This window comes from Rattus rattus, chromosome X, assembly GCF_011064425.1.
Source record: "Rattus rattus isolate New Zealand chromosome X, Rrattus_CSIRO_v1, whole genome shotgun sequence".
Classification (NCBI taxonomy): domain Eukaryota; kingdom Metazoa; phylum Chordata; class Mammalia; order Rodentia; family Muridae; genus Rattus; species Rattus rattus.
The window spans coordinates 129,408,205-129,480,023 of NC_046172.1; the positions used below are offsets into that span (position 1 = coordinate 129,408,205).

Here is a 71,819-nt window from a genome sequence, read left to right on the forward strand (position 1 = left end):
TTGGTGCCCATCAAATTATCTCTGGATCACAGAGACCAGCCCAGAGGATCTGGGGCATTTGCAGAAGGAAGGGATAGAATGGAGACTGCAACTCTCTCTCTCTCTCTCTTTTTTTTCTTTTCTTTTCTTTTTTTCAGAGCTGGGGACCGAACCTAGGGCCTTGCGCTTGCTAGGCAAGTGCTCTACCACTGAGCTAAATTCCCAACCCCGAGACTGCAACTCTTAAAGGAGGGTTCTTTTCTCTGTTTATCAGGAAGTGCCTTGTGTGCTCACGAGGAGTGGTTAATCTTTGTCTCCTGCCAACAGGTGTTTTCCTCCTTCCAATTCTGTTAGTCCCAGGGCAGTGGCCAGCATCTAGTGCTTCTTCCCCTTCTCCCACCAAGGCTACCGATGGCCTTCCATCTGGCTTGGCGTCTTAGCTCCCGAACATACTAACTGAATGACCTAGGGTGGATCACAAAACCCTTTTGGACCTAGTCCAAAAAAAACAGAATGTAAAACACAAAGTGATACACCATGGGTAGGAGGGAGTAACATGGTAGCAGTTGTCTCCCAAGGCCCTCCAGAAAACAGAAAGCTCTGCTGCAGAGCCTCGAATCAGGATGGGCAAGCTGTGGAGCATGAGGAAGAGTGATATCCAGTAACATAACTGGCCATTAAGAGCTGCAGCAGACCTCGAGCTCTTTCCCTGTCCAAAGTGACTCAGGTTCTGCCTATGGCAGATTCCTCATGGCGGGCTCTAGCCAACCTTAGACCAGCCTTAGACTCCTCCCTCCTAGCTAGGCTGCCAGGCCCTGCAGGGGATCTTGCTTGCAAACGGGTTTGACTCGAATGGTAAGTACTGTGCCCTGCCCTGCCCACCTGTTCACTACCCCAACAGAATTTCTAGTGATGCTTCCCACCCCCACCCTATTCCAGGGCTATCTCCAGTCACTTCAGCCAGGCACCATTTGGGGGAGAAGAGTTGCTACGCAGCCCATGCTGGCCTCAGATTCACAACAGTCCTCTTGCCCCAACCCCCTAAGTACTAGGATACAGGTATGTACAAGTGCTATGCACTCAGATAAACCACGTGCTGTCATATGAGCAAGTCTCTTTGTTTGAGATGACACCTCTCTCTAGGGACATTCTGTAAGCTTGTACCCATTCTCAGCTGTCAAGTTGTTGACTCCACGAGCCTTTCCTCGGACTCCCCTTAAGTTCTACCCCAAGGTTTTCTTGGTTATTACCTGTCTGCCAGACTCAACTGTACCTGTACCTGGCCTGAGGCTGGCCATGTCCCTGCTTTCTATTATTGTGCCTTAGCCCCTGACTCAGCTCCAAGACTGGCCAAGAAGCCAACTAACCCTTTTCAGAGTTGCAATTTTCCCCTCCATCCTTTCCTTCTGGCTCTGGCATCCTTCCAGTTTGGGTGGTAGTGCCCAAGGGGAGTGGGCAGCAGTCCCCAAAAATGCCACCAACAAGGCATTGCTTTGAAAGCAATGGCTCTGAGTGTAGAAGGTTCAAGGAGTAGGCTGGACAGGCCAGGAAAGGCATGGCATTGTAGGTGCTATTCCTGTTCAGAGGGGCCACAGCTCAGGAGTAGGTAACCAAAACAGCTTCTCTAGCAGGCCAGACTGAAGTCAACAGATAGGCCAGAGGACAAGTGGATGTCTGAGAGAATAGGCCAGCAGGATTGCTAGACTCCTCAGGGTGGCCCCTTCTCATCTGCAAAGCTGGTAGCAGAGCTCAAGAGTTTCCAGGCTTGGAAAGGAACAACAGGTGGTCCACTGAAAGCTAATAGGACCCAGCGGTGGAGCACACAAGATTCCTATACAGAGTAAGTATATCAAGACAAATGGCCTGAACCCTGCAGTTGCACACACAGAAAAACGGAAGCAGGGACAGGGACTGTACCTAAAGATCCCACAAACAGTCTGCTGCAGGACTCCAGAGGCTTTTCGTGGACTATGTGTCTGACTGGTAGAAACTGGGGTGCTGGAGTTTGTGTCTACGGTTCCCTAATCCCCTGCTTCCCCTCCCTCCTCCTCAGGTCCCCGCCCTGCTGCCTCATCCTTCTAAGCTCTTCAACCAGTTTACACTTGCTGGGTGACTACTGACTCTCAGCAGGGTGGGTCCCCCGGGGCTAGGGGTCCCCAAGCTAGGCAAAGCCACACCCAGGAATGGACCTATGGAGCCTGGAGCTTGTGATCCCTGGCCTCTGTGTGTGTGATCAGCTCACCTGCCAGGAGGTGGCCCAGATTCTCAGCACTTGGGGTGAGTTTCTTACCTATAAAGTTTTGCCTTCAGTGATCCCTACAACTCCACTGTGAGGTTGGGCCTCTTCTCCAGCATGCACAAACACTCGCACGTGCCAAGGCCTTCCACCACACTGCCACTTCCATGTTGCCCAGGAAAAGGTACTCCCAGTCTGTGGTAGAGGCAGAACAGTGCCTTGCTGAGGAGCAGATTCTATGCCCAGGGATTGTTTGCTCCAAAGGCTGCAACCCTGCTGGTAGTCTTGAGCTTAGGTTTCAGTAAGGGGACTGGATGGTCAGGCACCTCTTGAGATGCGCCACTTTCAAATGTCCTCCAGCCGTGCACTTGGAGCTGTACGGTCTTGCAAATACACTGCTTTGAATAAGCAGGACACTTTCTACCAGCAGTCTCTGTTTGCATGACCTGATGCCCCAGAACAGACTCTGCCTTTTCTCTCTGGCTCTGAAACTGCCCCAGGCCAGGCCTCTGGAGCACTAGTGCACAAGCTGAGCCAAGGCATTGCTGGCAGATAATCCCCACATGCCCTTAAGAATGGCTTTTTGCTGCTTTAAGAATCATCCACAGATCGGAAAAAGAATGTTCTAATTGGAAAGCCTCCCCGCCATGGTTTTCCGGAGTTTTAGTACAGTTGGCCGGCAAGGAGGCTCCTGGGATGAGGAGGAAGGAAAGTCATGAGGAGGAGACAGTGGGCTCCCTGCCCGGCACCCCCTCATCTCCTGAGCTAGCTCAGCCACTGCTGGCCAGCATGGGGCCATGCTGAGGGCTTGGGCTTGTCAGCCTTGGGAATCCAGAGGCAATGTGGCTTTAGCTGGGAGCTTCTCCTGGAGGCCAGCCCAAACCACCTCCCCGGAGGCCTCATTCTTGCCCCAGAAGTGTTTCAGGCTCTTGGGACCCTCTCAGAGGAGTGCTGGGTATTGTGAGCCAGTGCCTGGAAGAGAAAGGGTCTGGAAGTTACTACCTGCTCAAAATCAGGAATGCATAGTCCATACTGGGTTCTGTGGGGTCCCTGGTTTTAATGGGCCTCGCACTAGGAGTACTTGAACTCCATCTGTTGCAGAAAGCAGAGAAAGAGGTACCTCAGATTCTGGGGTAAGCCACTGGCTGACAGAACTCTGGCCACAACTACTTAAGGTGCTTTCAAGCACCAGAGCTGTGGATTTGATCTATTGGATTGTACTTGTAGAACACAACCTTGAAAGGGAAGTGCAGCACATCCCTGAAGCCGCAGTGCATCTTCTGCACCCAGGAGAAGGCAGGTGATTATGGCTGACCTCTTGTAGGCTGTAGACTTTCTGATCTTTCTCAGAAACCTCCCTGGATGCTTAGCTGCGATAACTTCCCATGGCGCTGGGGGAAGCAGCATTTGGAGATAGAAGATGAAGGGTTTTGCTCCTTATCCATCTGAGCAGGATCATTACTCTTCACCCCATCTTTCAATTGAGATGAGCATCTTTCTTCTTCCATGTTGCTAGGCCCGACCTGGGAAAGCAGGCTCAGGGCCAGGTCTGACTCTCATCATAAAGTATCAGACAGAGGCCTAGCTGGGGATGCCCCTTGACACCGTTCATGGCATATAGCTTTAGTAACCTGTATCTGTGCCACATGAACTGGCCATGTGGCTCTAGGCTGGTATTGTACTTTCTTTTCTTCTCTTCCTCTTGTCCCATTCCAGGCCTAGAGGTCTGTGACAAATGGAACCTGAAACAAATGTGTGTCTATAGAGCTGTACTGACTAAGATAGGCATCAGTGGCCATTGGGGGAAGGGGAGTATCTGTGGGACTCCTGAGCAGACAGGAGTCCTGGGTTGGGAGACTTGGCAGAGAGCTCCAGAGTGCACACAAATGCTCATTTTTAAATGGCTACATCTGTCCTGTAAGGGACAGCAGCTTATACTCAGGCTACTAAAGTTTAAAAGTCACAGTGACATACTCTTGAAATTCTGTTCTTCTGTCATCAGGCCACATTTCAAATGCTCATTCAGCCCATGGGATTGGTGGCTACTGTATTAGAAAGCACAGAAGCCTCAGTCATCATTAGCAATGCTGCTTTGAGTGTCCGTCTTCTTAACTGAAGCCCTTTCCAGAAGAAGTTCCCCACAATCATTTTTCTGGAGATGGGCTAGTCTGTTCTGGAATAGCAACTTAGGTCTGCTTCACTTTATAGAAGGTGAGGGGAAATGACTAGAGAGCAACAGTCGGCTAATATCTATGTGACACTAGTCACTCATATCTGGGGACTGGCCATCCCCAACCTGCAGGCTCTCAATTTTCCCTACCTTTATTTCTCCAAAGGCTCCGTTAAGTTCACTTCAAACACCTGCATGGTGTTCGGACTTCTAGAATCTCTAATACAGGCCTCTATTTTTCCAACTTCCTCTCTTTCTAAGGGTTTGTTCAGTTGGTTCAGGGACAAATATCCACGAAGCTTCGCAGAGTTATAAACCTGATTTCTCTCTTTGCTTTTCATTCATTAGCCTTTCCTTTCTTTGTCTCCCAAGCTAACAAAGTCTACAGTCTATCCTTTCAGCCACAGTGTCTTGCAACATCCTAATCCTCCTCCGTCACCTCTACCACCCCTGTATCAGCATCAAATTTGTGTAAAGTAAAACACTTGCATCTTTGAAACACTTGTTCCAAGTCAGTGAACAGGGCTGGCAAAGGTCATACAACTGTGTAGAACAGTGCACCTTCCTAAATTCTTCTCAAAGACTTCCTCAACTGCTCTATTTGTTTGCTTGTTTGCTTATTATTTATTTATTATTTATTATGTAGCTATAGCTGGCCTAGAACTTGCTATACAGACCAGGCTGGCCTTGGGCTCACAGTGATCTACCTGCCTCTGCTCCAGAGTGCTAGAATTAAAAATATCACTATTCTTGGCCATTTTATTTTTTTAAATAAGACTAATAACTAAACCTGAAACATGTTGGTTCAGCTATACTAGCTGGCCAATGAATACCAGGATCCTTCTGTCCCCACCACCTCAGTGCTGGGGAGTATATTTTAGGTATACATAGAGGCACTTGCTTTAAAAAAATTAAACAGAGGTTATAGGGATTGAACTCAGGTACTCATGCTTATATGGCAATCAGTTTACTGATAGAACCACCACCATACCCCCATAACCATCTCCTTTTCTTTTGTATTGTAACAATATCTGTCTCACTGGGAATGCAGTTCACTGGTAGAATTCCCAGTTAGCATATACAAGGCCACGAGCTCAATCCCTAGCACTTCGAAAATATTGCCCATCTTATCTGGAGCATTTCCCATCGATATCATTATGATGATGATGATGGTGATGGTGATGATGATGATGATGATGGTGATGATGATGATGATGTGAACCCCACTGCCACCTCTACTTTCTTTTCTGGACTCATTGCCTCCACTTTTCCCATTCTTTCACAATCTCATTCCCAACAGGATTTCAACCCTACCACTTGCTTAAAATCACTCTTGTCAGCAATTCACATTGCTAAACTCACCATTCACATCCCTGCCCTTATTTCACAGGTACAACTGACTGTTCCTTCCTTCTAGAAAGACTTGTTTTGTGTGGTTTCTCTAACATTCCACTTATCTGCCTTCATAGGACACTGTAAATGTTGTAAAGTTGCCTTCTGTTTATAATACAGTTTGTTTTTTGGCATTGTTCAATAAACTTTTGCTGTTGCAAATATTGCTATTTGAATTCACTACATGGATGTTTAAGAATCAATTAACTAAAACTAACATGCTCAAAAACATTCTTGTCCCTCCATTCTAAGCCCTTGTTTTGTGACAGACTTTCACAACACACATAGACACACAGGCACACAAACACAGACAAATACAGATACATAGATACATAGACACATAGGCACACACAGACACACACAGACACATACACAGACACACAGACACACACACATAGACACATACATAGACACAGACACACACATAGACACACACATACACACTCAGACACATACACACACACATACACACTCAGACACACACATAGACACATACACAGACAGACACACACTCACAAAACTCATCCCAAATAGGGAGACTATAACAGATCAAACAAAGTATGAATGTTACCCAAGTTCAACTTGGTGAACCAATGAGTTTTATTGTGGTTACTTATAGAAATATGGATGGGGGTTACTCACAGAAGCAGAAATGACTCAAAGACAGCTGCATGACCAAAGCCCACCCCAGCATGGGTGACAGCTCATAAAGCAGGGACCTGGAGCATACTGCATAGCATGAAGACAGCTCAACAGATTGGAGAGTATACTTTCCAAGTGACTCTCCAAGTTGGTCTAAACTTCTTCCAGACAGGTTTGCTGGTTTCTGAGTCTTTAGGCAGTTCTCAGTCTGTTCTGTTTTGGTCTGTTCTCAGTTTTGTCTGCAGCTTGGTTTGTCTGAGATGGAGTTGCAGAGGGAGGGGCCTAGTGAATCTAGTCAGTTTTCAGGACTTCCTAAAGCTGTTTTCAGTTGTTTACCTTCTGTTTTAAGGAGCTTTCCTAGGAGATGGAATGCTTCAGCCTGAGAGTAAACTTCTCAGTGCATTGAAAGCATTATCATACAAGAAAGCATTTTGGAACAGCAAGCTAGGTTTCCCACTTCACACTATGCATGAAAATAAACTCCAGATGGCTCAGAGGTTTAATGTAAAAATGAAACCATAAAAGCACTAGAAGGAATCTTGGAGTGGGGACAGCCTTACTAAGTATGTTGTGAAAACCAGAAACCATAAGAGAAAAGATGGAGAAATGAAAAACTTCTGTAGAGCAAACCCCACCATAACTGTCATTACAGAAATGACAGATGAGCAAGATTTGTTTCTCTATATGAGAGCTCAAGCTCTCATCTTCTTAAAATTAACCCAACAGGAAAATAGGCCAGGAAAAAATGGGACAGACAATAGGAAAAAGAGAATGCATCAATTGCCCAATTAACGCATGATGGAAAATACCCAGGAGTACTAACATATACAGATTTCTTTTAGTATGCGGTATATGCACATTTACATAGTATATAAAACATGATGCGTATAAATATCTATCCATGTCAGTAACATTATTAGCTAGGGACTCTAACCTCTGTTCTGGAGCATGGGTATGACCTGCCCTGACTCAGATGAAAGGCCAACTTATATGCTGTACATCCCATATCCTGCCTCATAATATACTTCTTCCTTCCTCCTAGGTTAACAATTAGTTCCTCTTAACCAGGCCAGTCTGAGGTGTTCTGAAATTCTCACCACAGAAAGTCAGTTTTCTCTTGATACCCATCTTCCCTTCAGACAGTAATCTACATTTCCTGTTTCCAGCTCTTCTTTTTTTCTTCTTTCTCTCATTTGTATCACTAGACAAAAGTAGCTCTTGTTAAGATCTGTAGTCTGCTGTGTTGCTAAATCCAATGGCTACTTTTAAAGTTCATATTTTACTGGACACCAGTGTCTTTTGAAACCAGTCACTCCTATTTCCTTTAGTTCCTTCTCAGTTCCTCTTCTCTTCCCAGGCCACACCCTCTTAATTTTCGAGGTATCCAGGACTCAGTCTTTGAATCTCTTATCTACTATACTCATTTCTATGGGGACTTCAATCCATCTTGTAGCTTTGAATAGTACCTAAACAATGATGGCTTCTAAATTTTGAATTCTAGTTTCTCACTCAAGCCCATTCCTTAAATTCCAGGTTTTGGGATCACATAGTTTTTTTCAGTATCCCCATCTGCATATTTATTATGTGTCAACTAAAAAGACACCCCTCCACACACACAGAAACAAGAGTGCTCAGAGAACCCTGTTGAATATGATGTTGTACGACCTGTTTGACCTGATAATAGAACACTAATTTTCCTGCCCCAGCATCCCTAGTGTTTTAACTCCTTGCCAACACTTGATGCTGACAGATGTGTTATGTTTGTCAGTACAGTGGATACAAGATATTTATTACAAGAGTTCCTGAATTTAGAAATTTAGATATTTATTCTTTTTTTTTCTTTTTTTCGGAGCTGGGGACCGAACCCAGGGCCTTGCGCTCCCTAGGCAAGCGCTCTACCGCTGAGCTAAATCCCCAACCCCTAGATATTTATTCTTAGTTTATGCATCGTCATGGTGAGAAAAATGAAGCAGAGGAATGCTCACTACACTACTGTTCACTGGTATTTTCAAAGTCTTGTTAATGCTGGGCATTGTAGTATAAGCCTGTAATCCCAACATTCAGGAGGCAAAGGTAGGAGGATCAGTTCAAGGTCATCATGACTTTGTGTTACATAAGACTTTGTTTTGAAACAAAACAAAAAACAAACAAACAACAGTAGTAACAAAACCCACCAAGTTTTAATCAATAGGTTTAAAATACCTGGCAGCAACAATGTAAAGTTTATTTGGTTTATGGTTACAAAGGATAACAGGTCATCATGACAGGAAAGCAGAACAGAGGGGCTCAGCCCATGGTGTTGGGAACTTGTACTTGTCACATGGTATGGAGCAGGAAAATAGAAAGCATAGGACTGGAACCCAAGGTGGGTTCAAAACTTATACCAAATGACTTCTTTCTGCTCAGCTCTATGTTACAAAGATCCCACAACCTCCCTAAATAATTCTACTAGCAGGGGACCAAGTGTCCTAACACATGCACACATGGACAACATTTAACATTCAAAAACATAACAGTATCCTACATTTATAATGGTATACTCTGGCTGATCAAGATGATTTTAGATCTCAGGTTAGACATAAGAAAGTATACGTCACATTTTTAAATGGAAGAGGGAAATATGGCTTGCATGAAAATAAGGCACAATAGAGCCTGGCATGATGATGCATGCTTTTTTTTGGGAGGCAAGGCAAGTGGAGGTCTGAGTTCAAAGCTAGACTGCTCTATATTGCATTAGGACGCATAGTGAGACTCTGCATCAAAAGAAGAAAAAGAAAGAGGAGGAGGAGCAGGAGAAGAAAAGATCCATGACAGCACAGTGTAACTTTATTTCTATAATATAGTACAAAGACCTTGAAAAATATTACTCTTTGTTATGGTCTATAAGCTAAAACTTGAGTCACTTTGTGGTTCTGTTGTTGTTGCTTTGTTTTTGTATTCTCATGTTTTATTTTGTATTTCCTATAACGTTTCACTTTCTAAAAGATTTACTTATTTTTATTTTATATGTATGGGATTTTGCCTGCACATATATTTGTGCACCATATGTGTGAGTGCCCATGGAGGCCAGAAGACAGCATCAGATCCCCTAGAACTTGGGTTATGGGGGTTGTCATGTGGATGCTGGAAATCAAACCTGGGTCCTCTGAAAGAATAACCACTATTCTTAACTGCTGGGCCATCTCTCTACCTCTTTCTTTAAAAAAAAAAAAATCACTCCTGTAATTTAGTACTTCATAGGTAGAGACAGAAAGATCTGGAACTCAAGGGCATCCTCAGCTACCCATAGAGTTCAACACCTGGCTGGCCTGGTCTCCATGAAATGCTGTCTCAAAAACAAAACAAAACAAAAACAAATACCTCTCTATGAGTTATTGGCCTAGGAAGCCCAACTAGCCCCCCAAATCATAAAGGATACAGCAGTTGCTCTTGGTTGCCCATTAGGGTTAGATGATAAGAACCTATTGATTAAGAAACCACCCATTTTGGTTGCAGGGCATGTAGAAATCAAGTTGAATCTGATGTGGAAACTTCTTTCCTGGCTAGCTGTCATAGTGCCAGGATGTTATGTGCAGGCTGCTGTGGAAGGCAGCATTAGTGGTCTTATTCAGCTCTGAATCCTATATGTTGACCTGCCAGGCAATATATGACCACTGGTGCAATTGTCATAGGACGGTTTGGAGGGTAATCTCTTTCTGAGTAGATCTGAGGCCTGGTCTATAGTAGGGAATACATGTAATACTGATCAAAAGACTATACCTGGGGAGTCACATGCCTTAGGGGACAACATACTATTGATGCTTTGTTAATTGGACATGTAGCCAAATTGCATTCTAAATATTCATGATTATACCTATATATTAACTAACGTTGCTCTCCACTGTGGGCAGAGAAGTATCTTTTTGTAATTGGTGGTGGTTAGTACAGAGACTAATCAAAGTGCTGAGAATAAATGACAGTTGAGTGCTCAGTCCTTAACAGGACACCCTGTATCACCCCTTCCAGGGTCCCAGTAACATTGTGGAAGAAGGGGCAGAGAGAATATAAAAGCCTCCAAATGGAATGTACAGCACTTGTACAAGTAGGGAGGACCTAGTTCAAATCCCTAGAACCCTTGTGAAAAGCAGGACCTGGATGTGCCTGTAACCTCAGCCTTTCTGGATTACAGAAAGGCATATTCAGGAAGCCTACTTGCCCTTAGCCTAGCTGAAACAATGAACTTCTGGTTCCATGAGAGACCCCATCAAAAGGGGAAAGGCAGAGAGAGCAATAGAAGATATTCTAGGTGCTTCTCTGGCCTTCACATACACACACGAACCTGAACACTCATGTGTATGCAAAATGTACTGATGAATAAATGTTAAGCTGGGTAAGATCACTGATGAATTTTTCTTCACCAGCAGTCTGCATAGAACCTTCTGGCAGAAAGCTAGTTACTAGCAAGATCAGTTCAGCAACAGTAGTCATCTTCAATATATTCTCCCCAGTCACTGCTTTGTGTTCACAACCACAATGGCCACGTCATATTCAGAAGTCAGTACTTCACAGCTCTCCTCTTCATTCTCAGGCCCTTATATTCTTTATGCCCCCTTCTCTATAGTCCCACATACCCCATATGAATATTGCATGTCCACCCAACACATATACCCTTCACAAAGAGCACATATGTACACACCAAAAGAAGAAGAGAAGGAGGAGGAGGAAGAGGACACAGCACCTATGGCTGCCTATTCAAGATATACATAAACTTAGGTCCTTTGATATTCCAACAGGGATCAGGGAGGCCCCTCCGCCCCCCCTCTCTGTGTGACTTTCATCTGTGGTGTATCCACTGATGAGTTGCCTACTTTCTAGTCAAAAACCTCTTAGCAATGTTCATGAAGTGATCCTTTTTAAACTTAGTGATTTCAAAAGGAAGATATAAAGGTAAGAGGGATGTGCTTGGAAGTGGGGATGAGCAGGAGTGGGGGTGGGTAAGAGAGGGGATGAGTATAATCTCAGTACAGTGTTTGTGCAAACATGCATGTGCACAGTTGCGAAAAATGATGCTAAGAATCATTAAAGGCAATTTTTGAAAATTCATTTTTCCACATACAAAGTATCTAGAAGGTTTCACACACTCACACACACACACACACACACACACACACACACACACACACACACAAATGATCATAGTGGCTGCCTCTGGAAGTGGGTTTGTGTGGGCAGAGTAAGAGGGTATTTAAATTTCTTTATTCCCTTCTGTGTTCTTTGATTTTTTATGATAGTACACTACTTTCACAATAAAATCAACCAATAAAAACAAACAAGAAAGCTGTTCTTAGCATCCAGGCTACCTTTACCAGTCTCAGAAACTTCAGACCCAGCTTGAACAGTGACTCTGATGCCCCAGGTACTTTACAAAGAGCCAACTCAAGTCATGCCAAAGCACTTTCCAGGGAGCATGTGAGACCCAGGGCTAGTGGCAGATTTTGCTTCTGAGTAGTACCTTAAGCCAGAAACTATAGTGTCACTGCTAGAAGGAGAAGCCATCCCCCAAAGTCTCAGCACCACATCTACTAGAAATAGCAGTGCACACCTATAATTCCAGCCCCTCCCTCCCTGTAAAGTCTGGATTCCATGTAAAGGGCAATAAATGTGGAGTCACATTTGTCCATCTTCTATTAGCTCACCCTGTAGCCACTTTGATGTAGGTTTCTTGGAGCAGCAGAATGTTCTGTGTGGCTGGCACATGCTTTCATGTCCTTGTTCCCAATTCTATTTCCCAGCTTTGACCAGGGAGGCTTGGGGGTTCAACCATGGGGCCAAAGCCCACACAGAAGAACTGGTGTTTGGTGTGCATCACATAGAAGGCTGTGTTTGACCCAGAAGGAGTTGAGTTCAGTGAAAAGAGAGCCTGTTTGCATTGGCTGCTTCCACCAATCATTAACATTGAAATCAGAAATGCCATGTGAGACAAGTCAGGGAATCTGTCTGGTCTTAAGGACTAAATGGCTGAGGGGTAGGTATCCATAGTAGGGTTGAGTGGCTTATGTGACAACCCAGAGAGGACAAAGTTGACATATAATGACATGATTGGACCCAGAGAGACATAATTATGTAGGGATGGAGGCAGCTTGTATTGGCCCTTTGAAACTCCTGGTGGACATAACATAAGAAAGAGTGAATATGTCAAGATAATCAGAGAAGGTCAGAGAGGAACCACACATTCATGAGAGGATTTCCACAAGAAAGGAATTTGATAAAAGGCCTCAGAAGTCACTGTGGTTGAGATTTACCTGCATGGCACTGGTAGACCTCCTCTTCCAGTAAGCTGCCCCGCCTGGGGGAACAGTGACCACAAGCTTGCAATTGACATTTTAATCTGATCTAAATTTCTATAACAAGAGACCAGAGACTTCTGATCCCTGCCTGACATGACATTACTAGATTGACAAGGCCACCTTGATGAAGCTGAATCAAGGCAAGTGATTCTCTTGTGCATACTTGGTTGATGTTTATTTAATATTTTTATGTCAGAAATAATTTTATTCCAGTCTCATACCACTCTGTGGTGTACTGATAATTATTTACATTTTATACAGGGTGCCAACATTGGTGAGCCACTTCAAAGCTATATGGCTGTATGTCCTCACTACTCTAAGCCTTATATCCTCCTGTGGTCCATGCCCCAAAGGGAAGGTATTGTCCTTTTCCATCTGTTCAAGGAGCCCTTGCCCCAATGGCAGCAGCTACTGGGGAGCATAGGAACACATTGGCCAGCAGTGCTGCTCCTGATCTCAACAGCAAAGCTAATCTTTAAGAATGGTGCCAAGTGCCTCTGCTAGGTATCCTGAGAAATCCACCCTTGGTACTTTGGCCCCCTTCTTTCTGCTACCTCTATAAGAAGGCTTTTTCCCTTTGGTGAAAATGAAATTATTGGCTGGGGATGGTAGCTTTTTTTCTGTAGTCCTAGCATGTAGGAGACTGAGGCAAGATTGCTTTGAGTCTGAGACCACCCTGGGGTACATACTGAGTTTGAGGCCGCCCAGAGCTACACATGAAGAGCCTATCTCAAAATGAACTCAAGAAGCAGATGCAAGTGTGTTTATGTTGAAGTAAAATTATGTGTAAAATGCTACGCATGACAGAAGTCACATAATTGGCTTTTTAGTAGGATATTTCTAGAAAGGTCAAGAGGTAACATGTACTTGGAAGCTTCTATGTAAATGTTCTTCTGCTTGCAATGGGAGTGAAAGCTTCATCAGTCTCCAGAAGGGGATGGTCCATGACCAGCTGGCTTTTTTCCAGGGGGATTGTGACCTTAGTTGCCTGTTGCTGTGACCCTTCCTGAGAGTCCAAGCAGACATATCTGATCCAGAATATATTCCTGTGCTCCCTACTAGCTGCTGCCACTGGGGTATGGTCCACAGGAGGATATGAGGCTTAGAGTAGTGAGGCCATATAGCCTTGAAGTGGCTGAGCCCAGACAGCAATCCAAAGCTCCTGGAGCCCTTCAGAAAAGCAATTGTGTTGGATTAAATAACTTGCCCTAAGGACACAATTCACTTTTGTAGTAACCAATGCTACAAACTAGGTTTCTCTATAGATTTGGGCAGCAGAGGAGAGTGATGCAGGACTTCAGTTTAACCAGGGACCCTCTTCAACCTGGTGTTTTAGCTTTGGGTCCTGAGGCATGAAAGATGTCAAGAGGTAAAATAAGGCTATGACATAATCAAAGCACATGGCCACTGTTGTCAAGTGTGCTTCTCAAAGTTTGATAGTTGACTCACCAATTTTTGAACTGAATTCTATCCTCACATATATTAATGAGAACTACCTAAGCAATTGGTACCCCTGCTTCAACACCAACATGATATGAGACTATGTTCCATATACCTTCATTACCTAGGACTGGTGGAGTTCTTATTTTTGGCATCTGTGTTTGCGTTTGGATTGTCATTTTCTTATTTTCTATTCCCTTTAGGAAATGTTTCTTCTTTTTCTGGGTTCTGACAAATGGTTGAGAGAATTCACTACTCATTTTGCCAAGTGTGAAGATTTTGTTGAGAGGATGAATTGGGTATCCATTCCAACAAAAAAAAAAAAAAAAAAACCAACCCAGCAGTGTATCTATACTAATAATCCGTTGAAAGGAAGTGGTTTATGTGATGGTGGGGGCTGCCTGGGGAGGTGTACATTTCAGAGCAGAGCCATCAAGAAGAGCAAGCTGGGCCTTTTGGATATGGATCAATGCTGCAAACCACCATGACCTAGCTGATTGGCTGAGGCTGAGGGTCTAGGATCATATCATTTCTCTACTTTAGAGTTAAATCATGATGGACTTGGATCACTACTGCAGAGTATTTCAAAGTAGCACTCAGATTAATGCTTTATTGAATAACTAGGATCACAAGCATTTTGACTCATATTGACCCTACCCAGCCCAAAAGTGTAGATGTTTGCCTCTATCCAAATATTTCTTCTTTGAATCTCCAGATAACAACTGCATGTTCTGCAATGAGATCCACTTCTGACACAAAGGTACCTAGCTACATGATACATAGGCTGCCTATAAATTCAGGGTTCTTATAAGCCCTCCTTCAAGTTCAATAGTTACTTGAGTGGCTTACAGAACTCTGGAAATCACTTTACTTGCTGTTATTGTTTATTAAAATATAACTCAGGGACCATTCAAAGCAAAAGCTATATAGGATGGAGTACAGAGGAAAAGCTGACGGGCTTTCATGTCCTCTTGGGCAGAGGAGTATGGTTGGTTTTGATGTTGAGTGTTCCTAAAAGGACCATGTATTAAATAAAGGCTTAGTCCCTGGGGTGGTACCGCCAGGAAGCAGGTGATGAGAGTCTTCAGAAGATGTTATCATGGAGGTCTCTGTTATTGTTGGGAGGGCCTAGGGAAAGGACTGTGGTATCTACCGGCCTCTTTCCCTTTCTTTTGTATTCTAGTGACAAGGTTAATGGCTCTGAATAGTCACAAACTCCCATCATGATGGCTGCTTCACCACAGGCTCAAACTAATGGAGCTAAACATTCATGGTAAGAAATTCCTGAAAGTACAATAAAAAAAAGCAAAGCATTTCCATGTCTGGGTGCTTTTACATGGCCATGCTTGGGAGCAGTCACCAAGAAAGCAAGAATCTGATTGAGGTAGTTGCCTGTCTATTCTTCTGAGTGCTAAATTAAATATATACTTTAAATACAGAGCAGAAACATGAGAGTCCATGGTTTGAGGCTTGAATTGTTAAAGGTTTTCTTTCCTTTTATAATATTAAGGATTGGAAGAGAATTCAGGAAGGATCACCTTCATTTCTTTGCTTGTTTGAACAAAGACAGTCTTTGTAACACCAATGATGTTCAGGTCATTCTGTTGGGACACACAAGTAAAGTTTTCAGTACATGGGGCCAAGAGTGGATATGCCTGGTACAAAGTGATCCAGGCCGATGCATGTTGGATAAAGGGGTTATGGCTTCAAGTCTGGGCAGCCTAGGGTTGGTCTGCTGCTCTAATCAGGTTAACTAGTGGCAGAGTTAAAGGCAGTATTCTGACTTCAGTTTTCTGACCACCAATGATTCTTACATGGTGGGTACAGCTCCCACTCCTCATCAGGGCCCATGGTCTTTGATATGAGTCTCTTCTGAGTCTTTTTAAACTAATTTTGGCTCAGACTACCTCTGGCTTCCAGCACACTTTTGCCTCCAGGCCTTGCAAGCAGCTACTTACCCACTCCAAGTAATTTCTCACCTGCTGAGATCCTGAATACAAACACCAGAGGGGATCTTCTCCTTTTGGATCTATTAGGCAAGAGCCATGAAGGTCGTCAGGGCTGCAGGCTCACAATGTAGAAATATGAAAGATATGTGTTTTTGAAGGTGAAGCACTAGTAATATCTTGATGATATGTGACCAACCAAGTGCAGTGTATGTTCATTTTAATATGCATCATCCTCAGTCACAGAAATCATTTGTGTGCCTATGCTGACTAAGTATGCATACCTGGCCATCTTTAAGTCTGTGGAACTGATATGAGTGGAGGGCCCTCCCCAGTCATGTTCTGTGGGAAAGCTGGGAAAGGCTCAACATGTTACCACAAGACAAGACTCAGAGCCCAACAGTCACCAGACTGTGCTTGTGGCTAGATCTGGGCACAGGATGGAGATGATGTCACTAGAGCTTCACATTATTTCACCCAATTAAGTAAGAGTTAATTAGTATTCCCAAGGTGCTTTGAAGGGGAGGAGTGCTGTTTATTCACTGTTAGGGTGGCAGTGAGAGGATCACTCACTTAGAAGACATGCAACACTTAAACCTCTGCAGACACATGGGAAAGGTTAAGTGTGCCGGGGTTGCTGGAACAAAAAACCACAAACCAGCATGCTTAACATGATGGAGTGGCTCCTCTCTCAGTTCTGAAGGTCAGAAGTCTGAAATTGAAATGTTGGAAGTACTGTCCACCTTAGAGAACCTCCAAGGATGGTCCTTCTTTGTCTCCTCCAGACTTAGTAGCCCCGGGTGTTCCCCATCTTGTGACCACATGGCTCCCATCTGTGTCTTTCTCCAAATGACCATCTTCAGATATATTGTGGCACTATTCTCTTCTTGAGAACACCATCATATTCAAATTCAGGTATCCTATAATCTTAACTTGATTTTATCTACAAAGACTGTTTACTAAAAGGTCACCTCACAGAGATTAGGACTTGGGCATAGAACCAAAGTCATGAAATCAGGATTTAAGGTGTCTATCCGACTGAATATTTTCCTGCCTTGCTGCTCCTTCCTTCATTTGACCAGCCTTCAGTGGTTTTTGGTACCTCAGGTCTTACTGTTGTCATTGGTGCAGGGTCCAGCTTTTGCAATCTTCCTCAAAGAGTCACAAAGTCCCATCCTGGAAGCCCCTTCATTGGTAATATGAATAGGTGGCTTCTGGATGAAAGCCTTTAGCCCAGCCTGTCACCTTCCTTTTTGGACATGCTAATTACTGCACCACAGAAAGTACAAAGTGGTATGCCCAAGTCTCTGAGTTCCATACTTGCTGGAGCCACAGACCCAGACCAACTAGCAGATGTTCCAGTCCAGAGCCTGGAGCAGTGCAGAACAAGCACTTGCTCACCCTGGGCCACTGGATTCTCAGGAGGATCCACCCATATTTCTCAGCACCACCCTCCTGGTGAGCTCTATGTAAATTTTGCACTCATCAGTAAGTGACAGACCAGCCCAGTGAATGATCTGAATAGTTCTGGTTCAGGACTGAAGGTATCTAACAGTTTTCTTAAGGTCTTGGGCCTGGTGGAAGCCTAGCAGGCGCCCTTGTGAGGCAAGAAGAATTAAGTACTTTCTTCTCTGAGCCAACTTGCCTTGCTGCCCTGCCCCAGATTTATAGCAACTGAACCTGTTACGACTTGCCTGTCCTTTGACCTCTCTTCCAGGTGGAACTTAGCTTCCAAACTGAGTGCTAGCATATTTCATGCCTCAGCAGACGGCTTGGTATCTTCTCTCTGTGCTTCTCCTAGGTTTCAGGGCTTTACACTCAAGGCTGCCTGGTCCCACTCACTTGAGATGTTTCAGGCTCTACTTATGCCCTGCAACCCCACCAGCCAGAGGAGCCCTTTTAGACCTTAGTCATTATGGTAGGTTGAACGTTGTCCTTTTTTTTTCAATGCTGTCCATTTCCTAAGCCTCAGAGCCTCCTATTTTGTTACATGGGTAACACAGACTTTGCAGATGTGATCAAGGGTCTTAAAAAATGAAGAGTCGATAATCCTGGATCACCTTGTGCATGTAAGGATGATTTTTACCTATTTTCATAAGAGTAAGTGAGGAATAAGATAGTATAAACAGAGATTGAAGAAAAATGCTTTGAAGACAAGCAACAATACTAGATGCTGAAAACAAAAAGGCAAAATGGCAACCCGTGTCTGGTCTTACCACATCTTCCTCTCTGCCATTACAATGTGCCTGTCAATCAAGAAGCAGCCCGGCAGCCTGTCAATCATGGCTTAGCTTTCACTGAGCAGCCTGAGGTTTTTTCCGCGTCTGAAAGTTAAGAGGGCATTGCAGCACTTCACAGCCACAGGAGGCCTGAGGACCCGCCCCTCCAGGTAAAGCGTAGGCATGCAGGGGAGGGGGGAGGCGGGGGCAGCTGTCTATGGGAGGATTGCCGTGGCAACTCCAGTCTGCTCCCCACCTCACCTCCGCTTCACCACAAAGCAGCCAGTGCACTCTGAATTTTAAAATGGCAGTTTGTCCTCAGAACAAGAAAAAAAAAATAGTTTAAAGTCACTGAAATGGTGGTAATTTGGTAGAGCAACCACAGGAATAAATTCATCCAGGGCTCTCATCCCAGAGCAAGGGCACACACCTCACCTACGTGTTCAAACATACAGATCCAAACATCATTGGTGATACAAAGACAATCTTTATTAACAAAAGGCTGAGTTGAGGGCTACCAGCCTGGGGTCAAGGTTCAGCTGCACCCTAACAAGCTGAATATCTGAGGAAGTCTGCTTTTCTTCTCTGAGGCTTTAAGATTCCTTGAACAAAGTGGGGGTAATAACAGACCTTGTTGGGAAAATCAGAGGAGAGGGCATATGGCCATTTGTTCTTCTGAGTATTTGGGCATGGCTGGACCTGTTGTCTGTAACCCCAACTGTTTCTTCACAGCCTCATCCTTGACCACCTTCCCCCTAGGTTCCTTTGGCTTTTGGTCCATCGTCCTCTTATGGTCCTACAGTTTCAGGCTGCAATACCAAGCTAAGGTGCTGCAGTTACAGCTCTTGTGGTCTAGACTCATATCTACAAACTCCAAGGTTCAGCCAACTTGGCAAGTATCACTGCTGTTCTAGTTAGTATCTTTAAATAAGTGGAACCACAGGTGACTTGTCCTTTCACTCAACATAGTGTCCCACAGTTTGCCAGTGTCGTACCATGTTTCAATTCTCGTTTTAAAGGTTGCCTATCATTGTACTGCACACACCATATTTTGTTTATTCATTCTTCTATTGATGGACACCTGGACTATTTCCACTTTAGGGCTATTTTAATTAATGCTGCTATGAACCTGGGTCTACAAATGTCTCTTCAAGGTTTTGCTTTCAATTTTCTTGGGTATATATCTAGAGGTGGCACTGTTAGATTATATCATAATTCAACAGTGTACAAAGAATCCACAAGCTCACTAACATCTTGCATTTCTGCATGTGTACATGTCTCTGTGTGTGCAGGTACACATGTATGTGGGGAATATACATGTAATGTCCTCTGGCCTGCATAAAAAATATATATATACATAGTATGATTAGTTTATTGCTGTCCTCCTTGTTTCTTTTTCAGAAGGGGTCTCTCATTGGCCTGTACCTCACTGATCAGGCTGGATTAGCTGGCCAGTGAATCCCAGGAATCCTCCTGTCTCTAAACTCATCACATCTAGGGCAACACGGGTATGTTAGCATAGTTGACTCATTTTTAAGGTGTGTATTCTTAGACTTGCATGTACATCTTCATGCTTGTAAACATGAATACTGAACTATCACTCTGGTCCACTAAAAAAAAATACTAGCAGGCCTGATACATGTGAGCTGATATTGATTTAAACAATGGAGTTGAATGTTTTTATTTTTAGCTAAAGTTTTTCATATATTTTCATCATATTTTCCCCTTCCATAACTCTTCCCAGATCCTTCCAACCCTGCCTTTGATTGAGTGTCCTTTCAAGTGTCTTTTATCCTATTAGTCTTAATTAAGTGGCAGTTTATAAATTCTTACTGTGAAAGGGAAATCAAAAACATTTTAGGTTTTCTTGGGCGAGACTCAATTCTACCACTGTAGCAAAAGGTGCCTATATAAGTGAATAACTGCAGCTGTGTACCAATAAAATGCTATAAAAGCAGGAGTCAAGCAATAATTGAGCCCAGGTTCAGTTAGCCCATCCTTGACTGTAAGAGGAGGAATAATTGGGCTAACTTTGGCATTTCATTTCTTTGGTGGGACTGTGAACTCCTTGAGGGCAAAGGCTGTATTGCTACTCCCAGTTTCCTCTCCTCTTCCTATGAAGAGCAAAGCTGGTGTTGTGTGCATGTTCCCTGGTTCCTGTTATGGAAGAGCATCTCATAGGGGTCAATTGGAGACCGGCTTCCTTTACCTTCTCCCCCCCCCCCCCCTTTCTATCTCTGCTCAGGACGCGCTGAAAATTTTCTCTACAGAAATTCTCAGAACTCAGAGAGCTTATGTGGATCATCTTCCTGGAGATGAGCATGGAGGAGGGATACCTGGCAAAAGGAAGCCTCTATTTTGGCCACAGTCAATGGCTAAGCAATGCTGAAGAGAGGAGCATATAAGAATGGGAGATTCTAGTGTTTTCCCTTCTCACAGTTCCTATTTGTGCTTAGGTGTGTGTAAACACACATATTCAGGTGTACACTCCTGTGAGTTCATGTGTGGAAGCTAGTAGAGGACATCAAGCATCTTCCTCTATTTTGTATCTTCCTCAATAGATTTCACCTTATTCTGACACAGGGCCTCTCAATGAAGCTAAAGTTCATTGTTTTTGGCTAGGCTGACAGCCAGCAAGTCCCAGTCAACCTTCTGTATCCGCTCCCTACTCCTAGTGCTAGGATTACAGGCACATACACCCATGCCCAGCTTTATATGTGGGTGCTAGAGATTTGAACTCAGGTCCTGATACTTGCACAACAATCACTCTTATTCATTGAGCCATCTCCCCAGGCCCTATTTGTGCCTTTTGAACCCTTCAGTATGTAAACATATCAGATTGAAGCCTGCTATCCAGTAGGCTTAGGAACTCTTAGCTAGATTTCACATTAGAATGTGAAAGGTGGTGCTCATTTGCCAAAACAAATGGTCCCCGTTCTGGTTGTGAAAAGGATCTTTGGGGCTCCCTCCGGTGGCTAATGTGGGAATTGTTGGCTTTCTTTTCCATAAGTCTTCCCATACTTAGTGAGTACCTTCCCTGGAATAGGTAAAGAATAAAAAGCCCTTGGCCTCTAAGGAGCAAGAAGTTAGCCTATAACAGAGAGTGGGCAGTTGGGCCAATGGCTAATATATGATTGACGGCATAATTAGATGGATATGCAAGAAGTTTGGGGAGCTATAAGAAGGAATGATGTTGGAGATAGACTTTGAAATAGAATCAGCTGCTGCACCTTGGAGGCTGGGTTGTAGGATGCTGCTGCTTTGGAAGTAGATGCAGGGTGGCACAGCTGCACTCCTGGGGATGGAAGAGTAGAGTTGGGAGAAAGAGGGTGTGAAAGGGGAACCAGCATGTGCTGCTTCACGGCGAACCTGGAACCTTTGAAGAGCAAGAGGCCATTTCTGTCCTTTGCATGGGTTCCATGGCTTTCATGTTGAAGTCATGGACTCCAGAGTGGAACAGCTAGCTCAGAGACTTGTGGACAGGGATGCCTAGTGCTCTTTGGTTTATCTCTCTTGGATCTCTCTCCAAACCAGGTTTCTCTACAGCTGCTGAGCCCCAATTCCCTAGTTAGCGATTTTTATTAGGTCACAGCCTTGTCTGACACATTAGTGAAAGACACACACTGAAAGGGTAACTTTTGGTACTCAAAGGTTGCAGACCCCATGCATGTACGCTGGCACTGTGGCTCTTCTCCACTAAAGCCTGGCTTTTGTGCTTCCTGCTGTTCCCCTAGGACACCTAGTCAGGAAAGATCACCTGTGCTTAATGGACAGCTACTCTGTGCTGGCAGGACACTGGCTGTATCAGTCCCTGAAAGAACTTCTGGCCTGACAGAAGTAGGAGAAGGCAAAGGCAGGAACACATGAAATGAGGTGAAGTTCAAAAGCCACAGGCTGGGGAACCAGAGAGGATTCTGGAAAGGAAAGGAATGACCACAAAAATGCACTGCCAGCAAGCAGGGCAACCTGAGCAAGTACATGGATGACAGGGCGTGAATCAGAGTGGTAGCACAGTTGTGCTGGAATATACACATGTTAGCCTAATGATAGAAATGGAAAGGTAGGCTGGGAGAACATTGAGATCGGCTAAAGCATTGTTAGTAGTGAGGTGGAATCTAGAATTGTTTTTAGGTCTGGTATATCAGAAGAGGGACAGATCAGCTTGCTGTCACAGCACACCTGACTCAGGTACAGATGAGCCAGGAAGAACTAGGTCAGCAGCCATAGAGATGGGAAAAGGGAGTGAAATGGGAGATTACCCCATTAGACATAGAGCATTAACTTTCTGTACCGTTCCCTGGCCCTGATTCTCTAGAGAAAGTACTGCACAGCAGATGCAGAGGCCAAGCTCCATGCTCTAGGCAGCTACTATAGGTCATCAGTCATCAGAAATTCAACAGGTTGGGTAACCCCTAGGACATGGGCCTGTGTTGAGATCAAGTTGTGTCTTGTAGTGGCTGAGGTGAGGCTACTTCAGTGGTTGAAACTATTTGCAGGACTTGCAGACACAGTGCCAAGTCTATCCTCAGTCACAGTTAAGCATATTTGGGGTACGCCCAAGGCTGAAATTTCCTGGTACTTGCATTTCCTCCAAAAGGGTGTAGGGGGGTGAGTGGGCCTGAGTTAGGAATGCCGGGAAAGTGTGAGCAGCTGAGAATGTAGGGTCTGTCTCTTTCTAATTAACTCACTTCATTTTTAGCTCTAAGGGGGCACTGCTTCCATGCTTAGTTCCAGGTTCCCTCTGCACTAGGTTCATTCACAGGACCATCTCCTGCCCATGGTATTCTGTGCTTTCCCTTTTTTAATAATTTATTTGTATTTTATGTACATTGGTATTTTGCCTGCAAGTATGTTTGTGTGAGAGTATCAGATCTTTTGGAACAGGAGTTACAGACAGTTATGAGTTACTATGTGGGTGTTGGGAACTGATCTGGGTCCTATGTAACACGTGCTCTTTACCACTGAGCCATATTTTTAGCCCCAATTTTCCATTTTGGAATTTTGAACAGTTTTCTTTTATATATTAGTTACCTGACCCTGCGACAATGTCCATGCCAGACAGGATCTATGTTGTACTCATTGTAGAAGCTCAGAGGAGCACCTGGTGAAAATGTGTAGACTACACAAATAAACAAAAGCCATAGTTTTGAGTCTTGAATATTCTCTTCAGGCCTAAATGTTGAAGGTTTGGACTCTATCCCATGGAAGTGGTAGATCCTTTAACAGGTGTGGCCTAGCAGGAGGAAGTTAGTTCTTTGAGATTATACCCTTAAATGAGATAGGGCACCACAGTCCCCAAAGCAACAGAGCCAACCAACTGGAGTTAAATTCTTTAAAGAACATTTCCTTTTCACAAATTGTTTATGTCAGGCATTTTGTTACAGTGACAAGAAGGCTTACAAAGGAGAAGGAAGAAGAACACATTGGACACCTGAGATTGACAAGGGTCATTTTTGGTCCAAGTGCTGTTAACATTTTCGAGGGAGTTTTAAGGCATGTGGGTCTCAGGGTTTGTTAGCTTGCCCTATTGCCTTCTTAGCCAGCAGTTCTGAGCAACTCTCAAGCTTTGTTACCATCTGAGGTGCATCTTCTTTCTGTGTACTTCTATTTCTAACTCATTGTTATGCTGTTACTCTCTGGTCTCCCATGTAGAGTACTCAGGAGGATTTTCTTGATCTTTCCGCTCCATTGAGAACATCTTTAATTGTATGAACCATCGCAGGTTGTCTTAATCTACAGAGTAAAGGTTATTCCCTGCCTCCCTCTTTAGCCTGACCAATGTCCTACTGCTTCCCAAGCTGGCTTTCCCACTTGTGTCCTCTACTGAACTGAAGTTGTATACAGCCAAGAAGCACATGCTGCTGACTATGAGACTGACATCTTTAGTCAGAAATGCACTCAGTGACCATCTCTCCATCCTTCAAGGTTCGACCTCAGTGCATCACGTGTTCTGAAGAAACCACATCACTTTACTTTGTCTTCCATAAGTGCATAAACAATCACTGTTTTTATCATACTTTAGCGGTTTCTGATTATAACTTCATTACTGCAAGCAAACATGGCATCTTAATTACTGCGTGACTTTTATCTCCTTGTTGTATTTTCTTCCAATCATCTTCTTACTTTTGAAGAGTGATGAAGAAGAGCTTAGAATTTTTCAAGAATACATTTGAATGAGTTCAGAGAACAGAAATAGGTGGATTGTTAGTGACCTGTACTCTTTAGAAGGTGGCCTGATAATGTTCTGTGAAGTGAGCTGCAAAGGTGTCTGTAGCCTGTTTTGCACCATCTCATGGAGGAGTTTCTACTCAAACATCATAGCGATGAAGGAGGCCACTCTCTTTGGCTTATTGCCAAGCAGCCCAACATCTCCTATGAATTGGAGCTGACCAGCTAACACAGCCACACACTGTGCCATTGCACTGCATTACCACTGAGCAACAAAGACCACGGATTCTGTGGATAAATGAAATACTTTATGGGAAAAACAATGGAGACAAACACTGCAACCATCTTTGAAAGAGATCTTGAGAGTATACGAGGGAGCAAGGAACCAGCAGTGGATTTAGCCTTAGGGACCAGGGATTGGGAATACACTCATCAGTACTTCTAACTATTGTACTGTGATCTTATAAAATGTATGTCTGAAGTCTTACTGTCTTTACAATTTCTGATTTTCTTCAATTTTTAAGACCTTAAACAAAGCTTTCACTTTAGTATTATCTTTCTGATAATGAACCCAGGAGACAGAAGTAGGGGGAGGAGAGGGAAAGACCAAAACAGTAGACTATGAGTCTGCCTGAGAAGTCTAATGCTATCCTGGGAGAAATGTCTCCTGTTGTTGTCACCTCCAATATCATAGAGGAGTCAGGTATGCTGTCATCCCAACCAGCAAGGGGCATGCAGCTTAGAAGAAACTCACTTAGGGATATTGGTTCTTTAGAACAGAGAGGAGAAAGTTACTGGTGAGGGCACTGGGGAGCTTCACTTGTCCTTCCGCAGGTGGTGGAAACTCTGCACAGTCCTTTCCACAGCATCATCCATGGTGACCAGTGGCCGGTACCCAATGAGCTTTTTGGCTTTCTCACAACTGTAATAGTGGAATGTTCCAGCCAGTGCCACCCGAAATGGTGTAAAAGTTGTCTGGATTTGGATGAGAGGGCTGAGCACCATTACCAGTAGAGATAGCAGGAAAGCAAGATAGTAGGCCACCCTGTAGGGGATGCGGTACTTGGGTGCCTCATAATTGAGGCCTGTCAGAATGCGGGACAGGAACGTCCAGAAAGGGATTGGCTCATCGTTGGTGATGTGAAATGCCTGGTAAAAGAACATGAAGTTAGAGAGCCCTGCACAGTTGCTGGAGTGAACGGGCCACACATGGGTCCCTAAGTTCAACTAGCTGCTGGCTCCACTTCCAACTCTTTCTGTGGGAAAGCAAGAGCATACTGTCTTGCTTGCCCTATCTCTTTTGCAGGGGCACTAAATGGTGAGGTTGTGTTATCAGGCATCACATGCCTAGCTTTGGCAATGTATCTGTCTTAGACCCTCAGAATGGGCAGTGTTTAAGGGCAAAGAGGGGAGGTGATATAAATTCTATAAAAAGGCCAGGACTTTATATGAAGTTAGTCTGCACTTAGTAAGTTACATTTGGTTTTATCTTTGTATGTAAGATCTGTATTAGATCTTTTAAACCAAAAGCTATACCCATCCCATTTCCAACTATCCCCAAAGTTATACATGGGAAAGTGGAAAATGTTCAGGGGGAGAAAAGAGTACTAAGCACTCAGAGCCAATATCGAGACTTAGGAGGCAAATGTTCAGGGGAAGAAAAGAGTACTAAGCACTCAGAGCCAATATATAGGAGCAAATGTTCAGGGGGAGAAAAGAGGAGGCAAGGCAAATGTTCAGGGGAAGAAAAGAGTACTAAGCACTCAGAGCCAATATGGAGATTTAGGAGGCAAATGTTCAGGGGAAGAAAAGAGTACTAAGCACTCAGAGCTAATATGGAGATTTAGGAGGCAACTGTTCAGGGGGAGAAAAGAGTACTAAGCACTCAGAGCTAATATCGAGATTTAGGAGGCAACTGTTCAGGGGAAGAAAAGAGTACTAAGCACTCAGAGCCAATATGGAGATTTAGGAGGCAACTGTTCAGGGGAAGAAAAGAGTACTAAGCACTCAGAGCCAATATGGAGATTTAGGAGGCAAATGTTCAGGGAAGAAAAGAGTACTAACACTCAGAGCCATATGGAGATTTAGGAGGCAACTGTTCGTAGATTTATCAAGGGAGGCAAATGTTCAGGGAAGAAAAAGTACTAAGCACTCAGAGCTAATATGGAGATTTAGGAGGCAACTGTTCAGGGGGAGAAAAGAGTACTAAGCACTCAGAGCTAATATGGAGATTTAGGAGGCAACTGTTCAGGGGGAGAAAAGAGTACTAAGCACTCAGAGCTAATATGGAGATTTAGGAGGCAACTGTTCAGGGGGAGAAAAGAGTACTAAGCACTCAGAGCTAATATGGAGATTTAGGAGGCAAATGTTCAGGGGAAGAAAAGAGTACTAAGCACTCAGAGCTAATATGGAGATTTAGGAGGCAACTGTTCAGGGGGAGAAAAGAGTACTAAGCACTCAGAGCTAATATGGAGATTTAGGAGGCAAATGTTCAGGGGAAGAAAAGAGTACTGTTCAGGGGAAGAAAAGAGTACTAAGCACTCAGAGCCAATATCGAGATTTAGGAGGCAAATGTTCAGGGGAAGAAAAGAGTACTAAGCACTCAGAGCCAATATCGAGATTTAGGAGGCAACTGTTCAGGGGAAGAAAAGAGTACTAAGCACTCAGAGCCAATATGGAGATTTAGGAGGCAACTGTTCAGGGGGAGAAAAGAGTACTAAGCACTCAGAGCCAATATGGAGATTTAGGAGGCAACTGTTCAGGGGGAGAAAAGAGTACTAAGCACTCAGAGCCTAATATGGAGATTTAGGAGGCAAATCATGGGGGAGAAAAGGAGACTTTGGAGATTTAGGAGGCAACTGTTCAGGGGAGAAAAAAGTACTAAAGCACTAGCCAATATATTTAGGAGGCAACTGTTCAGGGGGGGGAGAAAAGAGTACTAAGCACTCAGAGCCAATATGGAGATTTAGGAGGCAAATGTTCAGGGGGAGAAAAGAGTACTAAGCACTCAGAGCCAATATGGAGATTTAGGAGGCAAATGTTCAGGGGGAGAAAAGAGTACTAAGCACTCAGAGCAAATGTTCAGGGGAAGAAAAGAGTACAAAGCACGAAGAAATAATATGGAGAGTTAGGAGGGAAATGTTCAGGGGGAGAAAAGAGTACTAAGCACTCAGAGCTAATATGGAGATTTAGGAGGCAAATGTTCAGGGGAAGAAAAGAGTACTAAGCACTCAGAGCCAATATGGAGATTTAGGAGGCAACTGTTCAGGGGAAGAAAAGAGTACTAAGCACTCAGAGCTAATATGTTGGGGAGATTCAGGAGGCAAATGTTCAGGGGGAGAAAAGAGTACTAAGCACTCAGAACTAATGGAGATTTAGGAGGCAAATGTTCAGGGGAAGAAAAGAGTACTAAGCACTCAGAGCAAATGTTCAGGGGAAGAAAAGAGTACTAAGCACTCAGAGCCAATATCGAGATTTAGGAGGCAAATGTTCAGGGGAAGAAAAGAGTACTAAGCACTCAGAGCCAATATTGAGATTTAGGAGGCAACTGTTCAGGGGGAGAAAAGAGTACTAAGCACTCAGAGCCAATATGGAGATTTAGGAGGCAACTGTTCAGGGGGAGAAAAGAGTACTAAGCACTCAGAGCTAATATGGAGATTTAGGAGGCAACTGTTCAGGGGGAGAAAAGAGTACTAAGCACTCAGAGCTAATATGGAGATTTAGGAGGCAACTGTTCAGGGGGAAAAAAGAGTACTAAGCACTAGAGCCAAGCTATTTAGGAGCAAATTTAGGGGAGGCAAATGTTCGATTTGGGGAAGAAAAGAGTACTAAGCACTCAGAGCTAATATGGAGATTTAGGAGGCAAATGTTCAGGGGAAGAAAAGAGTACTAAGCACTCAGAGCTAATATGGAGATTTAGGAGGCAACTGTTCAGGGGAAGAAAAGAGTACTAAGCACTCAGAGCTAATATGGAGATTTAGGAGGCAACTGTTCAGGGGGAGAAAAGAGTACTAAGCACTCAGAGCTAATATGGAGATTTAGGAGGCAACTGTTCAGGGGGAGAAAAGAGTACTAAGCACTCAGAGCCAATATGGAGATTCAGGAGGCAAATGTTCAGGGGGAGAAAAGAGTACTAAGCACTCAGAACTAATATGGAGATTTAGGAGGCAAATGTTCAGGGGAAGAAAAGAGTACTAAGCACTCAAAGCCAATATGGAGATTTAGGAGGCAACTGTTCAGGGGAAGAAAAGAGTATTAAGCACTCAGAGCCAATATCGAGATTTAGGAGGCAAATGTTCAGGGGAAGAAAAGAGTACTAAGCACTCAGAGCTAATATCGAGATTTAGGAGGCAACTGTTCAGGGGGAGAAAAGAGTACTAAGCACTCAGAGCTAATATGGAGATTTAGGAGGCAAATGTTCAGGGGGAGAAAAGAGTACTAAGCACTCAGAGCTAATATGGAGATTTAGGAGGCAACTGTTCAGGGGGAGAAAAGAGTACTAAGCACTCAGAGCTAATATGGAGATTTAGGAGGCAACTGTTCAGGGGGAGAAAAGAGTACTAAGCACTCAGAGCCAATATCGAGATTTAGGAGGCAAATGTTCAGGGGAAGAAAAGAGTACTAAGCACTCAGAGCCAATATCGAGATTTAGGAGGCAACTGTTCAGGGGGAGAAAAGAGTACTAAGTACTCAGAGCCAATATCGTGATTTAGGAGGCAAGGTGGGAGGAACAGAGTAGATTCTTTCAACTCTGCTGACTTCCGGATGCCAAATGTCAGGTAGTTCATATGCATCACTTACTAGAGGAGTCTCAGGTCTGAGCAACATGAGACATGTGGGGCGGGGGGATGGAGATCTGGACTCTAAGGAGGAGAAAAGCATGGAGTAGATATCTGCTCTATGTACATATGGTCAGGTCTGGAGTGAGCATGGGTGCTCTGGAGAAAAAAGTCCTGAGGCTTAGGTCCATTCTGGCTGTCAGCTCCAAGGTAATGTGATACTGCTATGATACAGAACTTCCCATTGGATCCTGAAGTGCTGAGAGAATCAAGTGTCTTACCTTCCCACCTAGACCTGCATCTCGGGAGAGGTGCTCAGCTGCTAAGATGTGTCCATGAACTACATTCTCCACGAAGGTGAAGTCCACCAGGTTCTTCCCATTTCTGTGGGTACACACGAAGCATTTCAGTTGTGCTGAGTGGCTGGATGCTGGCCCCACAAAGTCCCAGCACTGAGATATTCAATAGACTAACCCACTTCTACCTGAACAGTCCCTGCCTCTGGTACAGTTAGTTAACAGGTGATTGTAACAGGTAAGGAAACGTGGCCATGCAGAATTACTGGGGCCCTTGGGGGCAGTAAAATACTGATATGAGAGTGTGGTGTCCCGCATGTCCCAGCAGGACCAACACCAGTGTGTCTTCTTAGGCTTAGATTTGGGGTATATATCTTGAACACTTGCCCAGGATACACCCAGTCAATGGATTTCCAGTTTTCTAGCATGGCCTCTGTAATCCCTCAAAGTTTTAAGTCAGGGGATCAGTGAGATTTAGTTAGTACAGGATATGACACAAGGACAAAGAGGAAAAAAGAAATGCAAAGGAAGAGGCACTGGGTGTAGTAGTGCATGCCTTTAATCCCAGCACTCAGGAGGCAAAGGCAGGAGGATCTCTAAGTTTGCGGCCGGCCTGGTGTACAGAAAGAGTTCCAGGACAGTTGAGGCCACATAGAGAAATCCTGTCGCAAACAAAACAAAACAAAGAAAAAAGAGAAGAAAATCTTACACTACTCTGGAAATTGTGGAGTGACTGTATGTTGAAATGGGGTATTTGCAGATGAAATCATTTATGGTAAGACTAGAGTAGAAGTCTTATCAGAGGCAGGCAGAGGTAGGAGTGATATAGTGGCATGCAAGGAACAGCAAAGACAAGTCCAGTGGCCTGTGGGTTCCTCACAGCAGCCAGGAGAAGCTTCTGTTTTCCATAGCTGAGAATCAATTTTTGTTGTTTTAAGAACTGGGAATTTGATATAGTACTCCCAGAAAATCAACATGGAAGACAACAGAGAAGCTCACATGTATGGTCTGAATGTTTGTGTTCCCTCAATATTCTTGTTAGAATCTAATCCCCAATGTACTGGTGTTTTGAGGTGGAAACTTTACAGGGAAATTAGAACATGCCCTCAGGAATAGGAGCCACATAAAGATACACAGCAAGTAAGAGGACTAGACAGTCCTTAGCAGACACTGCTAAGTCCTCTTAGCAGATACCAATTTTGCTGACAGCTGATCTTGAACTTCTCAGTCTCCAGAACTGTGATCTGTGAGTTACTCCTATTTGTGATGCTACTCAGACTATACTATCTTGTTAAAGAAGTCTGAATAGACTCAGACAATTATATTCTTGGAACTCTCAAATTATTTTTTGTATGTGTGATCACGCAGTCAGAAGGGGACAGAGAGCAAAGGGAGTGGACTTACCCAATCATGAACTTCATTTTGCCTTTTCTAGCTGCATCAATTAAGACTGGGACCAACTGGGGATCTCTTGGGCCAAATATGCCATGAGGACGAATGGCTGCAGTTAAAAAATTCTTCTTAGGGTCGTTGGCATCCAGTACTGCCTGAAAGAAAGCAGGAGAGAAAGGAGCCACTGTAAGACTTTTCCTGAGCTAAGACAGTACCTTACTATGTGTGGAGTACTTCCCATTAGGAGACAGACTGATGACATATTTGGTGTGTGTGCAGGCCATTGGACAGTTGTCTGCCTTGGGATAGCATACTATATATAACTCTATCCTATCTGTCCATGAAAAACCAACAATGCAGGAGAAAACTGGCTAACACCTGCTAGGATGAAATCATAAAGCTCAGGTTGGGTGTATCTTGGCTTCCTCAATTGCTGGAAAGTGTCTGAGAGCTCTACTTAATGAAGTAGTCTTGAACGTCCAAGAAGGCCGCTACCACCAAAGAGCTCCTGAATTCAGTGGCATGTGCAAAGCCTCATGGTACATACTCATGCACCATGTAACAAACAGTTTAGTCGACAACAGACACATAGAGTTGGGAAGCTGGCTCAGTCCGCAAAGCTTTTACTTTGCAAGCACAAGGACATGAGTTTGATCCCCAGAACCCATGTCAAAATGTGTGGAGGTACAAGCTTATAATGCCACGGCTATGGAGACAGACACGGGAAGATACCTGGGGCTTACTGGACCAGTTTAGTTTAGTCTAACTGGTCAATGAATGACCTTGTCTCAAAGGAGGTAGACAACATTCCAGAAGATACCTGCCTCAATACAAACATACATATATCCACATACCTCCCTTATCATGTAGACATACACATATACACACAAAGACACATATTGGTGGCCTCATATTGCCAGAGGTCCCATAGCTGTGAGAAGTTTTCAGGTATACTCTATGTTACCACAATGATAAGTCACCCAATATGTATTTTTCTGAACATGGCTCCATCCTTATGATGCATGACTATATGAAGAAACAGATTTTGCCTCGTAAGTAATTTCCCAAATGGTGTTATATTAGTAAAAACAAGGTGGCAAAATATGTATATAGGTGCTGAAGAGAATGAGCAAGCCCTCAAGTGGCCTTTGTCATAGCTATCTCTAGTGCTAAAGAGAATGGAATTTGAAGACTTTCTAGATTAATCCTAAAGATGACTGATGATGATGATGATGGTTTAAAGCGTTGATCTGGAAAATAAGATTATGTTGCTGTTGGAGTCACCTCCAGTTTTTCAGACTTCTAACTGAGTACCTAAAAGTCCATGCCAGTGACACATTCATGACTTGAGGCCAGGCTTCCATCTGGAGGTCATGAGCTTACTCAGTTGCAGCTTGGAAGCCCAGTACCTCAGTTGGACAGGGCTTCTGAGCTAATTATCAGGAAGCTCATTGTAGGCATTGGTCTTCCTTAAGCCTAGTTCCATTGAGCCGAAGGACATAGCCGGGACATAGGACTTTAGCATGCCGAAGGCCGTATCTAGTTTAGGAAGTTTCTCTTAATTAGCTGAGAACAGGCTCTGCTATGATTTCCATGTGACTGTGTCCTGTTCTGAGCTGAACGTGAAAACAGGCAGAACAGTAAGACCCATGCCAGTTCAGTGTAGAGCTTCAGTTTATCAGTAGCAGCCTGGAGAGAGAACCACAGTGTGTGTGCTACAAAGGCTAAGAGATGCAAATCCACAGCTGTCCAGTCTATAGTACAGCATCTCCAGTATCCTCGAAACCTCAGTTCTCACCACAATCAACCATGTGGAAACTATGGGATCCCTGATAAACACTCTGGATCCCTCTGTGAATCAGGATATTTTCTTGTAATTTGGAGATGATAAGAAAGAGAACCTACCATTTGAGATCATTATGGAGTATAAAAGAAGTAGTTCCCAGAAAATACCGAGAACAGTATCTGGCCACATTAAGGTATTCTGTCCTCTTGAAACTTAACTTCATACATGAATTTATATCTCATGTTGGGTGCTTGGGCCCCAAAATACTAACATTCCCATATTCATAGACATTTTCTTTATGAATGGAGACACTTGAGGTATTTGCTCATTTAACCAGCTTTAAAGTACATACTCTTTCCTGCAAGATCTTGGTCTCTGTATAGTAGTCAATGGGCTTCGTGGCATAAGGGAGGTCTTCAGTTCCATTTTTTATATCGACACCCTCAAAGACAACACTGGCAGAGCTGGTTAAAATGAGTTTCTGACAGAAAAAAATTCAAAGGAAAATACAAGTCAGGAATTATTGCTATTCAAAGTACATAGCCAGTCCTATCTACAAGGCATTTCCAAGGCACTTGCTGGATTATCTTTTCTTTTTATGTCTTTTAAGATAACCTAAACATCACCACCTTTATAGCCATAGGAACTCTAGACACAGTATGGTATTCCAATCTAAAAGAGTAGATCTTATTTTTTTCTGTCCTATGATGTCTGAGGGAGACATCAAAATGAACACCATTCATGGTAGATCACTATAGGACAGCATCTCCGTGGAGGGAAGGATGAGCCACCAACCTTTATGGAAATTTCTGCCTGCAAAATTCTACTGGTTGGTCTGACACCAATCTTGCCATGTGAACACATACATATGCATACAAACATAACTTCAGTCATGCTTTACTAGTAGAGCCAAACAACTAGCTGGCATGTATAAGGCCTATACAGATAAGCCTATAGAAAAATGTTAACAGTTCAGCAAACTAGCTAAATTCACAATAAATATAGGGAAATTAGGGATTGGGGAGATGGCTCTCCAGTGGGTAAGAGTGCTTAGTGCTCTTGAAGAGAAACTGACTTGGTTCCCCACACCCATGTGGTATGGCTCACAACCTCTTGTAACTCCAGTTTCAATAGGATTTGATGCGTTTGGCCTTTGAAATCCTCTGCATGTGAAGTATGGGAAGTAACATTTTAAAACTTTGAGATAAAATGCATTAAAGACTTGTTTTGGTTGTTGGAGAAAAAAAATGTTCCTTACATCAATTTCTTTGCTCCTGTACACCAAGCTATCTACCTCCTCAGAGGATGAATAAGAACTACATATATTAAGATGTATAAAGCTCAAAAGTTTAGTATTGGTGGGAAAAAGCTTCAGAAAGACACGTTCAGTGTGACACCACTGTTCTAAAGTTCTTCCATGTGTAGGCCAATACCTTATACTGGAGGTGCATGTAGTGAATAGCCTCATGGCTACCTAAGAAGAGGAAAAGTAGGTGACAATGACAAGTGCAGTAGGGCAAAGTGTCTTGTCAAGTGCAAAGCACAGCTGAGTATGACAGTTGGTCTGAAATCATCTAGGAGATACATCTCTGGATGTGTCTGTTTGGCACTTGCACAGAGGTTTCTATTATGGAGGGAAAGCCACCATGCAGGGGATCATAGACTAGGATCCTGCACAGGAAGAAAGGAGGAAGCTTACTGAATACTGGCATCCATCTCTCTCTACTTCCTGCTTATGCATTAATATGATTGGGTGGATGGGAATTTTAACCAATGGGAATCCAGAAGAACTCCCCTCTCACCTATTCCTGCTGGGCCAGTTGGTTACTGGTAACTGGCCAAAAGTACCCAGGAAAATTACTAGAAGTACCCTTTTACTCAGTTCAGAGTATTTGTGGCATATAGCACGGTAAGCAAGTGAGATGCTGCACCTAGAGGCTGGGCTTCCATTAGGGTCATTCTAGGAAGCAGATTTCTAACATTGTTGTAAGCTGATACAAGGCTAAAATGTGTATGCCCTTAGGCCTAAGTCATGATAGGTTTCTATCAGATATAAGCAACAGTGCTTTCCTCTTTTCTCTTTGAAAATATGAGCAAGGTTGTTAAACAAATGTTCTGCACAAAATTATCTTATGGTTCCAGAATCCCATCTTTGAGTACTGACCACAAAGAGTTAAAAGCAAGGACTGAGGTATTTACAGGCCCCATTCGTAGCAGCTCCAAGGTAAAAGACCACAAATGTCTATTGATGGATGAAGGAAGACATTATGGTCCAAGGCTAAGGGGAATATTAGCCTTGAAAAATGAAGGAAATTCTGACATGCTCCAATGTGGACAGACTTTACAGACACTGTACCATAAGTAAAAGAATTAAAACATGGTTTGAATGACTCATGTGAGCTTCCTAAAGTAATCAGGGAGATGGCCAGAGACTGGTGGCTGCTACGTGCTACAGAGGGGCAGAAGAATGGAGCCCTGCTGCTTATTATGTGACTAGGGATGGACGATGGTAATGGTTGGACAAGGAAGTGAATATAGTTAGTATCATTGAATGCATATATGAAATGGTTACAGGGTAAAACATTGAAAACCTTAAGTACATGCTGTTTTAACAGAAAAAATAAACAATGACTAAATTTCATAGTTTGTTAAGCAAAGACAAATAGGCCTTAGTCTACCTGAGCATTCAGATAGCCTATCTATATTGGAAGAGTAGAACCCCAACTGGTCCTCTGTGATATCAACTGGTCCCCAGGGCTTAATTTTTAGAATCTTCTCAACATGTAAAAGGCAACCCTGGTTGGTCCCAGGAAGACAGTAACAAGAACTACTCCTCCTCTCCTCGATCTGAAGAAGCAAGCACATGTTTCTGATACTCGTCACTGCAGCATTCCCCTTACCTGAACTCCAGCCTCTTTGCAGGTTTCAATGACAGTCTTGGTGCCAGTGGAATTCACTCTATAAAAGAGCTCCTTGTTGTTACTGTTTGACGGGGGTGACGCACAGTGGAAAACTGTGCTTACACCTTTGAGAGCTGGGTACAGGTCCTGGAAAAGCACACAAAGACAAAAGAATCATTCCGGCTTAGGGCAGGTCAACAGCCTTCTCACATTCTGTCATCTGTGGCCTGTAGGTCTTTTGATTTTTTAGAATTATATAAGCAACAGAAAACCCATACTCTTCGTTAAAGACTCAAACTAAACCAAAGTACGTGGGATAAAACAGTTTTCTTTTAATTATCTCTTTCTTATTACTGTGTCTGGAATAAATGGGAGTATGAGAAGCCAGACAATACAGTGACAGGAAGGAGATTTATAAAGCGAGCAAGTTTTACTTACTTCTAGAAGGAACCTAAGACAAACAGGTGCTGCAGATCTGGGGCAGTAAACATACTAAATGAAGCAGGAGTCAGTAAGGCTCCCCAAGCCTACTAGAGACTAAAAAGACTCAAGAACTAACACACAGAGACTCCTACTGGCAAAAGAGGCAGTTTGGTCATCAGTAAGAATAAGAATTATTAGCAAAAGTAGAAAATAGAGTGGGATAAACTGATTAACTCTTGAAGAAAACAGCCCCTCCCTTTTTGAGACAGGGTCTCACTATGTATCATCAGATGGCCTGGAACTTGCTATGTAGACCAGTTTGCACTCACACTCACTGAGCATCACTTGTCTTTATTGCCTATATTTTAAAAGACACCTTGTTGTTTGAGGTACGTTAGCTGGTCAACAAGCTCCTGAAAGTCACCCATCTCTACCTTCCTAATGTTTGGTTTGCAGGTCTGCATGACTATGCATAGCTTTTTATTATTTGTGGGTTCTGGGGATTTGAATTCAGCTATTTCCTCAGTCCCTAGCAACTCTTAGTTATCAACAGTTATTTCATATTTAAGCTTCCCTAATCATTTTGACAATATTTATTTGGGGTTTAGGATTCAAACATGGACCATGCATATGTAATCCTTCTGTTCTTTCCACTTACTTTAATCTGGGGCAGTTCCTTGAGTTTTGCTTTCTGTCTTCTCTAACACTAATATTTCATAGGAGCAGAGAGGTTATTTTATGAACTTCTCAATTTGAATTTGTGTGCTCACTCATGATTGCATTTAGGCTTAATAGTTTTGGCAAGCATTCCTCATCAGTGCTGGTATATACTTATCAGAGCACTGCTAATAATGCCAAGTTGAATCATTCAATGAAGGCGATAGCTGCCTGCCAGATTCTTACCAAATCTGTGGGGTGATATTTACAACACCCACTGATGTTTCTGTCCTGCAGCATTTCTCAGCAAATGGTGACATTCTCATTTGTGCCCTAGACATTTATTGAGTTGACATTCCTCTGCCAAGGAGACTTCTGTCCACCTGAATTTTCTTTTTAGTAACTATGGATGCGTAGATTTCTTTAATAATGTGCTAGATAAAAAAGAATCTATGCACCCATACTTACTTCACTCCCACATTCCCTTTATGGCTTTGTTTAGCTTGTGCAAGAGGCTAACAGAATTCAGGTAAGCACATTTACTGACTCACTATAAAGGAATTCCAAAGGGTGCAGGTGAAGAGATGCACAGGCTGAGGTATTGAGGAAGTGGTGTGGAGCTTCCGTGCCCATCCTGGGTGCACAAGCTTCCAGTCTCATGACACAAGCACAGCTGAAGCACAGTCATAAGCACAGTTAATAAGAAACCCCAGCAAGGCCTGCCTGGCCAGATTCTTTCTGGCTGCTCTGTGTAGCATTCCTTCCTCCTAGGTATGAGGATGGGTCCCTCTGATACTGGGTGGGGAGAAGCTCAGATGACTCATCTTTTGAAAGATGAGGAATAGTAGTTTCTTTAATCTGCCCTAGAGAAACAGCAGTGAACTAGGAAACAGGGATGAAGACAAATACTCTTCTCTCTCCTCTCCTATCTATTTAATATCTTAAAATCTCTCTCTCTCGTTTGTGTGCACACATGCGTGTGCATGTACACATGCGTACGCACACATAGGAGTTTGCAGTCATGATTTACCAGGACTGGGGGGACCTGAACCACATCAAGTCATTGCCTCATACTTATTTGGGAGTTGAAAGCAAAACAATTACTGTGAGTTTGAGGCCAGTATCCTTGACAGAGTGAGTTCCAAGATAGCCTACACTACAAAGCAAAACCCTGTCTCAAAAAAAAAGTGTGTGTGTGTAAACCTATCAAAGTCTAGATTTTGCAGCACCTAGACATAATCCATAGAAATTATTGAGCTACTTAATGATTTTGTACTCAGTCTCTGAATTTCAGTATGTATTTTAAAGTGCTTCTCACTGCAAGACTTGTCTTAATTGAAGTGCTTGGTGACCATATGTGGCCGGTGGGTTCCTTACTGGACAATGAATCTACTAGTATACAGGAAATAGCAGCTGGCACAGGGACATGCTGACTACGTGGAGATGCAATTAGCAAACTCCAGACCCTGGGATGTGCTACCTGATAATAAACAAGCTGAATACCATTAAGTCAACACACCTACTAAGGCATCTTGGGAACTAAGAGACTGACATATTTATGAAATACAGTCTTGACTGTGTTTAACTCTTTATTTGGGAAAGCAATTATACATTAAGGAACTATTTATGGTGCCTCTGAGATAAAATTGTGTAATATTTTTATTAAACATGATTTTTATATTTTAGAGACAAATCCTGAAATGTTTATAGATAGACTGATATGTTGAAGATTGGCTTAAAAATAATTAGGGGTCGGAGGGAACGAGACAAGCTGAGAAGGTGGCTAGTTGGAGTCCCCAGGACTCATGTTAAAAACAAAACTAAAAAACAAACAAAAAACCCAGCTGTGCACAAAGGTATGCCTGTAATCCCAGGGCTGGTGGAGCAGAGACGTGGATTCGTGGATCCGTGGATCCGTGGATCGTGGATATTCCTGGCCCATTAGCCTAGCTGAGTCAATGAACTCCAGTTTCAGTGATCCTGTCTCAAAAGTGACGTGAAAAGTGACTAAAGTCACCTGATATTAACCTCTGGCCTTCACAAGAACGTCTGTCTGGCCACACCTTCATGCACACAGAAGATGACATGGCCACGAGAAGTTATATAAAGGAGAGAATCTAAGGGACAGCATAAAGAAAGAGAAGGAACATATGACATGGGCTAAGATACAGGGAGAATATAATAAAACACTAAAAACTGAGGCCTGGATATTTAAAAAAAATCCTAAAGCCATAAGTGGAAAAGCCCTCTGATGTACAAACTACAAAAAAAGCCACAAGTTGGGGGCTGGGGATTTGCTCACGGGGTAGAGCGCTTACCTAGGAAGCATAGAAGGCCTGGGTTGGGTCCCAACTCCGAAAAAAAAAAAAAAAAAAAAAAAAAAAGCCCAAGTTGGGGGTGTGGGTGGGGAACAAAAAGTGGATGTGGGGCTGGAGGATGGCCCAGTGTTTAAGAGTCCTGGTTGCTCTTCCAGAGCACCTGGAATTGATTCTCAGCATCCACAGGCTTATTCACATCTGTCTGGAACTCAAGTTCTTTCTTCTGGCCTCTGTAGGAGCAGTATATATGTGTCAGGGAGACACATATGTAGGCAAAACACCCATACACATATAAAAACTCCAAAAAATACCACAGATCTGGAATTACTTTGTTCTTCCTCCCCACTTTCAGTTGGTAAGCATATGTTTCCATCTGGCTGTTTGGAAAGTACAATCAGGAGCTAAAGAGAGAGCAATAAAAGGGGGTTCTTCAGCTGTAGGTAGGTGCCTGTAGTTCCAGCACTGGGAGGCTGAGGCAAAAGGATTGTTTTAAAGTGTTGCCCTGCCTTGGTCTTTAGCTGCATCAATCCACTTTTTTTTTGCTTAGCATAGAATTCAGGGTCTACTCTCAGAGTTTTGCCTTAGTCTCTGACCTTTTATCACATTTGTCTGGCAAACTTCTGTCCTGGTTAATGCCTGTTGCTTGTACCTGAGAGGCTGGGTGTGACTAGAGAACATGCTGTATTGGGAAGGTCTTCTTTTGGAATCAGATGGAGGTGTGGGCAGGCTTATGACTACAAGGCTGGATGGCCAGGGGAGGTTGAGCATTATGGCCATGATAAACACAAGGAATAATCAGGATTTACTCACTACCCAGAGAAGCAGAAGGAAAAGACAGATGGCTTTATCAGTGCTGGGGCCATAACCCGAAGGGGAGTCTGGTCAATCACCTGGTCCATATTATACCAATCACTATTCCCTAGTGACCGCATCCAGAACTGGATGGGGGAAATAGCAACAATCAGCTGGTTCAGACAAAAACATACTGACCTTGAAACTCTTGGTGAAGAAGACCTTAGGAATGAAGCAGGGAGGTTGGGTATTTAGCTCAGTGGTAGAGCGCTTGCCTAGCAAGCGCAAGGCCCTGGGTTCAGTCCCCAGCTCCAAAAAAAAAGAAAAAAAAGAATGAAACAGGTTTCTATAAGAGGCAGGGGTCCTAATCAGGGCACCCTGTCAGTTCTGCCCAAGTTTCCTGTCTGTCCTGCAAACTTTAGGATTGCCTCCCTAATCACATAAACTTATTCTTTGAATTCAATCTTGGTCTTTCTCTTCCCACCCTGTGCACTGACCTTCTCCTTCCCTCTGTGGATTATTTCTGTGAAGAACCCTAGCTGACAAGTGACAAGAAGATGGAAGTTATACAGGACAACAAAGTGGCTATGGAGCCAAAGCTGGTAAGGATACAGAGAGTGACAGTAAAGTGTCCAGATTTGGTCCCACTGTGGTACAATTTTACCAGAAATGTTGATGGGGTCACCTTCAATAAGGATCTGAAACCACTGTGGGATGAAGCAAGTCACTTGGGAAAGGAAAGGGGTGGGCTCTGGATGGTCACCATAAACAGTCCCAAGAGCTTTGCTGAGTGACTTGGCAAGACCTACAATGATTCAGAATATAAATACCCCATACAACATGGATAGAACTTGAAAGCATTGTATTAAAGGAGATTTTCAGAGTGACTAAAAGTGGAAGAGTGGTGCTGAGAGCTGTGGGGAGAGTGGAAATTAAATAGGTACAGGATCTCCTTCGGAAGTGAAGATATTCTGGAAGTAGCTAGCAGGGAATGATTGCAGTTTGGAAGAACTAATCAAAGTTATTTCAGCGTACAGCGGAAAATTATTACAGGGTACATTTCAAAAATGGGAAGCTCAAGGCTGGAGAGGTGGCTCAGAAGTTATGAACATGCACTGCTCTTCCAGAGGATCTGAGTTAAGTCCCCGTACCTATATCAGAGGGTTTATAATCACCTCCAACTCTGGTTCTGATTGGGGAGGTTGGTGGTATTTAACACCCCTGGCTTCCACAGATAACCTGCACTCACATGCACATGTTAACAAAGACATATATACATAATTAAATAATAAAATATATTTTTAAATATGAATTTTATGGCATGTGAACTGTATCCCAATTAAAAGAAATGAATACCATATGGCATACCATGTGCATACTCTAGGGCAGCAGTTGGCATGTTGTAACCTATAATATGTTTGATAAAATGTTGGTAAAGTTTGCTTGGCACAAAGTCTTGTCTGCTCACTAGACTATGGCCCATGGCTGTTTTCATGTCCCTGTGACACAGATTACTGTTGTTAATTCTGATTATTGACAATATGGTATGTGAAATTATTTCCTAAACTTTTACATTTTTCAAAGTAGACTTTTTTCAAGCTATAGTTATCCTGGCCTCTGAGAACTTGGTTTCTCTTTGGTCTCTCCCTCACTGTGAAAGACCAGTGAGGCTGAGTGGGTCCCTTACCTGTTGGTTGCACAGGTCACCTATGAAGAACTGCACCCGAGGGTTATCAAAGCCTTGGCGGACATCAAATACATTGACAGCATAGCCTCGCGATAGCAACTGCTCTACCATGTGCTGCCCCAGGAACCCAGAGCCTCCAATCACTGTGCACTTCTTAGCCTGCAGAAAGAGGAATGGTAAGAGGACAAGAGGTGTGAGGACTAAAGTGGTGAAGGTCAGGCTTACCTGCCACAGGCCATTGCAATGACAGACACATGCACTGACATAATTAAGCTATGTAGCATATTCAGGGCTTGTCAGAGCCAGGTACCTTCTTCAGGCTTACATCTGTCTTAATCTGAATCCTGAGAGCTTGCTGACCAGCCATATTAAGCAAAACAGCAACCTTCTAGTTTATAGAATATAGTAGAAGCTTAAATAAGAATGTCCCCTGTCATCTTGGTCATGTGAATACTTTGGTCTCAGTTGGTGATGTTGTTTAGACAGGATTTGGAGCTATGGCCTTGCTGGAAATATGTCACTGGGGGCTTTGAAGTTTCAAAGTCTCCTGTTGTTCCTAGTGCTCTCTCAGCTTCATATTTATGGTTCACGATGGAGCTCTCAGCTTGTTGCTCTAGGCACTATGCCTGCCTATTGCCAAGCATCTATGCAGTGATGGTGATGGACCCTTATTCCTCTGAATCACAAGCCCAAATAAACCCTTTTCTCTATGGGGTGCCTATGCCATGGCATTTTATCACAGTAATGGGAAAATAGTAAGGCAAGAGACTGTCTTAAAGAAATAAAGTGGCGTACAAGAATGACACCCAATGTCTTCCTCTAGTCTCTTTGTATAAACATATGGGTGTGCACGCCTGTACAATCACTTGCATGAACCACACAAATACAGGCATTCACATACATATACACACAGACCAAAACAATTAATCAGTCAAATAAATAACCTTATAATTTTGCTGTTGTGTCCTCCAGTGAAATTTTATTTCCTGATTTTATAATATGTATGTATGTATGTATGTATGTATGTATGTATGTATGTATGTATGAATGAAACCAGAGTCTCTTTCTATATCCCTGTCTGTCCTGGAATTCTTTATGTAGACCAGGCTAGCCTTGACCCTACAGACACATTGTATAAGCCATTGTACACTGTCTGGGACAAGTGAGACAATGGCTTGTCAGTAGAGTTTTATAGTGATGGGAATCAAACCAGACTCTGCTCAAAGATATTGAACATGTAAAGACTTGTTAATGTCTTTAAACATATGTCTAAGACTAAGTGGCTAGAAGAGACCATGTGAAATAATAACTTTTTGTGGCCATACCAGACAAAAACAGAGTAGGTCTGATATAAATAAATGCAGGTAGTGAGACTCCAGAATGGATCAAATGGATTAAACTAGCACCTTAAGAATAGGAGAGGAAGGGGCTTGGAGTGGGGTTGTATCTCAGTGATAGAGCACATCTGTTAAGCTATATGTTTGATTCCCAGCACTACAAAAGAATTAAAGCCAATGTCTTGATGACAGCCAATATTCACTATCATCAATGCATTAGTTCACCAGTGAACATGCATGCCAGAGATGCCAGCATGGTTGCAGTTATATGAACAAGCCCAGGGAAGATCAATGTAAAATCTTCCAACTGGAACCAGAGTCAGTACCCTAAGAAGGCAGGAGAGGGGGATCCCCAGAACTGGAGTTACAGATGATTGTAAGACACCATGTGGGGACTGTACAGAGGTTCTCTGAAGAGCAGCTGGTACTCTTCACCACCAAGGCACGCTTCAGCTCTAATTCTGGCTTTTTAAACTCCTGCCTTCTGAGTTTTTTTGGTACACAGCAATAAGTAACTGGCATATCTTAAATCAAGGTATATAATACACAAAAACATAACCAACCAGCCCTGACTGAACAAATGGTTTAAGTACACTTAAACATGTACAGATAAAGCCTTAATATGCGAGGGTTTGTGCCCAGTCTTAGTGTAGCTGGTTAGGCCATTATTCAGTTGAGATCCCTGGGAGGCTTGCTCTTTTCTGAAGGGAAACAGAGGAGCAGTAGATCGGGGGGGGGGAGGTGGGAAGAGGGACATGGAGGAGTGGATGGAGGGGTAACTGTGGTTAAGATGTAATATATGAGAAAACAATAAATAAAAATGCAGAGGTAATTATAAATAGCTTGACTTCCCCTACTTTTCAAATGTTAGTACCTACTTTGGAAACGTCATTTATCAAATCTGTTCCTGTGACCTGGCCTCTCTTTGATTCACTACGAACAGCCTGTTCCATTATGGCTCAAAGTGTGGTCTTGTTTGTAATCAACTCTTCTTCCTAAAAACATAGAGAAAGACATTAATAGTATGCAAGCAAAGCATCTTTAGCCATTATGGGTAAATATTCATAAATAGCTAAGCCCTAGCCATTATATCTACCGGCCAAAGTCCCCATGCTAGGGAGTGTATGCCAAGTCTTTAACTTACAGTGTACTTGGATTAGAGGCAGGACAGGAAGCGAGGTAAATAACCTCTTTTACTAATCATATCAAAAGCCTTTGGGTAGCGGTTGGAAGATGATGGGGACCAAGAACTTTACAGTAGGAGACAGAGTAATCAAGTGCAATGATGCTACCAAATGGAAAAATGCAGTCCTGGTGGAGGCCTTATCATTCCTCCCCTTTCCCTTTACTCACAATACCAAGTTGCAAACACAAGTTAAAAAATTATATTATTTTGTATGTATAAATATTTCTGATGTGGTATTTGTAAATGGAAAACTGTACCAGAAATAAAAGGGCCTACTCATGAAAGAAGATGCAAAATGCCACAGGAGAAAGAAGTGTCAGGCACCCAGCACCGACTGGGTCTTGTGATGGCTTCAATCCAATTTCCACAGCCTGATACTTTCAAACAATGGGTGCCATCCTATGTCTCTATGAACTTGATTTGATGAGTGGATTGATTTTTGTGGGCATATCAAAGGCCCAAATGTCCTTGAAACATATTACAACCCTCAATGTTTGATGGGTCACCTATAGGAGATTCTCTGAATTCAAAATGGAAATTATCAGTTGTAATTATTCATCTTTGAGACATGTCTGTGAAAGCATTTCCAGAGAAGTTTAACTAAGATGCAAAGACTTACACGGAACATGGATGGTACTATGCCATGGGCTGGGAACCTGGACTCAATAAAAACAAGAAAGCAATGGAGAGGTGGCTCAGTGGTTAAGGGCAGTTGCTGCTCTTGCAGAATAACTGTGTTTAGTTCCTAGCACCCACATAGTGGCTTATAACTGTCCTTAACTTCAGTGCCTTGGGATCTGACACCCTCTTCTTACCTGAGTGAACACTAGACAAGCTATACATACATGGTTTACATATTACAATGTAGGCAAAACACTTATATACATAAAATAAAACTTAGAAATCTTTTTTAAATAAAAAATGAGAAAGCAAGCTAAACACCAGCATTCATCTCTCTCTGCTTCCTGACTACAGATGTAGTGTGACCTGCCACCTCACAGCCTGCTGTCATGACTGCCTTGCCATGATGGACTGTGCTTTCAAACTACACTAAACTTCCTTCCATAGGTTGCTTTTCTTCAGGTATTTTCTCAGAGCAATAAGAAAAATACACAATACATCAGTTTACTATATTTCAGAACTTGCCTTATTCTGAGTCTCTGTCCACATATCTAATGAATATGGATAGTTAACCTGCAGTTCCGTGCCTACTCCATCCCCCTGTGTTTATTGCTCATTGCCCTGAACACTTGCAGGGCCCTAACATCTACTCACCTCAAACTATGTGGCAGTGACTGGACTCATATGGCTTTACATATAGCAGGACAGAAGTTGCTGGAAAACAAGGATCAGGGCACCTTGTACCAGTTTTACAAGCAGTCTGAGGTGGCTTGCTTGCTGCTAAATTGTAGGCATGCAAGACAGGGTATAGTAAAGAGCAGGCACTCATGGGCCTGCTGGTCTCAGAGCTGCATCAAGTATTTATACACGCAGATTCCTTACTGCTCTTCCTTATGTATCTAGCAACACCTATCTAGAAGTTTCACTGAGCTTTGTTCTTAAGCTGGTGTGCTATAAATCATGACTGCCTAGTATTCACTTTGGCCATTTTTTTCAGATCCTCAGGGGAGCATAAGCAAATGAGAAGGCAGATACAGCAATGGAGGCAAGGGGATTCTCCTGTGTAGCTTGCAACCCTGCCAACGCCATTATTAACCTTTCTAGCAGCGGTCAGTGTTGTGTATTTGGGGCTGTGAGGGTATCCACCTGCCTGCTTGTGGAACCCCATCATAGCTCCAGGGAGGGAATGCTTCCTACAGGTTTGGAGCCCTGCTGTTTTAAGTCTTGTGTGTGGTCAGGCCTGACAGACCTAGGAGATGAATGCAAGCTTACTAATCAAGTCCATCCCCTGAGGATACTCTGCTTACCTACAGGCCAAAGCACATATTCTTTCACTCTTCAAAGCTAGAAACCCAGAGCCTGTGCCTGGGTTCAAATCTCAGTTCTACCTATGACTGGGAAGCTCTCTTGACAGTCATTCAAAGGAACTGAACCTGTTTTCTTCATTTATAAAGCAAACAGCCTTAAAGATTACTGTGAGAATTAAAGACAGAGCTATTCAAGCATAGTGCCAACTACCTATTAAACACCCTGTTAAAAGCAGTTTTTATTTATCAAACCTCCCAATGGTCCTCCTCTGAACTCCCAAACTACTTTATACCTCTCCAGCTTACCTGAGGTCATGCTGTGTACACTCAATACAGTCTGCTCGACATGCCCAATACCCTGGCTGTGATCCCTTCCTACCTAATTTGAGGCAGAGCACACAATTCATCCCAAAGTGTTCCACTTAGTAGTTCTTTTTTAAAAATTGTTTATTAACTTATTTATTTTTACATCTGACCATAGTTTCCCCTCCCTTCTCTCTGCCAAGTCCCTCCCCTCTTTCCCCATCCCTTCTTCCTCCATTTCTCTTCAGAAAGAGCAGGCCTCCGATGAATATCAACCAGGAATGGCATATCAAGTTGCAGTGAGACCAGGCACATCTCTTATTGAGGGTGGACAAGGCAGCCCAGTTAGGGGAAAGGGTCCCAGCAACAGGCAGCAGAGTCAGAGACAGCTCCTGTTCCCACAGGTAGGAGTCCCACGGGAACACTAAGCTACACAACTGTAACATATTTCACCTGGTTCTTCAGTAAAATACAGAAAATATAATCATCCCACTATTCAATGTTTCATATATGATGTAGGAAGAAATATGGGCCCAAATTGGGCTAGCTTGAGGGAGGTTATGTAAGGATTACAAAACACAACACAACAAAAGAAACCCATTTGTCCTCCAATGATGGGGGAGAATAAGTAATCTTTACACTGAAAATCAGTGAGAATTGGAGGAAGGGAAAACCTCTCACAAGTTTGGAGTCCTATTGTTTTAAACCATGCTGTCTATGGTCAGGTTACAAAGACCTAGTGGATGAATGCAAAATGAAATTTTGTGCAGTCTAGAAACAGAGTATAGTTACCAACTCCCACCTCCACTATTACTCAAAGCAAGAAGCATATATCCTTTCCCACTTGCCAGAGGAGGAGGTGTGAAGTAAAAGTAACATGCCCACCCTAGTATGGTTGCAATGTTCAAATGATGATCACACAGGTCTTAGCACACCAACCTCTTGTCAAAACTAAACCTATACTATCTCAAATTATATGACTATGTGATGTGTGTAGGTCCTGGGAGGTCAGAATTACTCTAACAGTGAGTCAAATGCCACTGACATTCCCTTGGTCCTGCCCGCTGCCTGAAATGCAGTGATATTCTATAGTCAGGTTCAAATGCATGTCAGGAATGGCTCTGAATGAACAGAGAAGATATACTTAACAAACAGCAAGCAAGCACATGAAACTGACTCAATATTACCAATCACTAGAGAAATGGCAATCAAAATCTCACTAAGACCATCTCACACCCATTAGGAGGGTTACTATCAGAAGTCAGAAAACAGAAAATAAGCAAGTTAATAAGGTCACAGAGAGACTGTAATATATGTGAGGCTGATGGTAATGAGAAAATAGTTTATTCACTGTGGAAGTTTGGTAGCTCCTTACAGAATTAAACACAATTACCATGTGATCTAGCAGCTTCATTTGAGAATATAAACCTCCTAAATTTTATGTAGGGACCTATAGTTGACTTTCCTGTATCTGTCTTCACAGAAGCATTGTTCACTGTAGGCAAAAAGTAAAAGCATCCTAAATTTCCACTGATGCATGAACTGATAAAATGTGGTCCATTTAAATCATACAGCAAGATATTATGCAGACATAAAGAAGAACGAAATTCTGATACATGCAACAACCTGAACGTACTCTGAGAATATCATGCTATGAGAAATGAGCCAGGCACAAAAGAATAAGCACTGTCTGATTCCATTTCCACGAGGTACTTAAACTCAGAAACTGAGAGTACATGGTTTCTGGTAGTAGTTGGCAGTGGTGGGATGGGGAAGGGCTGCTAATGCAGTTTCAGTTTTGCAGCATGAGAATATCAGAGCAGAGTTGGTGTCAGTTGCCCTACAGTAGGAAGAGAGTGCAAAAAAGTCAAACGGTTGCATTTTCTGGTACATACATTTGATCACACACTTACAGACAAAAAATTGCCTTGAACTACTGAAAAGTGGACCTCAAAGAGCAAAGTCCTAGGGACTAGTGGGCTGTGATGACTGCCATTTCAGAAGCCTCAAGTCTGTTACATTTAGAATGGTGGGACTTTGAATCCATTAAGCTAAGATGTACCACCACATCCTTCACTGGAAAATATAAGAAGGTAGGGACTGTTTGTGACCGCCCATTGCTGAAGACAAAAGGAAAGGATAGTGTGTTTCGAACCCCACAAAGATGAAAGCGCCCCCCATTTCCTGAGGGAGTGTGAGCTCTCTGTAAAGGAACAGAAGCTAGACTCTGGCTACCTTGAGTTCCTTAGCTGAGGGTAGAATGTGCTGATCTGTGTAAGAATTACAGACTTCAAGGACAAAATACATTTCTCAGACAAGTCAATCAGTGGAGTTAGGAATCCTGATATAGGCCCGAGTTTTGTCTCATCACCACCCACCTCAGGCTTAGCACCCTGTACAAGACCCGGCCTGATGATCTAATGGAAGGAGAATGAGTCCCATGAAGCTGGCACCTACTTACTTAATAGATATACTACCTTGAGTAAATATTGCAAAGCAGGGGTCCTGTAAAAAACAAAGTAAGACTTCTCCCTGCAGAATTCAAAGACATGGCACAGGATGAAAGTGTTTAGGAGGGCATTTGTTTTCTGAGGTCACAGGTGAACTGTTATTTCCCTGGGGCCATCCAACTGGACTTTGCCTTTTCACAGACCTGAGATGCCACGTCTCACTTTTTCTTATTTACTTACTTTTGAATTTGCTGTGGGCCACTCTGGAGCCTCTTACCAAGCCCAAGCCTAGCTTCTATTGTTCCTTTCATATTTAAGGTGAATTCCCCTTATCCTTCTACTTCCTTAGCACCTGTTGTCAATGCTTTCTTCCTAAGGTCAAGCGACTTCTCCTAGATAACCCTGTTGTTTTAAAAGCTGGATCTGGAAAATACTCACCTTTCATGCCTACCTCAGAGTTGCTATGGGGCCTCAAGCAGACTGAAAAGGGGTTGTTTGGATCTAAGTTGACGCCAAGTCCATAGAAAGAACTAATGTAGTATGTTAGTCACAAGAAAATTATCTGAAATATGAATTCTAAGGCCCTAGGAGGAGGTTAAAAAGAGGATGTGGAGAGTCTTAAAAGATAGATCATCTAAGGGTGGAGAAGAAATGTTATGCATTGTGATAAGATTGCATCTACACAAAAACAAAGCGGCATTATGCTCATACAGGTCAAAGAACTTAGCAAGGGTCACAGAATTAGCACATAACCAAGGAAGAAATTTATTGTCCTTTCTACCCTGTTGGGATGTCACCCCAAAGATTGACTGGGAAGAAGAGTAGTCAGTTTTCTCATTACCAAAATAAAACATCTATTCAAGCATGTTAAAAGATTCAAGGTCTATAACACTCGAAATGTATATAAGAAATACTCAAGTTAATAAAAAAAATCAAAAAAAAAGATTCAAGGTCTATGTTAGCTTATGGTTTTGGAAGTTTAATCCATGTTGCTTTGGGCCTTTGGTAGAGAGAGAGAGAGAGAGAGAGAGAAGAGATATGAATATGAAATGGGTGTAGAGGATGGATGCTGGAGACTAGTCACCTTTCAGTAGCAAGAGAACAAAACAGAGAAATAAACCCCACAATCCACTTTCAAAGGCATGGCCCTGGTGACCTAGCAGCCTCCCAGTGTATCCCATTTTGTACAAGTTCCACTACCTTCCAATAACATCATGGGTGGGGACTAAGCCTTCAAAGAGAGAGACTTTTGAGGAATATTTAAGACTCACTTTAGCAAAGAATATAGAGAGACATGAAACTGGGCAGCGGGCTTCACTGGACTTTACTTTCTAAACCAGAGATGTTCATTGTAAAATTAATCTGGTAGAGCATAGGTATATGTTGGTAGAGGATGAATTATGGAAAACTAAGGGGTACTTACGGACTACCTAATAGGCTAAGTCCTAATAGGCTAACATGTAGTCTTTCCTTCTCCAGGTACTGGTAAACACAAATATGATTCCTGTCCTCATGCCCACCTTCTAGTGGAGGCAACAAAGAAGAAAAAAGGTTAACTTTACAATGGCTTAGGAGGTGACCAGTGCTACTATAAATGCATAGTGCAATATGAGGGGCCTGGGTACAAAGTAAGGAGTAACCTTACAGAGAAGGTGACAATGGCCAAAGACCAATAGTAGGCCTGCTGGCATATACCTTTAATCTAAGCATTCAGGAGGCAGTGGCAGATAGATCTCTGTGAAGTTTGAGGGCAGCCTGGTTTCCATCGCGAGTGCCGGGTCAGCCAGAATTACATAGTGAGACCCTATCTCAAAATAGTGATGGTCAAAAAATTCTATTTATTTTTGAAATTTTCTCAAAGAATTAATCAAAATATGATAAAATTAAAAAAACTTCATGGGGCTGGGTAAGATCAATGCAGCAGTGTACCAGCCACAAAAACAGTGTCCTGGATGGGAGTGAGCCGGAGGGGAGAACAGTGTGGGTATGACAGGAAGAGGAGGTAGGCTTTGCGGACTTTAGTAAGAACTCTAGCTCATACTGCTGAGGAAGGGCTGAGGAGGAACAGAGAGAACAGAAGACACTTTAAGGACATAACTGTGAGAACCTGGAGGCTGGATAGGGGATTGTTGCTGCAGGAACAAAGAAGTCGAATAGGACACAAAAGTTTTGAATCTGGTTCATGGCTTAAAGGAAAGAGGGCAAAGGGCCTATATTACATTTATGGGGAGTTGTTAAGTCTTGGGCCTTTCTCAGTTTGAGAGACTGATGCTGTGCCCTTAATGTTCCTAAGCTGATTTTCTATGCTTTGAGGGGCATAGAACATAGAATCTGTGTTCGACCCTAAACCTTCGTTACTCCTGGCACAGTTACAGGTAACCCCACACCCATTGTGCACTTTGCTCTTTAATTCTCTTTACACTCCATGCTTCCAAAACTCTTGTGGCTTTGCTTGGAAGGGAGTGTCATTCAGGAATGCTCCTTCCCATATGTCTTGGGTGTCTGCACGTCTAACAGGGCACATTTTGATGAATTTTCAAAAGTCCTCAGCTTATCCCCCTGAGAACTAAAGTGACCCTTGTAGAGGGTCAAAGACAAAGCCTCACTTGGATTAAGTTTCTAAGTCCCAGCCTTGTGAACCACTGGCACAACACTCGGCATACCCACTCCATTTTCGAGGTCTCAGCTTCCCCAGGCACAGTATTCTCTTCAAACCATTAGGTCATATCTTTGCTGGCCCCTCAGATGTTCTGTGTCCCCAACTCGGTTTTAGAACGTCCCACCCATTCCCTTGCACTTCCTCCGGGCTCTGTCACCTATGTCCAGCAGCCTCCAAGGGCAAATCCCAACTCTTACCGGTTTGACACTCAAACGATAGAGCCTCAGCTTGCAAACCGGCAACCAGCGAACTCCAGCTGAATACCAGCCACCCTTTTCTACTGAGAGATATGAGCCCACGATCAGCAGAGCTTCCTTCATAATGTTGATTGGTCTAGCTCGGCTCTGGCGTAGCCAATTGACGCTCACAGCACGATTTTGCCCAATGAGGCCAATCTTTGGCTGCCTACGCATCGCCCTTTGGCCCATGGGCGTGCTTTGCCAGGTCAGCCCCACCTCCTCGTTCCCAAACCAATGGGAAGCAGGCTGTGCGCGCAGGGAGCAGTGGGAACGCCGCCAAGGCCGCGAGTACGCTGTTGACTTAACAACCGGTGGCAGCGTCTGTTGGGTGATGGTAAGTGCTGGAGGTTCGGTGGACTACCGCGGCGTTCCCGGGCCTTTCCTAGGCCTCGGTGCAGCCTTGCAATCTTCCTTGCACGGTTCTTGGCGTTGATGCACTAGTTCTTCCATGGATGTGTTCCGGAAGGGTAGAGAGAAAGGTATTACAGCCGCCCACTGCATACCTCGCCTGCCACCACCCTGTCCTCGCCCCAGTCACCTTCAGCCACCCCCCACAAACAGTCTCTGGACCTCTGCTGGTTTTCCGAGAAAGGCAGGGTGACCATTCTGTTGCTTTCCTTAGACTCCGGCCTCAGTCAAACTCAGGCCTCCTGGCCAAGGCCACCCAGTTAAAGTTTATGCACGGTGCTAAGAGGCTTATTGTGTTCTGATGGTCTCTAGCGCGTTCAGGCTTTCAGGAGATGCTTTGAGCTACGCAGAGAGCACGCAGGTGCCAAATGGATTGATTTTAATCACTCTGCAGTGGCATAATATTTATCTTAGTAAGTTTACATTTAGCCAAATTTAGGTATAATTAATTGGAGGAGCAGAATTCATGGGAACTGGCACTAGAAGATGTTTTAAGTACCTTTATAGAACGGAGATTCCCGAAATCATGTACAATTGATCATCCGTATCCGTAAATGGTTTCTCAGCTAGCTCTCTTTCAGAATGAAGAATAAGATGTCTTGGCTTCTAAAATCAATAGTTAAAAAAAAAAAAGAAGAGGCAGAGGTTCATGGAAAGATTAATTGTTCTTTCCAGCAATTCTTTTAATTTATTAGGCAGATCTTTAAAATCGGTTGGTATAAACTTTTTTCATTAATTACCCAGCTGTCTACTTTAGCAGTGGCATTAGAACACATATTGTTTCCCCTCTTCATCTTTGATAATAAAAAGTGAGGCCACACTAGGTTATTCTACTTGATGTGCATATGGAAATTTGTGACAGTCTATTTATAACAAAGTGATAAGCTTATTCCTTACAAACAGATACAGTCTCACACTTGCTGTTCACTAACTTTGGAAAAGAAGAAAATTCAAGTATGTTGAAGTTTTAGGCATGAATGATATTGTCATTCAAAAAGCTGTTGATGTTGCTTCTTTATATTTAAAAATAACTTAAGAAATTGAATTTCCTAAAGTGATAGGTCAATTGATTTCAATTAATGGTACAACTGCATGAACTTTCTGTAGTATAAACTTTAAGACATTGGAGGTCAGAGTTATAGCCTCTCATGAAGGCTATGTTAACACTAGAAATTCATATTTGTATATTCACTTGCTCTATGTCGATCTATACAAGAACAAAGAAAAATGATAATATACTGTTTTAAAACAAAAACTCCCTTCTATTTGGTTGCTCCCCAATGAAATATAGTTGGATTTGGTCATTTGAGGCATCACATTATTAACACAAATTTATAGTTACATTAGAAAGTAACCACTTTATTGTCAATGTTCTATTTTTTACAACTTAGTAAAAACTGACATATATAAATTAAAATAGTTTTATGTTGAAAGTTTTTTTTTCTTCACACAGGTTTGCGTTATTTCTATTTTCAGAGTTGGGGTTAGTTTTATTTTAGTTTTTACACTTTATTATTCATCGGGGGAGAAGCACATTGTAACCTGAGTGTGGAGGTCAGAGAATAATTTAGAAGAGTTGGTTCTCTCCTTTTAGCATGTGAGCATCGTTTCCCTTTCCATCTTTGATAATGAAAACTGAAGTCTGGATCCTAATTTCCATTTAGGTTGTCAAGCTTGGCAGCAAGGTATCTCACTGGCCCATGGAAGTTTATATAATAACATATAAGTACATTATGGAGGATTGAGCCTAAATGAAAGAGATATGTATGTTTAGAGCTACCATAAAAAAAACCCCAAAGACTGTGTTTGTAATACTGTGCTTCTATATTTGTATAATGTGTGAAGGCCTCTAATTTTAAGAAGACAAACATGGCATCCAGTGCCCAGAGAAAAAGGATGAGCCCTAAGCCTGAACTTACTGAAGAACAGAAACAGGAAATCCGGGAAGCTTTTGATCTCTTCGATGCTGATGGGACTGGAACTATAGACATGAAGGAACTAAAGGCAAGCTGTACACATCTTGCTTTGTTACCTGTGTTTCCCTGTTGCTAGTTTTCTACCTGCTCCATTTCTTCTCCCTTCTTCCTGTAAAAGGTGACAGAAAAAGGTACCCTGTATATATTTTACCTGAAACAATGATCTAATTGATAAAGCTGATTGCAAATATCAATTGAATCAGTATTACAGTGTCCCTAATCAATTTCATGGATTAATGTCCTCAACAGTTATTTTTGTTTCTGCATCATTTACATGTGTCTGTTTAGATGATTCTATTTTCATTGCAGGTGGCAATGAGGGCCCTGGGCTTTGAACCCAAGAAAGAAGAAATCAAGAAAATGATAAGTGAAATTGATAAAGAAGGAACAGGGAAAATGAACTTCAGTGACTTTTTGACAGTGATGACTCAGAAAATGGTAATTTAGCTAAGATAATTAACATACTTTCTACCCATAATGGTAAGACGTGAGAATCTAGACATAAAAAGAACTTCATCTAACAAAATCTATTCCATTTTTAATTGATAGATCCCTAAGTTTCATGTGTCTTTCTTTAAGGTAAAAGCATTACCTTGTTTCATGTGGCCCCATGATAATCACAAGCAGTACAACCTTTTAACTCACAGATTTTCAAATGTTTGTCAGATTTGTTTATTTTGTTATTGTTGTTATTAAAAATTAAATTAGCATAAAATAAATGAGGAATCAATCTGACATTTCCAGACAAATGGTTCACATTCAGGATTGATTCCTAGATTGTTCTTCCTAGGGGCTCTCTCCAGTTGTACTTCCTGGCAAGAACCTTCCTGAAACATTTGAGGTTTCAATGCTTTCAGAAATTTTACTCTCTTCCATTGTACTCAGGGCCCCAGTAATTCTTTGAAAAATTGTAAAAAATACCTCCTCTGCCCTTATCAGTATATCTGTCTTCTATTACCATAAGCAATGTATTTTCCCTGATTACAACCCTACTCACTGCTTCTATATTTTAAAAATCTAGTGTCTGCTTGTTTTGTACAGTATTTTACATACAATTATATTTCCCATGTAACCCTTGAGTTTATGTTAACTTTACTAAGTTTGTCTTCTTTTTTCCAATGGACCACATTTGTTTGCCTGTGACAGAGGACATATATCATGACAGCTATCACCAGGACTATATGGTGATGAGGGACAGGGCCAAGGAATTAATCTAAGAAGACAGTTTTCCTACAACTCCCTTCTTGGATAAAATTCTGTAGAAGACAAAGCACAGGAGGGACAGTGTAGATATCTGACAAGATCCAGTATTGGGTGTTGGAAAGATGAGCCCCAGCTCACCCCAGAGGCTCTTGTTTTCTACCTGTGAAAACAGTATGTGACTGTCCAGCCACACCAGGAACCTGTCCTTTGCACATGATACTTTGCCCCCTCCCCCAAACAAGTCCTCCTGTTCATTTCTCAGAACTTCTTGGCTTTTTGAAAAGCAGGCATTTTTTCCTACTAAGTTCTGCTTTGATTATGAAATAAATGATGGGATAGGAAGTAGAAAGGGGATACATGTCACCGTGAATCAGAGAACCTGGCTTCCTACCATTGCTCAAGTCAGGTTTTTGGAGACAGAAGGATGACCAGGGAGTGGCCGAGTGGCTGGGTATGAGTAACTATCAGTTTTGTGTCCTACTCCAGTCTGAGAAAGACACCAAAGAAGAAATCCTGAAAGCTTTCAAGCTGTTTGATGATGATGAGACTGGAAAAATATCGTTCAAGAATCTTAAGCGCGTGGCCAAGGAGCTGGGCGAGAACCTGACAGATGAGGAGCTCCAGGTGACAAGTGGGCTCTGGTTTTCCTGGGTTCTATTTTCTCTATTTTCTTTCTTGGAAGGAAAGGTAGTATCCTGCATACCTTTGGTGATAATTTCCTGCTCATGGACTCTGTCTTTAGAATATACAGTGGAAGTTCCTCTTTTGGCTTTCAGGTAACAGAGACTTTCCAGCTTTTTTTCAATGGATGCATATGACAATAATTGAGATTTGGTTTTCTGGTAACTATCATAGAAAGGGGCACGCTCACATTAAATGGACCATAGTCATCTTTTCTCATAGCATTATTTGAAGTTTCTTATCTAATCACTTTGCAGTTTAGTTTGTGACTTAATCTAAGATGAACCCTTACCTCCCTGCAGGAAATGATTGATGAAGCTGATCGAGATGGAGATGGTGAGGTCAATGAGCAAGAGTTCCTGCGCATCATGAAGAAGACCAGCCTCTATTAAGATCAGTGTTCCTTTTTCTACTGCAAGCACATGTGACTAGATTTAGTGCCTGGCATTTTGTGACATATGGCTTTGGACAGCCCCCCTCCCCTAACCTCTGGGGTAACTTTAGCCATGACCTTGAATCTATTTTTGACTTTTGGAAGTGTTCTTTGATATTAAGTTCTTTGTACATTTACCTGCTGACTAAGTCAACAGGGCAGAACAAGAGCACATAAAGTAGGGAAAAGGGTCTGAAGGTGTGACTGTGGCCACTCCACCTTCCATTACTTCACCTTGCTCATGCATTTCCACAGAGCTGAAAACATGCAGTGGCTTCTTAGTTGTCCATGTATCCATGTCACCATAAGCAGTTAGTGGTTCTTAAAATGGTTTTGGTTTTCATTTGACACCACAATGCAGTTTTCTCTTTTATAAAACCTAATGAGTGCTTGCTGTGGCATTTGGATGTGTGTTAATGCATTTGTTTTGTCTTTAAAAAAATAAAACCTTTCTTAATTTAAGCTCTCATTCTTTAAAGGATGAGTATTTTTAGCTTTAACTGTGAGTACACCTTGTAAATAATTGTGTTCAGTGCAGCCTGGTACATATATAAAATTTGTCATTGGCATATAGATAAAAAAGTTAATTCTCTGTTACTTTGCTGCCATAAATAGTGTTTTGCTTTCGGAACTTGTAGATTTTTTACAGCTAGTAGAGCTTAATGCTCTAAACCTAAAAGTCTTTTTTCTTTTTTTTTTTAATGGATTTTATTTATTTACATTTCACATCCCTTTCCTGGTTCCTGTCCATAACCCCCCCCCATCCCATCCTCTCCCTTCTCTTGAGAGTGTTCCCCTTCCCAACCACCCACCCCTTCCTGCCTCCCCACCTCCCCTGACATTCCCCTACACACTGGGAGGTCTCGCCTTGGCAGGACCAAGGCCCTTCCATTGGTGCCAACAAGGCCATCCTCTGCTACATAAGCAGCTGGAGCCATGGGTCTGTCCATGTGAACTCTTTGGATGGTGGTTTAGTCCCTGGGAGCTCTGATTGGTTGGCATTGTTGTTCTTACAGGGTTGCAAACCCCTTCAGCTCCTTCAATCCTTTTTCTAACTCCTCCAATGGGGACCCTGTTCTCAGTGAAATGTTTGGCTGCGAATGTCCGCCTCTGTATTTGTCATGCTCTGGCAGAGCCTCTCAGGAGACAGCTATATCAGGTTCCTGTCAGTATGTACTTCTTGGCATCAGCAATATTGTCTAGGTTTGGTGACTGTATATATATATGGGCTGGATCCCCAGGTGGGGCAGGCTCTGAATGGCCTTTCCTTCAGTCTCTGCTCCAAACTTTGCCTCCATATCCCCTCCTATAAATATTTTTGTTCCACATTTAAAGAAGGAGTGAAGCATCCGAATTTTGGTTACCCTTCTTTTTGAGCTTCATGTGGTCTGTGGATTATATCTTGGGTAATTCACGCTTTTAGGCTAATTTCCACTTATCAGTGAGTGCATACCATGTGTGTTTTTCTGTGATTGGGTTACCTCACTCAGGATGATATTTTCCAGTTCCATCCATTTGCCTATGAATTTCATAAAGTCATTGTTTTTGATAGCTGAGTAATATTCCACTGTGTAGATGTACCACATTTTCTGTATCCATTCCTATGTTGACTCAGGATGATATTTTCCAGTTCCATCCATTTGCCTATGAATTTCATAAAGTCATTGTTTTTGATAGCTGAGTAATATTCCACTGTGTAGATGTACGACATTTTCTGTATCCATTCCTATGTTGAAGGGCATCTGGGTTCTTTCCAGCTCCTGGCTGTTATAAATAAGGCTGCTATGAACATAGTGGAGGATGTGTCTTTGTTATATGTTGGGGCATCTTTTGGGTATATGCCCAGGAGTGGTATAGCTGAGTCCTCAGGTAGTACTATGTCCAATTTTCTGAGGAACCTCCAGACTGATTGCTAGAGTGGTTGTACCAGTTTGCAATCCCAGCAGCAATGGAGGAGTGTTCCTCTTTCTCCACATCCTCGCCAGCATCTGCTGTCACCTGAGTTTTTTATCTTAGCCATTCTGACTTGTGTGAGGTGGAATCTCAGGGTTGTTTCGGTTTGCATTTCCCTCATGACTAAGGATGTTGATCATTTCTTTAGGTGTTTCTCAGCCATTCGGCATTCCTCAGTTTAGAATTCTTGCTTAGCTCTGTATCCCATTTTTAATAGGGTTATTTGGTTCTCTGGAATCTAACTTCTTGAGTTCTTTGTAGATACTGGATATTAACCCTCTATCAGATGTAGGATTGGTAAAGATCTTTTCCAAATCTTTTGGTTGCTGTTTTGTCCTAACCACAGTGCCCTTTGCCTTACAGAAGCTTTGCAGTTTTATGAGGTCCCATTTGTCTATTCTTGATCTTACAGCATAGGCCATTGATGTTCTGTCCAGGAAATTTTCTCCAGTGCCCATGTGTTTGAGGCTCTTCCCCACTTTTTGTTCTATTAGTTTGAGTGTATCTGGTTTGATGTGGAGGTCCTTGAGCCACTTGGACTTAAGCTTTGTACATGGTGATAAGAACAGATCGATTTGCATTCTTCTACCTGCTGACCTACAGTTGAACCAGCACCATTTGCTGAAAATTCTATCTTTCTTCCATTGGATGGTTTTAGCTCCTTTGTCAAAGATCAAGTGACCATAGGTGTGTAGGTTCATTTCTGGGTCTTCAATTCTATTCCACTGATCTACCTGCCTGTCTCTGTACCAGTACCATACAGTTTTTATCATTATTGCTCTGTAATACTGCTTGAGGTCAGGGATGGTGATTCCCCCAGAAGTTCTTTTATCGTTGAGAATAGTTTTAGCTATCCTGAGTTTTTTGTTATTCCAAATGAATTCACAAATTGTTCTTTCTATCTCTATAAAGAATTAAGTTGGAATTTTGATGGGGATTGCATTGAATCTGTAGATTGCTTTTGGCAAAATAGCTATTACTATATTAATCCTGCCAATCTATGAGCATGAAAGATCCTTCCATCTTCTGAGATCTTCTTCAATTTCTTCAGAGACTTGAAGTTCTTGTCATACAGATCTTTCACTTGCTTGATTAGAGTCACACTGAGGTATTTTATATTATTTGGGACTATTGTGAAGGGTGTCGTTTCCCTAATTTCTTTTTCAGTCTGTTTATCCTTTGAGTAGAGGAAGGCTACTGATTTGTTTGTGTTAATTTTATACCCAGCCACTTTGTTGAAGTTGTTTATCAGGCTTAGTAGTTCTCTGGTGGACCTTTTGGGGTCACATAAATATACTATCCTATCATGTGCAGATAGTGATATTTTGACTTCGTCCTTTCCATTTTGTATCTCTTTGACCCCCTTTTGTTGTCTGATTGTTCTGGCTAGGACTTAGAGTACTATATAGGTAGGGAGAGAGTTGGCAGCCTTGTCTAGTCCCTGATTTTAGTGGGATTGCTTCAGGTTTCTCTTCATTTAGCTTGATGTTGACTACTGGTTTGCTGTATATTGCTTTTGCTATGTTTAGGTATAGGTCTTGAATTCCTGATCTTTCCAAGACTTAAAATGAACGGATGTTGAATTTTGTCAAATGTTTCTCAGCATCTAACAAGATGATCATGTGGTTTTTTTCTTTGAGTTTGTTTACATGTGGATTATGTTGATGGATTTCCATATATTGAACCATTCCTTCATCCCTGAATGAAGCCCCTGCTTGATCATGATGGGATCATTTTGATGTGTTCTTGGTTCTGTTTGCCAGAATTTTATTGAGTATTTTGCATTGATATTCATAAAGAAATTGGTCTAAGCTCTCTTTCTTTATTTGGATCTTTGTGTGGTTTAGGCATAGGCACAATTGTGGCTTCATAGAAGGAATTTGGTAGTGCTCTGTCTGTTTCTATTTTGTGGAATAGTTTGGATAGTATTGGTATTAGGTCCTCTATGAAGGTATGATAGAATTCTGTACTAAACCCATTTGGTCCTGGGCTATTTTGGGTTGGGAGACTTCTAGTTCCTTAGGAGTTATGTAACTCTTTAGATGGTTTATCTGTTCCTGATTTAACTTTGATACCTGGTATCTGTCTAGGAAATTGTCCATTTCATCCAGATTTTCCAGTTTTGTTGAATATAGGCTTTTGTAGTAGGATTAGATAATTTTTTGGATTTCCCCAGATTCTCTTGTTATGTTTCCCTTTTAATTTCTGATTCTGTTCATTTGGATACTCTCTCTGTGCCCTCTGGTTAGTCTGGCTAAGGGTTTAATCTATCTTGTTGATTTTCTCAAAGAACCAGCTCCTGGCTTTGTTGAATCTTTGTATAGTTTTTTTTGTTTTTGTTTTTGTTTTTGGTTTTTTTTGTTTTGTTTGGTTTTGTTAATACCTGGTAGTTTTCAGCCCTGAGTTTGATTATTTACTGCTGTGTGTTCCTCTTGAGTGTATTTGATTCTTTTTTGCTAGAGCTTTTAGGAGTGCTATCAAACTGTTAGTGTATGCTCTCTCTGTTTTCTTTTTGGAGGCACTCAGAGCTATGAGTTTTTTCCTTCTTAGCACTGCTTTCATTGTGTCCCATAAGTTTGCATGTGTTGTGCCTTAATTTTCATTAAATTCTAAAAAGTCTTTAATCTCTTCTTTATTTCTTCCTTGACCAAGTTATCATTGAGTAGAGCATTGTTCAGCTTCCACGTGTATGTGGACTTTCTGTTGTTTTTGTTGTTATTGAAGACCAGCCTTGGTCTGTGGTGATCTGATAGGATGAATGGGATTATTTCAATCTTCTTGTATCTGTTGAGGCCTGTTTTGTAACTAAGTGTACGTTCAATTTTGGAGAAAGTACCTTGAGGTGCTGAGAACAAGATATTGCTTTAGGATGAAATGTTCTATAATTAGTCTGTTAAATCCATTTGGCTCTTAACTTCTATTAGTTTCTCTATGTCTCTGTTTAGTTTGTTTCCTTGATGTGTCTATTGATGACTGTGTAGTGTTGAAGTCTCCCACTATTATTGTGTGAGGTGCAATGTGTGCTTTGAGCTTTAGTATGGTTTCTTTTATGAATGTAGGTTCCCTTGCATTTGCAGCATATATATTCAAGATTGAGAGTTCATCTTGGTGGATTTTTCCTTTGATGAATATTAAGTGTCCTTCTTTATCTTTTTTGATAACTTTTGGTTTTTAGTCGATTTTATGTAATATAAGAATGGCTCATCCAGCTTGTTTCTTGGGACCATTTGCTTGGAAAATTGTTTTCCAGCCTTTTACTCTGAGGTAGTGTCTGTCTTTGTCTCTGAGGTGTGTTTCCTATAGGCAGAAAAGTGCTGGGTCCTCTTTATGTATCCAGTCTGTTAGTCTATGTTTTTTTATTGGGGAATTGAGTCCATTCATAGTAAGAGATATTAAGGAATAGTGATTGTTGTTTGTTGTTAGAGGTGGAATTATGTTTGTCTCTCTTCTTTTGATTTCCTTACAAGGGGAATTTCTTTTTTGGTCCAATCTATTTGGAATTCTGTAGGCTTCTTGTGTGTTTATGAGCATCTCTTACTTTAGGTTAGGGAAGTTTTCTTCTATGATTTTGTTGAAGATATTTACTGGTCCTTTGAGTTGGGACTCTTTCACTCTTCTATACCTATTCTTTCCTTAGGCTCTCGATCTCTGTCCGGACTTCCTGTTGTGCCTGCACGGCATTATTCATGCAGGTCTTCTGCCTCTGATTCATGCCTGGTTTATTCTATCTCTTTCCAGTTCTATTCTATATCCCTTATCCTTTCTTTATTGTTTCTATTTCCATTTTTAAATCCTAGATTGTTTTGTTCAATTTCTTCACCTGTTTGGTTGTGTTTTTCTGTAATTCTTTAAGGAATTTTTGTGTTTCCTCTTTAAATGCTTCTACTTGTTTACCTGTGTTGTCCTGTATTTATTTAAGGGAGTTATTTATATCCTTCTTAAAGTCCTCTATCATCATCATGAGATGTGATTTTAACTCCAAATCCTGCTTTTCCGACGTGTTTGGATATCCAGTGTTTGCTATGGTGAGAGAATTGGACTCTGATGATGTCAAGTAGTCTTGGTTTCTGTTGCTTAGGTTCCTGAGTTTGTTTCTTGCCATCAGTTTGTCTCTGCTGTTAGCTTGTCTTGCTGTCTCTGACCGTCTCTTGACCCTCCTGTAAGCCTATGTGTCAGCACTCCTATAGACCTGTTTTCTTACAGAGGGATCTGGGTACAGTGTGCTGTGGAACCAGCTCAGCTCCAGGCATAGGCAGAAACCAGAAGGGTCTTTTCCCAGGCTGCTCCTGGTTCCTGTGTCCTGAGGGCTCCATATGGGTCCCTCAGAGCAGAAGTTGTGGTCTTACCTCTGTTCCCAGGTGTGTCAGTGCTCCTTGAGACTGGCTTTCAGCTCTGGGTGCAGGCAGAGACCAGAAAGTTCCTGTCCCAGTTGCTCCTAGGTTCCTGTGTCCAGAGGGATCCAGGTGGTTTCCTCTTGGGCCAGGAATATGAGCAGAAGAGGTAATCTCATCTGTGCTCTCAGGATTGTCTGCACTTCTGAAAATCCAGCTCTCTACCCATAGGATCTGGGTATAGAGAGATGTGTTCCAGGGTCAGCTCAAGGCGAAGACTGCCTATAGTCTTATGTGTAATTTCTGTTTGGACAAAATGGAGAGGGATGGGCAATGTGTAATATTCAGTCAGTTTTGTGAGTTTGTTTTTTTTATAGTATCTCATTGAATTTTGGGGTTGGTTTGAAAAGGAAATAGGTATTGTACAGGTGCCTTCTAGGCCTGCAGAGAATTGGCCATGAGAGAAGGCTAAGTGTGTGGCATTAAAATCTACTCCAGGGTCAGTGTGGGAACAAGAAGAGCTGAAGAGAAATGGAAAATGGAACAATGATTGAATCCATACATACAAACATATATACATATATACACACACAAAACCAATAATAACCAGGTAGGTAATAAAGCTTGTAATCCTGTACATAGGTCGATGAGGAAAGAGGGTTGGCACGACTTTTAGGCATGCTGGGCTTACATAATGAATTTCAGGTCATTGTGGGTCACAGAGTCTGACCCTGTCTCAAAGAAGCAAAACAACAAGACTCCACACAATTAGATCAGTTTCAATCAGATCATTTAAATTTTTACATATATTTATTTTATGTGTATGATTATTTTGCCAGCATGTATATTTTCAAATTTGTATGCCTAGCACCTGCATCAGTCAGAAAAGGGTGTAAAATATGATCATTGTCCCCAAACTTGACAGCATTTTTTAGGAGGATAAAAGATAAATGATTGGAAAGACTGACCCTCCACCCATTTTACTCTGAAGTATATAGCCTTACAAAATCAATTTATTCTTAATTGTCAAGTAAAAGTTCTATATAATTAGTGTTTGCACAGTTATATTTCGAAATTTGTCATTTATAAAATAATTGAATCAAGCTAATTACCCTGAAAACATTCTCCTCCTGCTTAATGTGTCCCATGCTGATAACAAATCTTTTTAGTCTCTCTTGATAGAAGTCAGAGTTGCATATCATCCCTAGTGACAAAAGCAAATATAAGGAAGTCGCCATGTCCTCCAGTGCAGCCATTCTGATTCTCAGTGCAGGAAACAGACTGGGTGAGTCATCCAAGCAGGAAGGTGGGGCTAACCAAGGAGTTGTGAGAAGAGGGACCTGAGTTGGGTAAGTTTAGTTCATGTGGAGCCAGGCAAGGGGCACTGTAGGGATTGGGTACATGGTATAGAAAAGAACTGAGGCAGAGGGATAGACGGGATGGGCTTGGTTCTAGTATGACTGTACCAGAGAGACTTGGCTCTCAGGAGAAGGAAAATTTCAGCCAATTGCATCAGTAGTTTTGTGTGTGTGTGTGTGTGTGTGTGTGTGTGTGTGTGTGTGTGTGTGTGTGTGTGTGTGTGCACAAATGTGTGTAGAAGTAGGATGGCGAAGGAGGGGATGGATCCAGAGACATTTTTACAAAAATAGTAAGGGATCAGAAGTTGAAGGAACCAAGGTGAGTGTTCAGGTCATTCAGGACAGAACACAGTGATGGGTGGTGGGGAAGGGGAGAGAGAGAGAATGGAGAAGACACTCCATGTGAGGCTGTAGCGTAGAAATGTTTGTTAAGTGGGATTCAGTTGGTGACAGTAATGACTGATTTGAGGTTGGGTCAGTGTGATCTCAGGCATGTAGTGAGAATGGAGAAGGAACACATATAAGTTTTGGAAAGATGGTCTGGAGGATAGAAGAGGTCCATTCATGTTGGGCTTAAAGACATAGTAAGTATTCATGAAACAATATTTCAGTGGATGAATCTTTTACTGAAGACACACTGGTGTTGAGTTTAGAATCTATTTGAGAAAGCAGTTTAAAGATAAAGGTAGTTGAATTGCAGTCCTTGGAAGACATAGACACAAAACATAGGCAAAACACTGTAGGGGGCCTAAATGCTAAATGCAGACTGGCTTCTCTAGGCCATCTTGAGGTACTTTCACTTTCTACCAGGCCTTACATTCTTTTTGTGGGGACTATTTTGCTTCAGTAGCATGTGAACAGCTTTTGCCTTTTTGCTTCCTTATCTTGCTATGGTTTCTAAGGTAGCTAATATAACAAGAGAACATGTGTTTGGAAACCTGCCTCTTTGGAAGCCTAGTAGTTAGACTGTGTTTAGCCCCTGGGCATGTCCACTAGCATCTACTAGGAATAACTTTCCTGAAGTTCAATGGCTTCTGAAAGTGCTGACTTTGCAAACAGTGTCAAGTTCAAGAATCTTGGGCTCCCCTCCAGTTCTACTCCTGAGCTTTCTCCTGCTTTAGCTACACTGTGGTTCAGAACTGTTCAACTCCATTTCATTTTTGTTTCCTTTCAAATACAAGAATTTTGGCAGTAGGGTTAAAGGAAGTAATAGGATCAAAACCACACTTTAATAGTTACTAGTTCCCAGAAAACATGCAGTATTCTGCTCTCTACACAGATAGGCACCCATCAGTTTGGCCAGAATTGCTTGCTGTCCTGATGGTGTTTGTTTTTGAAGCCAAGACACACACCCCCACTCCACCCCACCCCAGATGGCTGCCTAATCCAGGAATTCCCCTTTCTGAGCCCTCTACTGTCATTGACATTTTGCAGTAAGTTCTTGCCTCCTTCACAACGAGTTTCATGACTTGTTTACTGTTCCATATGCTGGAATTTGCTAGAGTATCCTGTACCTTTCAGTCTGCACTGATTGTGCATGGATGAAGCCATGTTACCAAGCTACTGTGCCATTCTGCAATGTATTATTTTTCTTTGTGTGTGTGTGTGTGTGTGTGTGTGTGTGTGTGTGTACATGTGTACATGCATATCTATATATGCAGCTGTCTATATGTGCAGAAGCCAAGAAAGGGCTTCATATGTCCTGTAGCTGAAGTTATAGAGCCATTGCGCAGCGCCAAACATGGGTACAGGGATTTGGACTTGGTTCCTCCACAAGGTTTAATACTTAGGTTCCTCCTCAAGAGCAGAAAATGCTCTTTACTACTGAACTGTCTCTTAGGAGAGCTCTGCCCTCATGACTAAGAATATCACAGTCAGCCTTTGAGCTATATGGAAGGAAGCCTCCCTCTTTTAGTCTCCCCTGAACTTTTTATATGTCATTTAACTTTCCTTTCTGTTCTTTGCTCTGACCATCTAGGTGCCACAAAGACTTATCCCATAGAAGTTACTTTGATCTACCCCTTACTAATAGTTCCTTTTCTTAACAAATATTTATGTTTATTTTGTGTATATATTTTGCCACCATGTATGTATATACACCATATGGATGTTTCTCACCCTCAGAAGGTGTGGAAGTTCTTGGAACTGGAGTTGAGGACAGTTGTGACCCACCATGTGGTTGCTAGGAACCAAACCTAAGTCCTCTGCAAAACCAGAAAGTGCTTTTAACTGCTGAGCTCTCTATCCAGCCTCCATCTTTTAATTTTTTTAAAATTTAAAATTACATTTTTTATTTAAGTGGTTGCATGTGCCAGGCACATGTGTGTTCAGAGGACAACCAGCATGTGTGGGTTATGTCTTTATGCCATGTGGATCCCAGGGATTGAATTCAGTTCATCAGACTTGGTGGCAAGCATCTATACCACCGAGCCACCTCATCAACCTCCTTCCCCTTTTAATTTCTGAAGCTTCCTGTCAATCCTAATATAGATTGTCATACTGTTCCCCACCTGATCTCTATTTTGTTTTTCCCTCAAGACTTTGTTGTCATGTTGTTCTGTGAAAGAGTGAGACCTTTACTTTTGGTCAGATATGCTTCAAATTGCAGCTGTTCTACTCGGCAGCTATGGCCTTGGAGGCCTAGCACTTGACATTCTTCAGCCTTGCTTTGCACATCTAGAAAAATTAGTGTACCATGAGAACAAAGGGAACTTAGGGATGCCAGGCTTTTGTATAGCATATGGTCAAAAAGCTGGTGGGCACATTGGGCTCACTTCCGGCCTTCAGCAGATCAGTGAAGTCATCTCTGTCACCATACTCTTTATTGCTAGTTTTCCAAGCTCCCAATTCATTTTTGTCCTTCCTAAGAACCTATGTGGACTCATTTTCTATATACATACTAAATATCTTTGCCCATTTCCCCAAATTGAAATATCTATCTTTGTCCCAAACCTAGTTTTTCATTTTTTGGGCTCTCTCGTCGGAAATTTTATTTTAATTAATTGCATTAATTATTTAATTTATAGATGGTGGTGTTGGTGGTGGTGTAAAGGCGAGAGAATTTCTCAGCTGGAATTAATACCAAACAGTTGTCTTGCAAAAAACAATCTTGCCACTAGATGGGCACCATGACAGAGGCCTGGAGGCAATGGGTATTTAATGCTTCTTTTTTTTTTTAATTTTTTTCAGAGCTGGGGACCGAACAGGGCCTTGCTCTTAGGCAGCAGTGCTCTACACTGAGCTAAATCCTAAAACCCCTTAGTAGCTTCTTGATGCTCAAATAGCCTTTAGCGTGTGATGTGATGATTCCGATTTTTGGGAAGTGGAGGGAATTCTGGTGAGACAGGAACCCCACAAAAAAGACTAGCAGATATGGGTCCTCATGAAAGGATCGCACATTTGGATGGGTGCCCTACTGAGTCTAATTAAAAGGCTACAATAACAGGTTTGCAATCAGAATTGTTTACCTGCTGCGTGGCTCACTGAGATTCCCCAACTACACTGAACACCCCTCCAGGGAGAGCACAGTTATGTGTTTGGGTTCTTCACAGCCACACCGTGTGCCTAGTGCAATGTTCCAGCTGTAGTCAGGCTTACTCATTAATTGTTTGTGGGTCATAAAGTAGGGATTTACTAACTCATTAAAATTTTCTAGCTGTACATGACTGTTTTTCTGACAATTATCCTTTATTACAGGTTGAATTGTGGTTCCCTCAGTGTTGATATTATAACTCCTGGTACCTCAGAGTGTAACTTCATTCATTGTGGTTAAGGTCTTTATGATTGTGTTCAAGCTGAGGTCATAAGGATGGGGCCATATCTATCCTTGTTAATTCTTACAGAAAAGGGGATATTGGGACACAGAGGAAATGAAGTTTTACAGTAGGTTCTCTGATCGTGTATGTCACCTTTTTTTTTTTTTTTGGTTTTCTTTTTTTGAACTGGGGACCCGAACAGACATGCGCTTCCTGTTGGCTCTACCACTGAGCTAAATCCCCAACCCGATGTGTCTTTAAGATCCCATCAAGATCAGGCTTCATATAAGGGGTGGGGACTGAGAGGCATCACAGCCACACCAGACATTCGAGCAGCCTCCCTTAGCCCTGTGTATGCGAAATTCTGCCCTAATTGCATGCAGCATTGGTATTGGGGGAGGGACTAGAATATAATAGGTTGTATAAGGCTAAAAATGAGAAGCTCTATCCATACAGTTATGAAGACTTTGCAGAGCCTCTACATTGGGTCACCTGCACTCCTTCCAGTCACCCCTTACTCAGTGCTTTATGAGTAATCAGAATAAATTCACTGGTTCTCCACACTGAACTTTGGTGGATTCATATTTTGGGTTGTCTTTGTGACCTCATAAGGAGGGGTAGATATTGTTTTTGCCTCTCTTGGGAAAAACATTTATAATATGTAAGAGACACAGAGAGAATGATAGTTGGAATGCCCACAAGCTGTGGAGAGATGCTAGAGCCTTCTTTCCTAGCCTTAGAAGGAACTAGCTTTCTGGTTAAGCCTAACACTCAAATCGTAGGTTTCTGGAAAAGTAAACAAACCAACCAACAAGCAAACAAATCAACGTATTTCTCTTGCTGAAGCCTCTGAATTGGTAGTTTTTCCTACCAGACTTCTAGCAAGTTCTTATTAAAGAACTTGTCCTGCCAAGTTCTTAAACTGTTCTGCCAGAAATATGCACAGCACTTACTGTCAAGGAAACAAAACTTGAACCTCAAACCTCTGCTACAGAACTCTTTTCCCTATGGATATTGTGGAGAGATCTATCACAAAATGCCTGGGAAAGATGAAAGCCAAGGCAGGTTACCGGAGCCTCAGGGTGACCTCAGCATCAGGCTTACTGTTTTGAACCTACAATGTACATTTTAAGAGAACCACATTCTGAAGGAACCTAGCTAAGCTGGTTGTGGTGATTCTGGAATGCCAGCACTAGAGCGGCAAAAGCAGGAGGATCAGGAGTCCAAGGCAAGCTTTGGCTGCAGAGCACTTTGAAGCCAGCCTGAGATGCACGAAGTTCTTTCATTAAATGAAACCTTCTCAAACAATCCTACAAGAAAGACTATGAATGTTTTTAAAAGCCAGGATACTCTCCTGGTGATTGAACTTTTTGTGCTAGTTTCCTGCTTTGACCACTGAAACAAAGGCTATACCAAAGCTTCCAGGACTTCATTCATTTTCATCTGTCTGCAAGGTGTGTGTTACTAGAACCTACCTCGAGAGCAATTGTGAGAATTATAATCAAGCAAATACACATAAAGGCCTTAGAAAGGCTCTGCATAAGTCATCATTCAATAAATATTATCAAATTAAGAAAATAAATTTGCTTCACTCTTTCATTCTTTTCTACAGGGTCAGTAATTTCATTACAACCAATCCCAATGCTGCAATTGAGGGGTTGTCTGGCTGGATTTTTCATTAATTTTTACTTATTTACTTTATGTCCAGGTTTCCCCCTTACTACCTTGCAAATCCTTCCATTACCTCCTCTTCTCAGAAGGAAGGAGCCCCCCTTGGGTACCCACCCACCCTGGGATATGTAAACAGTGGGACTAAGCTCTCCCTCCTGGGGCCCTACAAACCATCCAGTTAGAAAAGGGGATCTAATGGCATGCAATAGGGTCAAAATAGCCTCTTTTCAGTTTTAGGGACCCACATGAAGACCAAGCTGCATATCTGCTCTAAATGTGTGGGGGCCTAGGCCCACCCTTCGCATGCTCCTTGGTGGTATGGTGCCTGTGAACCTCCCATGGGCCCAGGTTAATTGACTCTTTAATCTTCATGTGGTGTCCTCAAACCCTCCAGCTCTGCCAGTTCTATCCCCTACTCTTCCACAAGACTCCTGGGCTCTGCCTGATCTTTGGCTGTGGGTCTCTGCATCTGTTTCCATCTGCTGCTGGATGAAGCCTCTGAGGAGACAGCTATGCTAGGCTCCTGTCTGACAGCATAGCAGAGTATCATTAATAGTGTTAGGGGTCCTGGCTAGTTTTATGTCAGCTTGACACAAGCTAAAGTCTTCTGAGAGGAGGGAACCTCAATTGAGAAAATGTCTTCATAAAATCTGGTTGTAGGCAAGCCTGAAAGACATTTCTTAATTAGTGATTGATGGAGGGCCCAGCTCACTGGGTGGTTCCATCCCTGGGCTGGTGGTTCTGGGTTCTATTAGAAAGCAGGCTGAGTAAGCCATAGGGAATAAGCTTCATGGTGTCTGCATCAACTTTGGCTTCCAGGTTCCTGTCCTGTGGGAGTTCCTGTCCTGACTTCCTTCAACAATGAACAGTGATATGGAAGTGTAAACCAAATAAACTCTTTTTCTCCCTAATTTGCTTTGGTCATTATGTTTCATCACAGTAGTAGTAAACCTAAGACAGGATTATACCTTTTTTTTAAAAAAAAATTATTGGACATATATTTTATTTTACATTTCAAATGTTATTCCTTTCTGGTTTCTGTCCATAAGTCCCATATCCTCCGCTCCCCCATAAGGTGATCCCCCCATCTATTCCCTTATCACCCCTGACATCCCCCCTCCACTGGGGATCCAACCTTGGCAAGACCAAGGGCTTCCCCTTCCATTGGTACCCAACAAGGCTATTCTCTGCTACATATGCAGTTGGAGCCCTGGGTCAGTCCATGTACAGTCTTTGGGTAGTGGTTTAGTCCCTGGAAGTTCTGGTTGGTTGGCATTGTTCTTATGGAGTTGCAAGCCCCTTCACCTCTTTCAATCCTTTTTCTTAATTCCTCCAACAGGGGTCCAGTTCTCAGTTCAATGGTTTGCTGTTAGCATTCGCCTCTGTATTTGACATGCTCTGGCTGTGTCCTCAGGAGAGATCTATATCCGGTTCCTGTCAGGGTGCACTTCTTAGCCTCATCAGTCTTATTTACTTTTGGTAGATATATATACCACATGTGGGGCAGGCTCTGAATGGCCATTCCTTTAGGCTCTGCTCTAAACTTTGCCTCCATATCCCCTCCTGTGAATATTTTTGTTCCTCCTTTTAAGAAGGAGTGAAGCATCCACACTTTGGTCATCCATTTTCTTGAGCTTCATGTGGTCTGTGGATTGTATCTTGGGTAATTCGAACTTTTGGGCTAATATCCACTTATCAGTAAGTGCATACCATGTATGTTTGTCTGTGTTTGGGTTACCTCACTCAGGATGATATTTTCTAGTTCAATCCATTTGCCTATGAATTTCATGAAGTCATTGTTTTTAATAGCTGAGTAGTACTCCATTGCATAGATGTACCACATTTTCTGTATCCGTTCCTCTGTTGAAGAACATCTAGGGTCTTTCCAGCTTCTGGCTATTATAAATAAGGCTGCTATGAACATAGTGGAGCATGTGTCCTTATTATATGTTGGAGCATCTTTTGGGTATATGCCCAGGAATGGTATAGTTGGGTACTCAGGTAGTACTATGTCCCATTTTCTGAGGAACCTCCAGACTGATTTCCAGAGTGGTTGTACCAGTCTGCAATCCCACCAACAATGGAGGAGTGTTCCTCTTTCTCCGCATCCTTGCCAGCATTTGCTGTCACCTGAGTTTTTGATCTTAGCCATTCTCACTGGTGTGAGGTGGAATCACAGGGTTGTTTTGATTTTCATTTCTCTCATGACTAAGAATGTTGAGCATTTCTTTAGGTTCTTCTCAGCCATTTGATGTTCCTCAGCTGAGAATTCTTTCTTTAGCTCTGTACCCCATTTTTAATAGGATTATGTGGTTCTCTGGAATCTAATTTCTTGAGTTCTTTGTATATTTTGGAAATAAGGCCTCTATCAGATGTAGGATTGGTAAAGATCTTTTCCCAA

General features: G+C 42.4%; 2 protein-coding genes across 3 annotated transcripts; one reads left to right on the forward strand and one right to left on the reverse strand.

Annotated features, from left to right (window-relative positions):
* Positions 1 to 24,804: 24,804 nt before the first annotated feature.
* Positions 24,805 to 47,958, reverse strand: Nsdhl (NAD(P) dependent steroid dehydrogenase-like). The gene is made up of 8 exons (XM_032889624.1): positions 47,938 to 47,958; positions 43,763 to 43,879; positions 41,548 to 41,706; positions 35,671 to 35,817; positions 33,123 to 33,251; positions 30,997 to 31,139; positions 29,578 to 29,680; positions 24,805 to 25,667 (listed from the first exon to the last, which is right to left on the reverse strand). Exons 2-8 carry the CDS (start codon positions 43,835 to 43,837, stop codon positions 25,335 to 25,337), a joined length of 1,089 nt encoding a protein of 362 aa, XP_032745515.1. The 5' UTR covers positions 43,838 to 43,879; positions 47,938 to 47,958; the 3' UTR covers positions 24,805 to 25,334.
* A 3,853-nt stretch (positions 47,959 to 51,811) lies between these two features.
* Cetn2 (centrin 2) lies at positions 51,812 to 56,947 on the forward strand. Of its 2 annotated transcripts, none has more exons than XM_032889625.1 (5): positions 51,812 to 51,983; positions 53,903 to 54,061; positions 54,343 to 54,471; positions 55,723 to 55,860; positions 56,220 to 56,947. In XM_032889625.1, exons 1-5 carry the CDS (start codon positions 51,837 to 51,839, stop codon positions 56,307 to 56,309), a joined length of 663 nt encoding a protein of 220 aa, XP_032745516.1. In that variant the 5' UTR covers positions 51,812 to 51,836; the 3' UTR covers positions 56,310 to 56,947. The 2 variants fall into 2 exon arrangements, with proteins under 2 accessions (XP_032745516.1, XP_032745517.1); XM_032889626.1 differs by having other exon boundaries at positions 51,983 to 52,116.
* Positions 56,948 to 71,819: the final 14,872 nt, after the last annotated feature.

Bases quoted from the DNA above. Each gene is read 5' to 3' on its own strand.
- Nsdhl (XM_032889624.1), bottom strand. From the start codon at position 43,837: ATGGAACAGGCTGTTCGTAGTGAATCAAAGAGAGGCCAGGTCACAGGA. The intron at 33,252-35,670 runs GTAAGGGGAATG...TTTTTCTGTCAG, and splicing joins GCAAAGAGGCTGGAGTTCAG to AAACTCATTTTAACCAGCTC. The intron at 29,681-30,996 runs GTAAGTCCACTC...GTGTACCCACAG, and splicing joins AAAATGAAGTTCATGATTGG to AAATGGGAAGAACCTGGTGG.
- Cetn2 (XM_032889625.1), top strand. From the start codon at position 51,837: ATGGGCGTGCTTTGCCAGGTCAGCCCCACCTCCTCGTTCCCAAACCAA. The intron at 51,984-53,902 runs GTAAGTGCTGGA...TAATGTGTGAAG, and splicing joins GCAGCGTCTGTTGGGTGATG to GCCTCTAATTTTAAGAAGAC. The intron at 54,062-54,342 runs GCAAGCTGTACA...TTTTCATTGCAG, and splicing joins TAGACATGAAGGAACTAAAG to GTGGCAATGAGGGCCCTGGG.